The following is a 72089-nucleotide window of genomic DNA, read 5'->3' on the forward strand; positions in this document are numbered from 1 at the left end:
CCAAACCTCCAAGAAAATTATAAAAAATTCAAACAAAACATTAATTTTTAAACACATTTCTTGAGACTAGTTGTCACAAAACAACACTGAGAACCGAGCTGAGGTATTGGTTATGCTGCTATGAAAGATAGCTGCCTTGTTGTGAACAAAGTAACCTCAAAGCCATGTGGTCAGGGTGAGATTGTAAAAACATGTGTAATGCAACAGCTATAGGTGAAGTTTTTTTTAGTTTTTTTTTTTTTACCTTTCACTTTCTATAAGAAGGTTTCATTAGAATTGGCTTTATGTTGAGATTCTAGTCATTTTCAATAGTAATTATTGAGGTTTTATGAAACTATAGACATTTTTGTCACTTATACTCTGCACCAAAACAAAGAAAAATGGTTATTATGGCACTACTCTACCCGTCGAGCCCACTCAAGATGAAATTGGCCTGGATGTGTCCCCTGAACTAAAATGTATTTGACACTCGGATACAGAGCAATGTGAAGCTCACATTTTAGTTTCCCAAAGAGGCTATGACACATGAGCTGAGGAGGTGACCCACTCCAACAACTCAGCCTTAAATGAGAAGAACAAATCAACAGTGATAAATCAAACTTCACTGGCATGGAAAGGCCTACTTTGGACTAAGAGATATCTAATTGGAAATAATTATATCGGACACGTGTGTAGAAATAAATAAAATCAAAAGCAGGCAACTTATAATTTGTCTTATTTAAAGCAAACCTGCTAGAAAAGTATAAAACGAAAACCGCACTACTTACTTGAACTTGTCCATGTTAGCTTATTGTTTACTGAGATCAGGCCCTCAACTGTAATCACCTATTTGGATCGGATATTTTAGTTGACGTAATGCCACTTTTGTCACTTTGAACTCCAGGATTGGAGCCCTTAAAAAAAAAAAAAAAAAAGAAGAAGTGTTTGCTCGGCAATAGAATAAAACATTGAATTTAAAGTATTTTCCATTTATATGTAATTTTGTGTTGCAAGAATCACTACAGAGAGTCTGAAGAGCCTCAGGTTGCAGCCTCTGACCGACACCATGAAGCGTTGAGTAACAATTCATCATCTCTCACTATTCATATTGCTTAAATAACTTTTAAGATATCCATATTCCTCATTATCAGTAAGACTTTGATGAAACGAGAGGCTGGAATGTCAAAGGGCCTGTAAACAAGTGGGAACTAAGTCTTACAAGGGTTATTATTGGCAGTGGTTATATGAATAATTTGAAAATAATAGTCATTATTTCCACTTCCTCTTTTAAAACGGAATGAAGGTACCGGTAAGCCCCTCCTGCTTTGATGATGTTTGTTCACTGTAGGTGATTTATAGACTGTGATAAAAGTACAGACATTGTTCGCTCAACTAGAAGAAGAGAAAACTCGGAATCAAAAGAAAAATACAACAAAGCAGGTAAAAGTAAGACTCCTGATTAAACTTTCTTTCTCAAACAGAAATAAAAAGTAATCTCAAGTGTACTGGAATTAAAAAAAAAAACGAAGTAGCCTTTTGAAAAACATTTCTAGAGGCTGTTTTTTTTTTGCTTTGAGGTGGTATCTAAAAAGAAAGGCTCTTAAATAAGAGTATGGATGGAGAATGGCTTGCCCTTGTGAAATGTTCAATGTTAGGTTGTCGTGTAGTTGACATCACACTCTTTCCTCTGTGGTCAAGTAGCGCTCTTCAGCCTGTCCTGTCATGTCAAAGTGTCTTTGCACTGATAAGATAGTTTTGGGTGTTTTTTTTTTTTTTTTTTGTGTCACCACCATTTCCAATAAGGTACATATCAGAAAAGATGGAGGAGATAAACATGAACATGTGCTTGTATCTCAGCTAGTAGTGTTTGTCTTCCAGTCCCATGGTTGGTGGTCTGATAACTATCCCCACATGTCTGTGTGGGGATAGTTATATGCAATCACCTTGAATAACCGCTGTCACCACTGATGTGAGTGTGTGTGTGTGATACACAAAGTGTTCTGAGACTTCTGAAGTGGTAAAACAAGCTATATAAGAGACACAACTCTCCACACTTTCTGTGTGGAATGTGAAACTTTCCCCCCCTATGTGTATGTGGGATTTATTGAGGTAATTTAGTTTCCCCTTTCTTTGTGTTTGTCTAAGGATGAACAGGCAAACCTGTCCCCTGGTGCACCTCTGACGTTGCCCAGACAGCTTCAGCCCAAGATGACTCAGAGTTGGGGAAGGTGGATGACTGAACCTAAAACTGCATCATGTAAGACGTGAAACAATATGGGATTCAGACTGAAGACCTTGTGTCTCTACTAATTGTATCTTGATGAGGCGACTGTTTCTGTTCATTGAGAAAACTGGTTCGATGTTTTTGCTGGGCATTGCATCTCACAGTTAACAGCCCAGCATATCTCTTGGAGTTTTACAGGAAATTGCTCCAGCAGCAAATATTTCAGCCTCAGTTTGGTTTGCCTCAGCCTGATTGATTGGCTCTGCCCGGCCTACAGGAACCCGCCAGCGATATTAGGTGCAGAGGCCTTCAGGTGTCATTTCCGGCTAAATAAAAAGGCTTCATGGCCAAGATGGTGGTATTCCCCACATTTGAATAAATTTACATATTTGAAATGCACACAATTTAGTCATACTGGCCGAGGTTGTGTGCGAGGTGGATATTAGGATTTATGACTCATGAATCTTTCATGTTCAATTATACCTGGACTGCATGTGCTGAGTACACATGAGAGGTCCGCACAACTTTCATGGGGTTTTCACTGTCTCATTACCTGGCAGCACCTCCAAACACTGTTACTTGTTAGGCTCTCAGAGCACCATGTTGGATTTTCAGCACCGGTGCAGGCTTCAGGGGGGTCCCTCGCTAACTTGTTTGATGTGAGTGTCGGGCAAAAATGGACCGTCACAACAACATCTGCTCATCTCCCCAATGACCGCAGCCACCCCGAGGTGTATGGAGCGCCACCACCCCATAACAAAAAACACTACACAAGACACACAGGAGGAATCATATGCACGTTTCTGTGTGGGGTTAGCCAAGCTACCCCTGGCACAAAGAGAGTGTGGAAGCATTTGATACAGAGCTTGGTGTAGAATTCAAAGTAGCGCAGAGCGTGAGACTCCCCATCTGAGGCAAACACACACACACACACACACACCTTGGATAGCTAACTTTGTGAGGACTTTCACTCACACATTGCATTCCACATCTGCTCCACCTAACAATAACCACAGCAGCTAAAGCACCCTCAGCTCTTACCCTAATCTCAAGCCTAAAAACATGTCTAACCCCCAACATACCCTTTAATGCTCTGTTCAGCTAAACTTAGAAATGAGTTAGTTTAGTACTCAGTGCTCAGTTTAGTATCAGTCAGATACCAAAGTACAAAGTATTCAGTTATTCAGATATAATATCACTCCAATGTTAACTCCAATACTGCATGTCTTCACAGAAGACAAATATATATGACAGGCATCTGATTTTTAACTCTCCGTATTTTTAACGTGTATACAGCTTTAGGCCAAATGAGGATTTTTCAGCACTCCTTTGCATCGTAAACCAAATCCACACAAAAACGCCTGGTCAGGATTTGAACAAAACAAAACTCAGGGTCTAATTTGAACCTTGTGCACAAGTTTCTTACCAACATTGGAGCCCCTCCAAATAATAAACTTAATACTTAATTTGGATAAATGCTCGGTAAACAACTTGTATGATTTTTGAAATGAAGGCAAAGACTGTTAAGCCCAAGTGAAATAAACAGACTAGTCTTTCAACAGACTGCAGAAAACTGTCTGGATTATGTGCTTACTGATAAATTGCTTCCTTATCATTGTCGCTGTCTCTTTGGAGATGACATTTCATTTTCCCCCCTCTATCTCTACATCTGTTTGCCTTTTTTTTTTTCCCTAAATGTGCTGGTGGTTTTGTTTTCTCGCTGCCTGTTTTTGCAGTTTCTTCTGTTGTCAGTCTTATGCTAGTCCATTATAGCAATCTGTCATTTTCTCTCCATTTGTTGCTCCATTTTCACTCCACTTTCTCTCTGTAAACTGCAGGTTTCCATCCTTGCATGCAGTTCCTCCACAGTCTTGAATATTTTAGAAAGAGAGTGATTGATTGGTTCTGTCAGGCCCATCTGGAGACACTAGCAGCCGGAGCAGCATCACCCATATAAGTTGATAACTAGTGTCTAAAAATGTGATGCGCTTGCTCTCATAATATTCCTGTAGTAACCAAGTGAAAAGCATCTAATTGGTTTAATTAGTAACTGGCTAAACAAGACGCGCGCACACGCGCGCACACACGCACGCACGCACGCACGCACGCACGCACGCACGCACGCACGCACGCACGCACGCACACACACACACACACACACACACACACACACACACACACACACACACACACACACACACACACACACACACACACACACACACACACACACACACACACACACACACACACACACACACACACACACACACACACACACACACACACACACACACACACACAGCTTTTATAGGTGGGTGCAGGTGCTCTGCTGGTGGCTGCTAAGCCACGCCGGTTAATTAACAGCACTCGACTGTGTCGAGAGGAAGGAAGCAAAAATCGCTGCGGTTTGCAGAAAAAGTGAATAAGTGACTTCTTAAACTTTTAAACTATATTTCCTCTTCAAAATCCTCCCCAAATTTAAGCTAAGTCTGTATTTCCTGTGTGGGTCTGCAGCCTGTAGGTAAAATACATGAACAGACAAGCTCACAGACTCCGTCACAGATTTATGCGTGATCAGGACATCAATGAAGCTCAATCTGTGTGTTTACTTGTGTGTGAACATGTGAGTCTACCAGTCAGGTCTGATGTTGCCTGTTTCACTTTGATATGCAAGTAAGAAATATCTGAGCAGGTGAATATTTCTGGATGAAGTGACTTTTTTTTTTTCTTTCTTTATTTTAACTCTTTGATAGTGTTTTATTAAGAAACATTGGTATGCAGTATAATCCCGTGCCAGCAGATCGCCTCATAAAACTGCTCAGTTTGAGCACGCAGCATGATCGGAGCGAAGTGATTTGCATTCGCCGATAAACAGCAGTGACCATTACAAGAGAAAGCGCTCTTATGAACATCAGAGAGATGGAGAGCAGCTCCCCAGTTGGTGTCTGCAAGCTGTCATGTTACCATCATCCGTCTTCTCGCCCGGGCTCCTTCTCAATAACACTAAATAATTACACACACAGCCCCCAACAGAGACAGAAGCAAGTTCTCAAAATAATATAGGTAATACAAATTCATGTGATCATATTTAGCCAAGGCTGTAAGTCATATATATATATTTTTAATTTTTGTACAAAAATATTTTACATTAGAAAACACAGCTTAAAATATACACACTCCACCGGGTGATGAAATAACCGCAGAACCTTTAAACTCAAATGCATCAGTCCATAGGTAAATATATCTTTACAGCAAGAGGAAAGTCTGGTTGGAGCTGGAGGGTGACACAGGTCGACCTCCAGAAGACTCCATGAACTCGATGACCCACAGAAAGTGATGCGAAACCAACAGGAATGTGAACCTGAATTTTCTTTCTAAAGAGACAGTACATCAAGTTGAGAAGTTCGGGGTCCAAGAGGCGAATGTGAGCTACGTTCGCCCGGCTCCGCCAATGCGTCCGTCCTGCTGCCACATTATGAGGAGGATCATAGAGACGTTCAAGCTCATCACAAGCACTTGTCAACACGAGGAAGGATGGATAAATGGTCTCCAGAAATCTCCAACTATACTTGTTTACTTCTGCTTTGATCCAAGCATCGTTTTCGTTTTGGTTTAATTTCACACTTTTTAAGAAAAAAAGAATGATGGACAAACATGGTGGTGAATAAAACCACTTAAAAATATGGTCGGAAATAATTGTGAGTTGACCTGAATGTTTTCAGCCCAACTGCTGGGAGCTTGTTACTTTTTATCAGTCCCATAAATACGGGCAATGTGGCACCTATAGAAGCCCAGTGACAATAACTAGGGTGACCTCCATGTTCTGTAGTAATAATGAATAAAGAAGGAGATGGATTGTGTTTTGGAGCATGGAGGGAAGGAGGATAACATATGGTCACCCATCACATGGGAACTCAAGTCCTGTCCGAAACATAAACAGTTTTTTCTAGATTATGCTAGAACACAGTACAACTGAATTAAATAACATATACATGCCACTTCTTGATTCTTGTATATTTGGAGTCGAAACCTGGTCAAACAGTAGCTCTGAAACTTAGTCCTATATTTTCCACTGTGACAACAAGTCAAGAAAGTGTCTATTTTAACTCACATCCCCCTGATTATCAGAGTTTTGATAAACACTTCCTGGCACCTCTATCTTATATTGTTCTTTAAAAAAAAAAAAAAGAATGAACTAAACTAGGAAATGATCCCATACTGCTTCATATCTGTAGGACTGATAAAACAAACAACAGTCGTTCTCAAATATTTCAAGGTGGACGGATATCACTTCTGGTATGCATGAAAATCTGTTTTTCCCCTCATATTTTGAGCAAAACTTAGGCCTTTTCTTTTCCAAAAAAACCTCTTAAATGCAACTGTTAAATTATAAACTGTATCAAATGTGTGTTGGCTTATCATTCACCATAGCGCTTTTGGTGCCGACGACCTGCTGCACATAAATACAAAAACGTCCCCTTATGATACAAAGCTAATCAGTAATGTCTTTCTTTATAAAGATGTGGCAAGTTGACGTGTCAATGAAATAAAACCTGGCAAAATAAGAGAAGTGGGTGCATTTAAGAATTACTTCTGCTGGCACCAAGTTGGCATATAAAATAAATAACATTAAAATGAGAGGGGGGGGGGGGATATGAAGTTCAAGAATAATAGCAATGTCTTGCAGTTTGTTTGTCTGTAGGCCCTCCAGCATTGTCTTTATCCCATGCTTTAGCATCATAGCAGTTCAGATCGGAGGGCCAGCGAGAGCGTCCAGAGCGGCGGCAGCAGCCAAATGGGGGACGGAGAGAGGCGGACGCCTAAAGGCGAGGCGGTATCGGAGGTGCAGGAGCACACCTCGTATCCGTTCTCTGCGTGGTCTGGGTGGCGGTGCACATTGAGCCTCGTCTCTGTGTTCTTGGGCTCTGCGTCCGGAGAGTCCGACTGCATCTCAGTGCACAGCAGCCAGTCCTTGGCGATGAGACGCGGGTATCCTGCATCTACCTCCATGTCGCTGCCCGGCACTCGCCAGTACTCCTTCCCTTTGAAGAAATAGGATGAACCTTCAAAGGCAAAAAGATCAGTGTGAATGAGCATGCATGACATAAAAAGACACAATAATAGGCTATGTAGGTTATTAGTCTCAAAAGAAAAGGCTTTTGCTCTCATCACAAGTGCAGAACACATAAGACATCAAGCCGTAATTTCATGAATCAGTGAACAATGGTGAAAAAGTGTTTATGTTTAATACTTTACTTCACTGTTACTACATCACTTCACGGTACACCTGCTTGAGAAGTAGTGGGACAAATTTGGAACAAGATGGGATTACAAAAAAAAAAAAAAAAAAAAAAAAAAAAAGCATCCCTCGAGGCTTGTAAAGGTTCACATCCACCGTGGAGAAATCCCACCTCGTCTTGTTCTTTGACAGCTGTATTACCCACAGGTGAAGTCTGTGGCGGAGACTCAACATCAGCTCAAACTACCAAGTACTCAAGCATGTAAAGCCCAAACATTGTCACAGAGAAACTGCGGTTGCAAACAAACACATAAGTTAAAGAGAAAAAAAGTTCATTTAAATTTGTGCACAAACATTGGAACTGAATGGAACAGTAAGATGTTAGAGAAGCCCACACAGAAACTACTCAACTTGTAAGCGAAGCTTACAGTTCATTTTTGCTGGGATGGTGTTGTGCACCCCAAAAGCAACTAAAGCAGGTCACCTTGCACGCATTATCAGGTGTCGTGACCAGCTTTTGTTTCATTGCACTTTGTTGTTGGTTGATCACGATTCAGCCACACAGATGAGTCTAGTTCGGATTTAATGTGCTTTCATATACTTGGATGTTGTGTGAAATATTTCAGTCGTTGCCAATAGCTTTGCGAGGGAAAAGCACAAGATTGATCACTCACACTGGAGGAGAGTGGATAATTGAGCACTACTGGAATCATGCTCAAACTAAATTAGAGTCTACGGGAAGACAGTATAGAGCCTCGTGAAAACTGCAAGCAAAAGTGCAGGATGGAATCTGTTCCAATAAAATAGATCTATATGTACCTTTGAAGACTAAATGGTTGCAGGGCACTGGAACTCATCCCAGCTGACTATAGGAGAAGGCGGGGTACACTGTGGGCAATTCGTACATCCATCAGAGGGCAATTAAAGAGTTCAGACAGTCACACTCACACTCAAACCTACTGGGAATTTTAGAGTCACGTAAACCAATTAACCTCAATGGCTTGTGTTTGGACTGTGTACTCAGAGAAAGTAGACACTTGGGCACAGAAAAAGGCCCCAAAATGACAAAAGAGTCAAACTTCGGATGATCTCATTGTGAGGAGAGCGTGCTAACCACTATACCACCATCGTGCCATCATCAAATATCTGTCATCCAAAAGAAGTTTCCTGGACTGAGACAGGAAATACGACTGTACAAAGAAAACTACACAGAAACGTACCCAAGATCAACGTGGACTCAAACTGGGGACAAGCTCACAATGAGTCAACAGTGCTAAGGCTATACCGCCATGCAGCACAAATGGCATCGCATATAAAAGAAATGTGTCATTTTATAGCCCCTTATTGTTTGTGCTTCATGGCGCCACATGATTGTTTCTGATATACCTGCCACTATGCCTGTGGGGACACTTCAGTCAAATTAGAGTCAGTAAAATACCAAATGTGCACTGGCTTGGTGCTCTTCATAAAAATCCCTCTTTGTTATATGACAAAAACTATCCCACCTGTTCATCGGAATGACAACATAACACAATCGTAGCCTAAATGATTTCAGATCTGAATGTAAAAATCTTCAGGTCCGTGCGCATTGTTTGGAAACTTTGTGCGACTTGAACAAAATAAGGAATATAAAACATAATTAAAAACTTGAAGGATGAATGCATCAAAGTTTACTCAAAATTGAGCTTTGAATGTGTTTCATCAGCTCTCACAAACAGATCCCTGAAAGTCTGGGAGGCTGAATTTGTTACCTGAGAGGCGACCGCCACATGCAAGGCAATCCACCCGATTCCTTTTCATTTTCTTCATTAACGGCCGACGGAGACAAACAGGCTGAGAGGAGTAAACATATCATAGAAGTGCTGCTCATTAATATTTAAGAGATGCACAAGCAAGGGAGAAGAATGTTGGCTTTTTTGGTGCTCACCAAATATTAACGAGCTCCAAGGCCTTTAAGTCCAGACCGAACTGTTTTTGTGTTTAACTTCATTTCACAAAATCTATACAGCAACTCAATTATATTTTTTAATAAAACAAAAACGAGAGCCTTGAGATCATCCAACTCTTTTGACAGAAATAGCTAAATCAGACGAGAATATAACACAATGTGAAAGACAAGGCAAAGATTAAATAAGAAATACTAAAATATAGATTATTTCTGAGTGCTTTCAAGAGTCAGCATAACAATGTGGAAAAATATAAATACAATTCATTTGCAGTAATTTGATGCTTGCAAGACTCTTTCGATGATATATTTTAGTAATACCTCGAACAGATTGTCCTACAGTGCGAGTCTATAGGATCCAAAGACTATGATTGACTGCCTGTTAATCTCCGTTGAGTTGGAGGCAATGACCAATACGTCATAATGTAAATGAAAAAGTCGGACGTTAAATGAAGGAAGCTAATTAAGTTCCGCTTCTTGAGAGGTTCTAAGTAAAGAATGAAGATGGGGTCCGGTGTTTCCTGTCCATGGGAATCTTCTGAGCATGTGGGATGTGGAGACGTGGCCATTCGAAATGTCCGCCAAAATAAGAACAGATCTTATTGTGTGAGATAAGAGCCAATTTAAGTCAGTGTAATAGAAATTGCAAAACTTGCACATGTTTTATTCAGGAACGCTCACATTTCTACAGAATTTAGGAAACTGGAAGCAAGTTTTTAAGATGAAATATAGATCTCAATTTGATTTCCAAAGGTAACTCAAATTTTTTATACGATAACAATCAGTGAGAGACAGTTCATCTGTTCATCCAACACTCTGGTGGAAGACAGAGTCCTCTCGGCAGTGATACTTTTACAGGACAACCTTGCGCCTTGTAATGTTGCTTTAAATACAAATGCTTCTTGTTGCCCTTTCTGCTGTTTAGATCGGGTAATAAGACCAATAATACTGTTTAAAACGTACAGTGTAAGACGTTGTGGCAGGAGTGCTGGTCTCGGCAGTATTCCTGTAAGTGGATGAGGACTCACGGCTCCTGGCAGTCCATTTCCTGTGCATAATCACAACAATGTATTCTCGCTGGGCTGCTGCATGTTGGGATAAAAAAAAAAAAAAAGGATGCTCTGTAGTGCACTCACAAACACATTTGTGGTGCCATACTTTTGAGCACCATCGGTGGCACACTGCATTTCTCGGGCCCACCCGAATTGTACAAACAAGCACCGACCCCTCAGCAGTTTTTTGAACTTCTCTTCAGAAGCAAGAACTGATCGTTATGTCCTAAATTTCCAGACATGTCCTGAGTGCTCGGGTCTGAAACTCATTTTAACCCTCACAATGAAACAAGAGCATGCACACTCACAGAGTCACCCTCCTTATCCATCTGTCTCTATTATTGGAGGACCAGGCTTGTAGGGCTGATCGCCACTTTGTCTTTTTCGGCTTGTTTTTTTCTTTTCCTTCGAGAGCAAAAAGTCCTAGAGCTGTCAAAAAAGTTTGGGGAATACATTTCAGATCACCGAGTTCTGGCTAATATCAGTAGTTTTTCTTCACAGTCTTCAAGAGAAAAAGTTTTGGGCAATTCAATGGAAAGAGACGTGTTGATGATACACCTTTCCTGTTTGTGTTTCACCACACATTAAATAAGCTTCTGATTGTATCTTCATTGGCAATCAATTTCAAAACCGCCAAAATATAAAGTTCTCACTCTGACAATTCATCTGCTCTGTCTTATAATCATCGACACCAAACATAAGGCCCGTGGGCCAAAACTGCCACACAAGAGTCTCCAACCCAGCTTGCCAAAACCACCAAGCAAATTATTAACATTTCAAAGAAAACATTGATTTTGCCCAAAGATTGCAAATAATGAAAGCTGAGCTGAGAGATCGGTGATGCTGCCATGAAAGCTAGTTACCTGGTTGCTCACAAACTAGCATTACCGTCAGAGTCATACTGTCAGGATGGGATTGTAAAAACATGAATAATGCAACAGCTTTAGGAGAAGTTTTTTTTTCTTCAACATTTCACTGAATTTTGCATCACAAGGTATCATTAAAATTGGCTTTGTGTTGAGATTGCAGTGCATTTTTGGTGTTAATTCTTTGGATTTGAAATGATCATGGCACTATTTTACTGGTCCGGCCCACTTAAGATGAAATTGCTTAGCATGTGATCCCTGAACAAAACATTTATTTGACACCCCTGATTGACAAGTGAGGAATGATAAAACTCAAACATGTGCTTCAATTAAACTGTGCTGGGATGATTCGTTATCTACTTTTTCCTATTTTGAAGAAAAATATCATATTACACCTTAAAAAAACCAAGATATACACAAGTGGACTGGAATGAAGACGACATTCGATTATAAATAATATGTGAAAGAAATAATACAAAACTGAGTCTCCTCGAAAGTGTTTATTATGATTATATTCAAGCCTGGTTTATGACTCAATCTTAGATATTAAATCCAATTTTTTTTTCGATGTGTCATAGGTAGGTTTACTTATAGCTAGAAAAAAAGTGTTCATTATTTGTTTTCAGTGTCAGTTGTGCTCTCAGCCTAAAGACCATTAACATTTCATGATAAAAATGTTTTAATAATAATGATAATACATTTTATTTATAGGTGCCTTTCACAACACTCCAGGTCACCCAGTACAAGACAGGGAAAAAATATCTGTATGTGAGGACTGGAGCTCATAAACCATATCTCAAATAGGAGAGGTGGCACGTACAGTACATTACATTCAAAACTATTTCTCGCTGGAGTGGAGGCATGTATTCTCCTGGGTACCATGTATTTGATAATTCAATACAACTGCAAAGTTCAGAATAATGAAGCTACATACTAAACATGCCTGAACATCAAACACATCCCAATTGTTGAAAGAGAAGGGTTCATTTAAGGCTACTTAAAAAAAAAAGAAAAAAGAATCACATAAAGACGCTTCAGAACATTTATAAACCCTTTTTATTCCAGAACCTGTGACTCTTTGCTTTGGAAAATAATTTGACCTTTTCATGGAGGTTGAGGTTTTCACTGTACAGTGACACAACTTCAGTCACAATGCTACTTTCTGTTGAGTTCCCTTTAAGGATTCCAGACAACCAGATGAAGGACTGTTCCTCTCCTTTTAGCTTTCTTGTCCAACAACTGAAAGACTAAATTATGACAGGATGCCATACTGATGTCAGCAGCTTCAATTATTATCATCCTTCCAGCAGCATTAATAGACTTTATGTCCTCTTTTCTCTCTATGGCCAACTCAATCATTTTATTGTCTTTCCCTGTTTCTTCTTGCTTTTTGCAACCTGTCTTCTGAGTAAATCCATCCCTCTTCCTTTCATCACCATCTTTGTCCTCGGTGTCCCCACATCTCCTCACTGCCGGATTCCTCCCTTGTTGCACTTTTCACGCATCACATCCCTGGCTTTCTCGTTTATTTTCAGAGCAAGATGTCACCGTATCCCTTCTTTCCATCTTGCTGACATATTATACTCATTCTCTGCTTCTGTATCTCCCCCTCTTTCTTCTCACCGTTCATCCTGAGCTGGTGAAACAAACACAGAACAAGGCTTTGATGTGGGCTACAGTTCCCAGGCCTCGTGGTCCGGTTGTGTGCATTTGTGTGTGTGTAGGTTTCCAAGTTTATCCTTCCAGGCTCTGTGGTGATAATGACCGCGGGTGAAGCTGAGAGGAAGAGGAAAAATGAAAAAAGGAACGGCTGGCCTCTCCTCACACACATAAACGCACGCGTGGGTGTGTTTATCAAAGGGCTCGGAGACCTCGACCGGCTCTGAAGAAAGACCACAGGCCCCTAAACACCCGACAGGGAAGGAGCTTACCTGTGATCGCATAAACTGCAGGGTGGGTTGGGGACATTTGAGTTCCCACTGAGACTGACCTCAAATTTCAGACCCAAGTGGCTGTTTTTCTGAGGGTAATTGTCAAAATCTGAAACACCCTCAAGCATCATTCACACGTGACTGAAGTCATTTAATTAGTAAGAAATATCTAATTTAGTTTTAATCTTTAGTTGATAAATATGTGATGGTCCTGCTTTCTTCTATACTTCCTTTTATTTCTTCATTAACCTTAATGTCTGAGGTGTTTTCATTTTTAGGCAATCAGCAAATTTCTCTTCATCTATTATATTCAATAACACTTTTTAGAGTTTACTAAATACAAAAAAACCCTGAGTCTTCATTACCTTCAGAAATCCTCCATTGCACACTTCAGTTAAGATGTTGGTTCTGACATCACCAGTAGCATTTCGAAGAGCGATGGGCAATACTATTTCCTTTGGGACAAGATGAAAATCTACGACTATTATGGACCACAAATATCTATATTAGAACCCAACCTGTCTCAATATCCATGCGTCTTCATCTTTTAAGCAGGATGTTAAGTAGCGTTAGATTGGACGACAGTAAATGAGTGCTAGGACGCCCACATATTGTCAACACCTCTATATTCTGGATAAATCTGTCTATTTTTCCATTAAGCCAACAGTTTTGGAGGGTGTTTTGTAAACTTTACCAGCAAACAAGATGGTAGAAAATAGAGAAACACGAGCACAAAAGGAAATAAAGGCAAAGCAGATGTATTGCATGTATAATGTAAATCAATGTTAACTTGATTCCTAACCTCTCAAGGACATCGCATGGGTGTTTCAGAGACACCCAGAAGGCCATATGGAGCCAAAGTCGCTTGTTCTGATCGAGACGGAGGAGTTTTGCTCCTTGAGCCGGAAAGTGGCTTCATGACGTTACCTCTTATCTATGGAATGAAATCTGTCACACAGATATTTATCCAACTCTTACTACCGCCAAAACTGTGGCTATCTCTTTCTAATGATATGTCCCTTCTGAAATACAGCCATCACGCAGAAAATAACAGTTTTAATCACAAGTGGCACTCAGCCATTTTACGGCTCTCATTAACATGCACATGATCAGATAGCTGTGGCTGTGATGCTTTGATGGGAACAGTCGTTGTGACCTTGACACTCAGCTGGTACAGTGGAGCTGCACAGTGTGATTACCCTGGGCGAGCGCCAACGTTTGGATGTGTTTGACTCTGTGAATTTGAAGCAGAGTGTTGGCAAGCAAGCCCATGTGTGCCATTTCCAAATAACAGATAATGGTTAAAAAAAAAAAAAAAAAAAAAAAAAAAAAAAAAAACACAACTAAAACTCTATTGACGCATAACTGAAAAAAGATAGATGCAAATATACCTCCAATTTGCATCTGCTGTGATGCCAAAAAAAAAAAAAAATCACAGATGGATTGGAGGATTGCTTCAATATACAAAGCTAAAATGAAACAGAAGTAAATGGTGCAATAATAAGGACTGGATGAGGAATGAATAACATTGAATTGGGATTAAAAAAATGTGACGTTAATTTCCTTATCTGTGAAAGACAGAAGGTGATTTTAAATGAATCAAATATGGCTTTATACCACCCTCAGTATGGTTTAAACTCAACAACCATGTATTTTATATTTTTATTACTGGAACAAGAGGCAGGCACATTAAGGGTTTGTATCCAAAGGGGTTTAAGAAAATGATGCTGTTGAAAATGCAACTACGTATTAGAATGTCTGAAAGCAGATTACATTTTTCAATGAACAAAAAGTTAGCTGAAATCAGAGATTTATTGACTGAAAGCTGCATGGAAAGTGTGTTGAATGTACAGTCATGGAGCATGGAGAAAAACGAAACTGTTACAGAAGCTGCAGCAACAGATGCTGGATTTTACCACGCGTGCTGACAAATTTGATAGAATACATTTTTTTGCAGTCATTTAATATTGCAAATCAGATTTATCGCAAATAAATAAATAAAATTACTTGATGATATTGTGAAAAAAAAATCTGAAATTGATTGAGAATTGCTTAAAGTTGCAGCCCATAGCATGTTTACATCAAAGCAATGCAAGAGGGAAAGTGAAGGGAACATCCAAGTCTTAGGATGAACCTTCTGAAGAGCAAGAACTGATGCAGGACATTTCTACTGGCAACCTTCAATGTGCGTATTGCACAGAAAGTTTATTCATGCTCAAACATGCATCCAAAAACACCAAAGAAGCGTCCATTCTGGACACACAAAAGAACTTGCCAGGTGTACAATTTACTAAATTAATTATATTTCTCAATAAATGTACGGAGGGAAAACTTGTCATGTGATAGTTTTACTGGTCTGGCTCATTGGAGATAAAATTGGACTGCATGTGTGATTTGGTAATATTTAAGATATTTTAATGTAAACGAATCACTGAATTCATCCTGACTGATGTGGTTGTGCAGATCAGACAAATATCATTGAGAAAACTTTCTTAAAGAATAGAAGTTTTCGGCTTCCCTGGTCTCATTATGCCATTCCTGTCTCATATTTCTCTGATTGTTTATTCCTGTCTGAGGACTTCCCCTGAGTAGGATCCAGCATGGTCTCGCCTCGGGCGTGCAGAAATACCAGAGCTACCAGCAGTTTGAAGTAGAAGCAGTGCTGTGTCTTCTTACGACTACACTTTTCGATGAGAAATGCAATCATTTATCGCTGGAGGAAACACGGCCACGGTGATTCATCATCTGTACATTGAATTCCATCAATCGGAGAGTCTTTGTTTTGAAATTTTAATCAAAACCCGCTTTAAAACATATCACTGGCTTGCTCCACCATCCAGTTTCACCCTCTGGTTTATGAATTATAATCTCATTTTGAGCACCAATATTATATATTATTTAAAATAGCAATCTAGTTGTAATATGCGCACATTTATTTCGAGGAAGTTTATACGTCACTGTTTTACTCAAACCCATTGCATCAGTATTATTTTATTGTAATGATAAGCTTGGGTTATTTTGCCCTTACTTAATTCTTTCTGGAATCTTGGAATTAAAGCTCTGTCCTTTCACCTTGTGCATTTGGACACAGCCCAGCTCGTGTTCACTCCCTCTCCTGCCATTTCAGGGCTCCAGATTGATAGTATCTATCTCCATCTCCTAATTCACATCCAACTTGTCTTCTCGTTCATTCTCGGCTTATATCCCAGTGTTGTATAGACTCTAGTTTATTGTAATTCCTCTCGATTTAATCGGGCGCACCCATGTCTGCTCACACGTGTTTACCATTAAAATGTGCTTATACACTGAGTCCTATCTCGGAGTTGTGTGTTTGGGTCCTGTCAGTCGAGTCTTATTATAGATTAAACAAAAAAAAACAACAAACAAAGTCTCAGGTAATAATTCAAAAGTGAAGCGTGAGTCATGGCCTCACTATGAGCAAAACTTATTAGATATGATGTGTGATTCTACACTGCCTACAGCCAATAGTTCTTAAGATTGAGTGAGTAAAAGCAGCATTATTGTGGGGTTGTTCCATTTATAATAAGGTTTATTGAGGCACATCGATACTTCAATTTTTTTTTTTTTTTTTTTTTTTTTAAAAGGTTTTCATTTAAAGAGAGTCCTCAGCGTTAGTCTCCAACATTGCTCCTGGCAGAAAAAAACCTTCAAGCTGTCATTGACAAAGTGCCAAAGTAGTGTGACAATATGAAAAAAAAAAAAGAAAAGAAAAACTATGAAGTCAGTTATTACAACTCAACCAGAACACAATGTGCTACAAGTTACGTCTCCTCCTGACCTGCTGCTGCAGCGAAAGGAGGCCTTGGATCAGAATTTTTTTTTTTTTTCTTAAATTTTCCCTCGGGGACAAATAAAGTGATGGAAATGGAGTTGGGCAAAATGTCATCCTCACAGAGGGCGAAATTGTCATCAGGACAATTTGTATTTATCGTAGCTTATCTAATGACTGTATTGTAAGTTTCTAATTTGAATGAACATACATGTGATATTTTTATCTTTGAAATAAACTCAAGACATACAGACATTTCAACAACATCCTTCCATCACCTGGGAAGAAGTGACATGTTTAATAATATAACTATCATAAAGGTACTCACCGTCAGACCACCTCATGGCGTCATCTAGTTGTGAAGGGAGCCCCTTCCAAAGGTTGCTGTCTTTAGGGTAGCCCAGGTCCATGCGTCGCAGGTGGTCGTCGTAGCGCCAGTAGTGGTTATCTTTGAAGAAGTAGGTTTTGTCGTTGTGAAGCCAAACAAAGGCAGCGTCCACTCCTTCCAATGGCAGACCAAAGTCACTAATAGGACGAGGGTAACCTTCCTCCACGATATTGTCTTTAAATACCCAATATTTTAGCCCTAAAGAAGAGATAAAAATCAATGTTACGATCTTGAAAATCATTTTTAAAAAACCACATGGCAGACAATTGGATGATATATCAAAAAAGATAAGAGACCCAAAAAGGCATTAAAGGACATTGAAATCATAATAGAACAGCTAAGCTGCCAAAGCAGAAACTTTTCTGCCAGAAAAACTGTTGAACGTTCTAAATTAATGTGTAATTTACCCTTGGTATTTCTCTTCTCTGATTTTTTTTCTATCATGTACATCACATGAAAAATAAAAGCAGATTTCCCTATTTAGATGTGAAGTTTCATCCAAAGATCTGAGCACACAATGTAATGCTGTACCCTTGAAGAAGACTATTTTGTGGTCCCCGGGCCTCTCGTAGACAGCGTCCACGCTGTCCAGGTTGGTCGGTAGGCCTCTCCAGAAGCGATGGATCTGAGCAGGACGCAGAGACACCAGATGCTTCTCTCTTGTTAGTCGCCAAAAATACTTCCCTATGAGGAACAAAATAGATAAACATCCGTGTAATTGTGGTCACAATCATGTTGATTGTAGATGTTAACATTTGTACAAATAGTTCCATGCGTTGTGGACAATGAACCACTTCTATAGGAAAGCCGTGACCTCTTTGAACTTTGAGTTTTAAAAGATATGAATCAGGATCTATCCTTGCATTTACCCACTTACTCACTCATCAGTTCCAGCAGCAGAGTTTAGTCATCTGGTAACATCCAAGAAAGGGGTTCAAGGTTATCTCAAAATTAGGGGTTTACCATCATTGGAAAAAATGTGGATGTCAGATATCGCCAGAAACAAAACAGACACACGTCACAAGGATCAATGTTGGGTTTTAAAAGTTCCATTCAAAATGCAGCAAGCTGATTAAATCCAATTCAATTTACCTTATGTCATAATAATCTATGAACCTTTAATCTCCAGTGAGTTAAACTGCGTAATTACATACTTGCTATTAAGAAATCTTTAAAAGTTGGTAGAGATGTCAGTTAAAGTTCAGCGCACTTCACCAACACTTCTTGCTGAAGGTATGCAAGTCTGTTTCTTGTTTCCTTTGTCAGTAGGAGGGCAGGGGTCATTCCTCCAGAGGGCAGGCATGAAAGCCTGATGTAATTTCTGGACTGCAGGCTCTCAGCAGGACTCGACTGGCTCAGCTGGGTATCTGCAGCAACTTCGTCTCTCTTTATCTCCCATTCTCATCCTTGTTTCATCTCTTCCCTCTTAATTTTACTGGGTTGTGTTTTTTTTGCCACCGTTGCTTATTTGCGCTAACTTCTTGCTATTTTCTTGCCACTCATCACCGTTGCCTTGCGTCTTGTTTTGTGCCGCGGTACCTTTGAAAAAGAAGGCCTCCCCTCGTATCTGGGCCACGGCATCAAAGTGACTGGTGCATCTGTCTGGGGCATCTCGTGCCAGCCTAAGAGAGACATGAAGAAAAGAAGGAGGGTCAGAAAGAGGGAGAATACATCTTTGGACATTTATGAACCTAAAACCTACCACAGACGATCAAAAGATCACAAGTTCTATGACATGATCTGTAAAATTTATAAAAGTATAGAAAGTCGACATGCCGGTCCCATCCATTGATTCTTTTATTGATGATCAAGGAGATCCGTCCCACCATACTTTCATACACATATTTTCATACACCCACATTTTGCCTCTCCCGTTGTTCCCCGCTACTGGGTGCCTGAATGAATCATTAGAATCAGGCTAAACAAAAGAGGGGAGGCTATCAGGATGGTGTGGTGAGATCCCTGTGGTGCATTTATCCCCGAGGTTTTAAAGTGATTTAAAGCTCTAACGTGGCCGGCCTGTCAATGATGAAGCCATTAGCACTACGGAGCAGAGAGTGGGAGCCCGCCAGGCCTTATATTACCAACAAAGGTCTCCATTCAGAGCTCTATTAACGTTACACCACTGCCCAGTGGTCAGCACTGGTGCCCTTGTCAGGCCTCATCTCACTTTTTAGTTTTTTTTTAAGTTAGTTAAAGTCTAAAATTGTGGCACGACGGTGGCTAAAAATCCCACCACTGTTTAGCTTTACCAAACACCTCAGGTCTCTGCATGCATGTGTGTCATTTAAGAAAGGGTTTTGAATTAGAAACATTCAGGATGAAAATATGTTTTCTTCTTCTATTAGTTTTTTTTTGTTGGATCTCTTCAGGGATGCTTTAAGGTGAAAGCATCCCTGTGGGTTGGGCGTTTGGGCGTTTGAGCACAAACGCATGCTCAAAATGCATAAATGCACAAATCTTTTTTTTTATAATTACGCTCATGAACCTGGAAAAAAAAGAAAGAAAAACTACCAGCTGATAGCTGCCCAACTTTCTTTAGGGAATTAGTTAATTAGATGGGCTGGCTCCCAAGCTCACTCTACGACTCTTGGCTAATTTGCTTTGTTGGTGCTTCACGACTTCATATCAAGCTCCAAAAAAGAAAACACTTCTTTTTACACACACAAAAAGAGCTTTGCGCTCATGCATAGATTCATTACACGTTGTCTCAGTGGAAGCAAGGAGAAAGCAATAAGCTTAAAAAGCTATCACAATGTAATTATGCCACCACACAAGGTACCATTGGAATAAACTGAATTCTCTAAGTGAGGAGATGCAGCACAGTATGATGAATGCAACAAATACCACCTGTACGATGTACATTAACTCATCAAAGAGCATCATTATATGATTAAAAATCTATCTATCTCTTACTACATAATTTATGCTGAAACACAAATACAAGGCATCTATTTGTAGTGTTGCAGAGGTATATTAGTATTCTATATCTGCTAACTAAACTGAAAAAATCCCCCAAAACAAATTAATGCGATGTGCCATGAGTTTCCTCTGTATTTTAATAAAAGGGGCAAGTTAATTCATTTTGTTTTAATTATGTTTTGTTAATTAATTCCTTCTTAAAAAAGGAAAAATTGGTGCTCTCTCCTCATTTTGAAATCTACCGATTGGCTGTGTCGTATCCAACGCAACAAGAAGTTCTAGGTCTCTTGAAATCGTTTGAAGTTGTGTTGACAGGCTCAGAAAGGTGATAATTGTGCTTAATGTTATTACTTTTAATGCATAATAATGGAATGGGAAAAAAAATATAACAAACATTTCTCTACATTTCAACCCAACAAACTTCAACCACAAAAGGACAAAAACTGACATGATTACCTTTTTAGAGGCATAATACTTAACAGTCTTACAGTGACTGATATTAGAATATAGAATTGTATTTAATAAAGAGGTTGAAAAACACATTTTATTATCATCATCATCATCATTACCATTAATGTTATTATTATTATATCTGTTAAGACAGGAAAGGTGTTTGATGTTGTACTTACAGGATGTTGGACCTGTTTTCAGGAAGGTCCAGCAGGACGGGGGGCTCTGCTGTCTGAGAGGAGCTGCCTGGTTGATTTGTGTGGGACACCGAGTCTCTAACACCTGAGATATAAGAGATCAAATGAAAAAGGCTCAATGAAAAGCAAAAACACAAAAAGCATAATAACAATCCTACTAATTTATTCCCCTTTTTTGCAATACATTAGTGAATATTTTTCAAAACGTTCTCCCCCTTTCAGTCTGTCCCAGTTCTCACTTCATTTTGCTTTGATTCAAAATACATCACCTCATCATTTACTCCTGGACTTCCCTCTCTCCCTCGTGTGACTCATCTCCTTTCTCTCTCTTCACACTGCCACTTCCACCATGAGGGAAAGGTGTGATAAAGTCACATGCCATAACAAGGTCCAATTAACTCCGTCCATGTCTTCATTAAATCAATAACCTTGCTCTACAGGGCTCATCAATTGCTGCCTCTGGGAAAAGGAGGTATCCGTATATTACACCTCCCAAGCTGCCACTAACAAACGGGTGTTTCACCACTGCACCAAGAGACACACACATAATAATTACAGCTGAGGATGGTGAGTCACGGTCAGCGGAGGAGGTTTCTGTAAATCATGGACCATTAAACTGCATTGATCAGACGTCACAAAGGGGCTGAAGCGTGCTTGACATGAAGTTGCTATTCTGAAGCTTTGGGTAAAGCACCAATTTAGCCAGTGTGTGCTGCATGGCTTACATGTCATGTATGTTATTGGATAATACCAATGAGAAACATGTGCACAGAGGAATAGCAGATAAATAATGCCAACAGCAGTGACATTAACTTCACACATACTGTGGCTTTCATGTTGCTAAGGTGCCTTTCATTATTGCCTGCCACTTTATTTCATTTTTCAATGTCATCAGCGCTAATAAAATGCAGTTTTGTGTGTGTGTGTGTTCATGTAGAATCACCCCAGGCAGCTTCAACAATAGAAATGCAACCAATTTACATTCCTCTTCAAAATTCAACACACACACTTAAGTTGACCGCGTGTGTCCTCATACCGTAAAGCTGCCAGACGCGGACTTTGTCCTCATAAGGTAAATCATATTTCAGAGGGTCTCCCACAGGACCCTGGTAGTATGGCCGCATGATGGACTCGATGGCTGACGTGTGGACCAGACCGATGGCGTGACCGAACTCATGGACTGCAACCGCAAACAGATCCATCCCATGAGACTCTGAAAGAGACAAAGAGGAAGATGATAACTGGAAAGCAAAGGAAACGCCAAGAAATTACCTTGCGGTGGAAAACCTAGACAAATTAGAAAAATAATACTAATGAAACAGCAGAACAAAGGCCAAAGGCTACCACTAAGATCAGTGATGTGCAAATTGTGCCACAGGCTTTCCCTGTGGGTGAATTTCTGAGAGGGAGTGCATCAGCAAGACAAGACTCTGAGTCTGAGTCTTCCCATGATATATGTTTGCTGTATATTTGACCTCTGCAAGGAAATGTATGATATCTAAGTTCAGAGACTGAGCAGAGCTGGGTGAGAACCTATTAAGATAAGATAAGATAAGATATGCCTTTATTGATATCACAGTGGAGAAATTTACTATTGCAATTCAAGGAATTACTACCATTATCATCCAACTCTTTCATGAGTCGTATGTGAAGTAGTGTCTCTAATTTGAATGTAGGTATAAATGTATGTGATTTTTTGATTCTCTATGTTTGACCATTGAAGGACTGGTGACCAGTTCCAGGGTGTAACCTGCTCGTCACTCGTTGTCCGTTGGGATTGGCTGAAGGCCCCGGTGACCCTAAGTTAGATGAGGCATTTTGATGGATCAATAGATAGAAAAACATGTGCATTTAGTAAATGTAGGAATGTATACTAATTGAGTCAAGGAGGCAGAATCCTAACAATGTTGTGGCTTGAGGCAAACTGTATTGAAGTATGATGGCTCCAGGCATGCTTGATGTGTAAATCAGTTTTAGGTAAACTGCCTCCTCTCTTCGTGACAAATACCTCTGTTTGATTGGTCAAACGTGTTAAGGTCATATTCAATTATAGACACAGATTTGTGTGAAGGTGACCGAACAATTTTTTAGCAAAGGGGTTTTTCAAAGAGCCCAAGCAACAGTCACCAATATGACCTTTCAGCTCTAAGCCTGTGTCACAAATTGACCCTGTTCAGGTATTTCTCAACTCATCTGCTTATGGTGAAAAATTAAGAGGCATGACAGACAGCTCAGGAAGCTTTGAATGCTTTTAGGTGTGTGGTGTAGTGAGATAACTATGGTAATACTGCCTGAGTCCCCGAGCCGCCAATCAAACTCTGAGTGTGGAAAGACACCAAAAGAGGCTGTGGGCTATTAAATCACCATCCCTCCATGTTCGGCTGGAACATGAAAAGAAAAAGCCTCCAAAACTCCTTGTCTGACTCTGTGAAGCAAGACAAAAACCTGGAGCTTGGAGATTTAGATTTGCAAAAATATGGAGAGCCAGCGTGTCGAGCCAAGCAAGCTTAGAGTTCCTTGGTGGCTCGACTCAAGTCTGCATTCTGTTAACCTTAGGTTGGCCTCGACTCGGTACACGGACCCGCGCTTACTGTATTCACCTGAGGTGTTCAGGAAGCAAATGCCAACTCTAATCTACAGGAGCACATGGTACAGGTGAACAAAAGGAAGGCTGGAGAGAGAGAGAGAGAGAGAGAACAGGAGCTCAGAGCAGAGTATGTACCATATCATCATATTTAGGGTACACTTGAAGCTGACAGAATAGACATAATGCCTGCGGACAAAGTCGGAGCAGAGAGAATTGTGTGAAGCAACTGGATTCATTTAGCAAGGCAGAGAGAGAGATAGAAGGACAGAGCAGACATTTGTATAGCTCTGCAGACAGCCAAATTCTTTGGGGGTTCAGTCTTTGTTCTTCTAGAATAACCAGTGACCCATTAAGCAGCTTTTTATCTCCCCAAAAGCTCTGATTGCCCGACACAGAGAATAGAAATTAAGAGCTTCATTCACAAGACCTCGAAATCTGACTGTTATCCCCCCTTGCTCTCAAAATCACAGGACTCATAGAAGACCGACTAAAACTTTAACTGCGGAATATCACACCTCCGCCTGGATGCCCCGAGGTTAGCCTACAGGGTTACATCTTTATGAACGATACAGTAAGGATAAGTTTAGTGTATCACTGTCAGTTCAAGGGAATCAAAGTTATTTGGCCCATACATGATTCATCAGATGAAGTTATAGCCCGATATATGGCTCGTCGAATTAAAGAGTCTGAATTCCCCATTGGAGCAAATATTAGTATTAAGATTTTAAGAAGTCTGTCTATCATCAGTCCACCACTGAGTCATAGTGCTCTAGTTTTAGTGACTTCAGCCATCTTCAGCCATTGTTGTGTTTAACATTCCATCCTCCAGCTGCTTCTTAATTTCTGGTTGGGGCCCGTCAACAGAATAGATGCTAGACTGATGTTTTACATAGAACAGGTTGGTATTACTAAATGGAATAGGCAGGGATTAGGTGGATCAGTGTAGAAGTTGGCAGTCCAAGTAAGAAAATCCCTCATTTGGGGGCCTTTCTGTGTGAGAGATTTCTCTATCGGCACAGTTCACGGTGATCCATATCTCTAAGGTTGCCTGTAAATGTGAATGTTTGTCTTTCTCAGTCTACAGGTCCGACGACAGAATGGACTAACTTCATAGCATAATTACATTCGTTTTTAAAAAAAAAAGTTGTATTTAAAAAAAAGAATCATCCTGTCGATAACGTGATTACTGAATATCCAATGTGGTATGAGACAGCGCAAGATAACACATCTCTGATATGAAAAAGAAAATAAACAGACTGAATCAATACAACAAGGCATAACATTACATATCCCCAAGACTCCCAAATCCAAATGATACAAGCCAGCATGGAAGTACACTTCTCCTTTGGGGTTACATTTATAACTCAATCCCCTAAAAAGGCTCAGCAGGGGATGCACTTCACGCAACAGCTGAGGACATTCAGCCAGTCAATGGCACTGGTGGCTCACAGCCAACAATCAGTCCACCATGACGTACGTAATGCTGACTGGTTCGGGCAGACTCAGGAGAAAATCAGAGAAAGGGAGAAAAAAATAAAGAAAAAGAAAAAAATAAAGCAACCAGCAATCTATGCCAACAACTCGCACACATTCTGCTAATCGATGTCTCTGAAGGTTGCCAACAAAAAGCAAAATGTAAAACATTTCAATACTGGATTGGATTGGATGTGAAGACGCCACATAAAGTAGTCCAATTGTGACTCTTTTTTACTGTACATGGTAATATGTGATAATAGTTGATATTATGAACTTCATCACGCAATAGATTGTTTAACTGTTTAGTATTGTGTATTTCTTAAAAAAAAAAACTGTGTTGTCATACTTTTTGAAAATCTAGATTGGATATCACATGTATTTTTTTTGGCTTTGTAAAATCCTTCACTCAGAAGAAAGATGATAATTAGACTATAATCCATTTGAGACATAGATACATTTTTTGTACGTACCGGCATATACAGATTAATATTGTATATGGTACACATATAGAAATGAAGCAATATCCCTGCAGCTATTGTGTATATACAGCCACTCACACACAAGCACATAAATAATGTCTGAAAGACTGAGGAAACAGCAGTTTACAGCTTATTTAATCCAAACCCTGCTTCTATAACATAACCTAACCTGTATGTATATAAGTATGCATGTACACTACTGTCTATATTATAGTATTATATATAACAACATAATTAATTACAAAATAAAAGAAAATGTTAAAAAAATACAATATATTACAATACTGTGTATGTATGTGTGTATGTATATATGTATGTATGTACGTATGTATGTACGTACGTATGTACGTACGTATGTATGTGTATATCCGGCATATATGGATGAATTAAAATATATTTTCTTTTTTTATATGTCTGTATTTTTGTACCTTATCTGGAATGAAGTAACAACAACAACAACTAATCAAAACCTACTTTTTAAAATGTATCCTGAATCTTCATGGTATTTGAGATGCTCTGTGATCTTGGTGGCATGGTAGTGCAGTGGTGAGCCTCATTGCATGTCATTAAGAGGGGTTCAGTTTGAATCAGGGCCCATCTGTGTGAAGACTGTGGATATTGTCCCTGTGCCTGCTATTTCTACTTAAGAACACAAACAATCGGTGTAAATTTAGATTTTATTTGGCCACTGGGTTTAGCTTACTGTGTGGCGACATAGTGATGGGCTACTGTGCTGGGCAGATAGATACATTGTCTTAAACATGGATAAACACAAGTCTAGGGTGACATCCGTTTGAGTTGTGCAACCAACAATATACAGTACATCTTTCTTGTAACTCTGAAACCATAAAAACCTAGAAATCCTCTACTGAATGTAACTGATGTTGATTTAAGAATATGCTGCAACTTGGCTCTATCTCTGATTCTTTATGACAAAAAGTCATACCCATATGAAATGATACCCCATTGTGTGATGTAAACACTTGTTTCTTCACTGCTTGGGTAAACTATGAGGGGGCAACTCGGCCTAAGGCAGGTACCTAGGCAGGTAGCCCAAAGGCTATTTCTTAAGATCTGAAGTGAATCCCTGCAATGCTTTAGTCAATTATTACGCCAGCAGCTACAACACCATCTCTGCGTGTGCTGAGAATCAAACACGAGCCATGAGGTTTTTTTTCCTTCCTCCATGTGGACTAATGTAGAAGATCCTAAAAATGAAGGTAGAAGGTCATTTACTGGAAATGCAAAGTTGCAAAAGGGAAAATTTATATGTAAAAAAAAAGTGTTGAAAAGAGTAAGACTGAAAACAAAATCTGTGACAATTTACCACTTATGAACTGTCCTCTAAACTGAATACAGTTCTCATTGGCAGACTGTAAAACATTCTGCAAAACCCAAAGGCACTGAGTCGCCATATACTTTGATGTAAAGTTTTTTAGGCAAAATTATGAATCTATATGTGACTCATGAGACACATCGTATAATACATTAAAAACTCACATGCAGCCAGGTACTCCTGTTTTATGTGTACAGTACATGTGATCAAATTCAATATTTCTTACTGCACTGGCTGTATGAAGTGAGTTTTCAAAACAAAAAATGCAGTTATGTTTCTACTATTATGAGAGAATAGGACCAGTGCATAGCATTTATATAAGTGTAGAGGACATTTAAATATCGTCTGCGTTTTCAGAAATTACAAAAATCTTTTACAAACAGCACGAAACTCGGTGCTTCACAATAATGTTTATTCATGTATTCTGTGGATGTAATATATTGAGGATGACTAACTTGAGAAACCCAGAAGAAATGTGAATATGAACACTAACACTTAATAAAGAGTTCAGTCTTTCTGTTCGATGGTCATTGTGGATAATACAATCCCTCCCTCATCTCTTGAGTTTTCTGCTGTTCTGCTCATTAAAATATAGTTACAAAACACTGTGTTCTGCCTTATGTTTCATCTATACTCAGTAGTCAATGAGACATCAGTTTTTTTTTGCCACAACTAAAAATAACTGATTTCAGCAGTTCATGATACTATATTTTAAGAGAAAATGTGAAAAAGGACACTTTTTTTAATGGGTTTAGTTTTCAGAAGAAGCTGCTCCTCTCAGTTTAAATTTCCTTGATCTTATTGGAAGAGTAAACCAAATATAAATGCATTCACTTGTGTGGATAAGATTTGTTGTTGTGCTGCTCGTCTATTATAAGAACCTGTTTGTGGATTTTCTGGTTTGTTTATTGCCTCTGGATTCTGATCCTGTTGCCGTTTTCCTGCAAATATATATATTTTTTGCCCTCCCCTATTTTCTTTTTGGTATTGTACTTGTAATTTGTTATTGTCTGCTCTGTTACAGACTGCATCAGTTTGGAGGAGCCGCGGCGTGAAAACGAGGACACGGCCAAGACGTGACGCAATGTAAAGACTGCATTTAAAGACAAAACTTTAAATTGCTCTTCCAATAATCCTCTATAAAATAAACAATAATAGCATTTTGTAGCATTGAGAAATGTATGTCTCTCAGTGATTCGGCTTTCTTCCCATATTCTTCGAGAGGGTGCAAGTGCACATTCACACACATCTTCCATTTCTTTTATTGACCAACAAAACACAGAAAGAAGAAGAAAAAGTCAGTCCATGATCCAATAACCTTACCAGCGTCTCTTCAACAATCTCAACTATACATGTGAGTAGGAAATTAAATCAGAGTCTGTAATTAGTATTTGCTTTTTTTCCCCCCCCAGTTGTAATTTTTTTTATAATGCAGGACTTCAAAATCTTGGTGGAAATAAATGTTTAGTGAGATCCTAAACTTGTGAAGAGTTGGAAAACCATCGACCATTTTCACCAAAGCCAGACTTCAGCTCACAATATTTTTACAGTTCTACGAAAGCTTGCATTTGATCCCATAAAACACGTTCCTCCCTTTGCTGGGTACATTTGTTATAACTCGCATACCATCACTTCAGCTTACTCTGTGTAAAAACGGTCATTATCAGAGGCTGCAAAAGTTGAGAAATTCTTCATTTAATATTATTTAAAGAGACCGATTAAAAGTTTTTTCTTTATCTTCCTGTGCACCTGAAAGCAAGATTCACCATTTGAAAGATGTTTTCCCACCCAAGAAATTCAGATATTTCTCTAAAGTAGAGTTGTGAATATGGAATGTCTTCATTTGTCATCAAGGTTATCTGATTCTGAAACATTTTCCAAGTAGCTTTTCCTTTCACGGATGTCACACGTCTCTGTGGTCAAGTTACTTCTCATCTCCAATAAAAGTTCAGTCTTTTTACATCTGTTGTACATCAACCCATTGAAAACATCCATCCATCCATCCATCTTGTCTTACATCTTCTGTAACCAGAGTTCAGGTCAGATGGAGGTGAAGTGAAAGAGCAAAGCACCTGTCCATTCCAGGACAAGAGCAGAGAGACCGATGACAGCATGCACACGCTCTGGATAAAAGGAGCCCCGGATAAACCGAAAACCCAGTTTTGAAGAAAAACCTCTATACCATCATGTAGCATATCCCACCGACATAGCTTGAATTTTAGCCTGAGCACCACGATATTGCAAAAAAAAAGAGACAAGAAAACCCACCAACAAACTCCATAATTCCACTTTGCCAAAACTAAAATAACCCAAAATGTCCTGATAAGGTTAAGGAAAGTAAATATTTGTGAGAACAATGAAAACTAGTATAAATACATGGAAACTCTACTTTTGCACAAAAGTAAGCAATAGCCCAATAAGCATTGAGACAAATAAACAATATGTCTGATCACCAGTATTAATACTTCTATTATGTGTACACAATGGTGTAAACATCAGGGCAACATCAGGTAACGATGGAGGTTGAAGGGGATAAATTATGATAAAAAAAAGAAGAGGCTGGTCGTTCTACTAAAAGAAAGGTATTATAAATGATATTGACAAAATCAATTGATAAAATATGCAATGTTCCAAAACCATCAGTACAAATGAAATGATAATTGAAAGCTTTATATAAAGACTTCACAAAATATGTGAAAAACAGTGGAGCTTTTGGATTAAATATCTCTCATATGCCGTCTGGTATTAAGGGTTTATGGTTATGTATATGTGAATATAAAGTGATGTCTGTCATTGATGTTTAATGAAATGTTTTGATCTCTCCCCAAGGAACACATTAAAGTTAAGCCATTAAAAGTACACGCATCCAAGTTTTCTCTCCAACAGAAACACACACACACAAAAGCATTGAATGTCATGAAAAATTCACCTGCTTAATGATGCTTTTATTTTAGTCTGGGTAATCAGTTTGCATAAGCAGATTGCTGGCTGAGTGATAATTAATAGAAGCAATATGCTGCCTGTCAAAGCCAAAACAGCACTTCCAGACCTCCACTTATTTGATCTCACCGTGACTCCACCTCGCGCGACTTCTAATGGATGGCAGAGCCATCAATCTGCGCAGCGGGGGGGGGGGTGAACCGGTCTGCTAAATGTGTTGCTTCATTTCCAGTACTCAGCATCATCGTACACATTAGGAGATGACCTTAATGGACCCCAGAATTAGGGTCCCGCTGAGAACAATGCACCGGGAGATGGGGGAAGGGAATTAGCAAAGGCAATTACTCAGGCACGGATTTGGTCTGATAAGGTTCATATTTCCGAAAGACGATTACATAGCTCAACAATCTGCTTCAGCACCGACTCTCACAGAGTTTTTACCTTCTGGGCCGACCTCACATCCTCTCACGGGATTACCAGGCCTGTGAAAAAGTTGCTAAGAACAACAATTTACAAATCGGATAGCTTTGAGGTAACAGAGCTGACTGTTGTTTTACAAGCAGCCGGATATGTCGAAGTGTGGATACTGAAATCGGTTCAGCAGAGCCTCAGAGACCAGCTGATGTGGCTGTGGGAGGATGCGAGAGAGCAGCAAGGTGAGGCTGGCAGAGTGTGACGTGAAGAAATTAAGAGCTGTTTAATTACCTCCTTTCCCTCTCCTGCCTCTGCGCTCCTGCATGGCAGCCTCGCCGTGGCAGAGAAGGCAAACCTAACAGCTAAACAAAGCACTGCAATCCGGAGGTGAGCTGAACTTCATTCCAAAGCTGCAGAATGGGAGAGGCTTTTCGCAGGTCTGTAGCTTTCTTTGGGGAGCTGATTAAAAGGCGTATTCAGAGCAGCTTTCTTTTTTTTGGAAGACTTAAAGGTTAAAAATAGCAGTCTGCTTGCTTTACAGATGAAAAAGTTTGATACACTAAGTGCGAATTTCACCCTTGAGGGGATTCATCACTGAGGAGGAAAGAAATATCCTTGAAGATCTAACGAGTTTCAATGATTCACAGAATCCATCCATATTTTCCACTTTTTCCCCACACTGAAGACCATTTTACTGTACTAACACACTGGTTAAAAACCTCTTTTCGTATTTCCTGAATTATTAATGGATGGTTAACCAACATCATTTTCACAATTAGCTTTTAAGGGCAAAGTCAATATTCTGCAGTTTAATGCTTATTACAACCTGAATGAGTGCTAGGTGTTACGACGTAGGCAGACAAAACAAATGAAAACCGTGTGTTAGGGTAGATGTGGCCACACCTCTGACCTCTCCGGGCTTCCCCTAGCTTCCATTAACCAGAGCCACATCTACGCAGCTGTTGCCATTCACTCCAGCCGCAGCACTGGAACACACGCTGTGGCCACGCTACGCCGTCGTCCTGCTCGTCCTGCCACTGCTGCAGCTTGGTGGGAGGTCTAATTGCAGCAGATTGAGCTGCTGTCCTCCGGCATATGGTTCACAGCCCCGACAGCGCAAAACAAAGGAGTGAGATCCACGCAGGTCCTGGCCTCATCACAGGCTCACCAGCTGGGTTCGACAGCCTCGCACACACAAACACACCCACCACCGCCTCCATCCTTCAGGCTGAGGTCAAAATGCACTGCTGAATCTTCCCGCAGCCCTTTGTTGCAGACAGCATTTTGTAGTACGAGTATGTTAACCAGAAATCAGGGAGCTACACGCAGCAAAACAACAAATGGAACCAGTGGGGACCACAAATCTGTTTGATTTGTGATACAGATCGTGCTCCAAGATGCATAAAATGATAATTTTGTTGATGCATTTTCACTAATAAGGGCATTTATTCCATGAACGTCCTGATTATCTAATCTTGGGATAAAAAGATAAACTGATGCAAATAAAGAAATCCAATTATGACCCAGATTCTCCATGAAATGTGATCCAGCTCGTTAAAAAAAAAAAAAAAAAAAGCAGCACCTCTCTCACTCACACACATCTACAACATCCCCACAGTGAAAGAAATGTCAAACTCGAGTGCGTGCAGTTCTGTCTGACATTTAAATACATATGCTTTGAAAGTGACTTATGAAATATGCCAGTGGCACCTAAATCCCTCACTTCTAATCTACCAAAGATCTGGTGCATGCTGACAGCAAAGTGACGGGCTGATCCAACTGGGCCACGACTCCTTCAGGTTAGTGAAACTTTGCAATATCTGAACCATACAAACAAAAAGTGCTTAATGTTCAGCTCCTAATGGGCAATAAAGCTTTAAGAAAGTTAATACTGCTTACATAAAGCAACATTAACAAAACACTTCAAGTGCAAAGGACTTCAAAAGCACTTTGATTTTAGTGGTTATTATGGGCCTTATATCAAAGTGAAGTTTTATATTATGGAATAATGATGGTATTTTTAGGGAATGGAACTATATTAACTTTATTTAGTGCCATAAAAAAGTTTTGTATGTATCAATACTGTTGGGGTCACATTATCTATATTCTCATTGTGTGAAGACTTGAAGCATAATTTAGTAGAATGAGGCATTTGTAGGTTGTGATGAAATAAGATATTTCTTCTCTTTTTAATATGTTTCTCATCTGGTTTCTCTCCATTATGTTGCTTCAACGGCAGGTCATATGAAACATAAACTATTTGTGTTGCAACAATAACATGCTGCAGTTTGGGAGACGGTCTGTATTTTAGACAAAAGCAAAGTCAGAAATGGATTTTCATGTTTTAGTATTTACTTGTCCAGACTGCTGATCTGATTGTACACTGGAAGAGATCTGGAGGATGAATTCGTTTTTTTTTACTGGATTGAGCATTTGCAACTTACCTCTAAGTGAAATATTGCTTGGGATGCCAACACCCAGACAGATTTACAGCTCGCATCAAGGGAATCTATGTACTGTCAAAATACAAAAAGTATCAACATGTCCTGAAGAATTCAGGCCAAACCTCCGAAAATTAGTTGTTCAAACTTACAATCACTGACAAAATTAGGCTGACTGTATCTGTAACTAATATTTCTATTCAGTACATGTTTCAGTGTAACAAATTCCATGTCCATTCTACAGGACTACAACACAAAGAGCGGATCAAACCCATGATCCTCACTCATGGTGGTTACAGATCTGACTTCATGTAACCACAGAAATGTTCATTTCTGTACCTAATTCCCCTTTCCAGGATCTGTTCACAGTATCCCGTTGCTATTTAATCAGATGATGGCTGTTGTTTTTTTTGTTTTGTTTTGTGTTTTTAAACAGTATGGCCTGTTTGAAGCAAACTGTGGTATACCACAAAAAGAATGCCAGGATCATTGTTTACTTAAATGAAAACAGAATTCTGGAGCAGCCAATAATAATAAAAAACAAAACAAAAACACACAAAAAAAATCCTGCCCTTCACCGTGTGCTTCTGCTTTTAAAGCTAATTGAAGATTCATAATGCAGATAGCAAAGAAAAACATTTCCATATGGTTAATGTTGATGTTTACTTTTGGTTGGACTCAAAAACAGACGCTTAACACAATTTATGTAAAAAACTGCTGCAAAGAGCTTGTGGCTCTAATAATTACTGTGCAAGCACTGCAGTGGTGAGACCCTCATGAGACACATTAATGGGAACTGCATCAGGTTACATTTTATTTCTTGGAACCCGAGCTTCTACAATGCTAAGCATAACCTATGATGTGGACACACAAGAAAATAGATTAAGTTAGGTCTGCTTTATCTCACCTATATATCCCACTGCTTGTTGCATTTTTACCTGTTCATATTGGTCAGGTTGTATGGACTAATCTAAAAGAGGAACACATCCACATTATTGGGATTCTAAATGTAGTTTTATGAAAAGACAAAACAAAAACAACTACAACATATAATAAAATGTGTTTTTTTCTTCTGGTAAATGTGATTATTAGTGACTTAAGATGCTGTTTAGTAAAGCACAAATACAAAGATACTGCTCCTATCACACTAACACAAACACTAATACTAACACTTAAAAGTTCGAAGAAATACATTTTAAAGAAACGCATGATGAAAAGAGGTTGGATACTTAAAACACCCAGAATAAAACATCACATAATATGTGGGTGTGCCATATCCATGCAGTGTAAACAGGTTGCTCCATGCAGAGCACAGCACAGCAAACTGTACACATAACTCTGAAATGCACCGACGACTGCCATTATTTCTGTGATGGAAGATCAATTGTATTAGACCTAGGCAATAAACCGAGAATTTAACAATACTGAAATTTTACGAAAATTACCAATGTCGTTTTGCCCATTTTGGTATATTCGGTGTTTAAAAAAAAAAGAAAGAAAAATAAACGTTTGTTTTGATTGTGTGTGGGTAGCATGTCTCATTAAGATGCTGTACTGCGTCAGAGACGTGACTCCACCCCATCCAAAAACGGAGGTGGAGCAAAAATGGAGAGAAGTGAGGCGATGGAGGACGATTCAGACGTCGTAGTGGCTGCTGCGGTGGATGAAGTGAGCGGCTTTAGAGGGGATCAAAGCCAATTCTTCTTCGATCGTCCAAATCATCCATATTGAGAATCAGCAGGCAGAGTGATGCGAGCTGCGGGAATCCGCGCCTCCATCATGGGAACAGCACCGTGTAGCGACGCGCCGTTCGTCAGGCTGGACGTGAAAAGTCATTTCACACACAAAATATGTAACTTCTTTCACAATGATTTGGTTAGATAGGTCTTTTTTCATATAACTGTGGAGAAATCCCGTGTTTTCAGGTGCAATACAGACGAAGTCACGGGTATAATCCGCACTCAGTTGTTCTCATTTCAAGTAATCTGTGCTAAATAAATAAATAATAAATAGGTCCAGGGGAGTCATACTATCAATATGACTGCAACATCTAGTGGCCAAAACATGTTTTTGGTGCAGGGGGGCGCAGTGGCGTCGTTATCGTCCATTTATCGTTATCGAGGTGAACTGCTCGACATATCGTGATATTGATTTCAGGCCATATCGCCCAGCTTTAACTCATATTGTCAGCGCAGTGGCATCATGCAATGTTGCTTGCTTTGAGAATTCTCTGTTTTGTTTCGAGTTTAAAAGAAAAATCAGTTATTAATTTTTGATTGTGTCACGAATTCATATTTCATCCAGGAAATATTTGATTTTGGAGAGCTAAAGGCTGAGAGGAGAGGGAGGTGGAAGCAGGTATTGACTGCCAAGTTGTGTAATTCTGTTTCTCCTGGAAGGAAAGAGACATTGCCTGGAATTAGAAGAGGAGTAATGGCATCCTTACATATCACAAACTTCCGACAAAATTTAATTTATTGGCTTTAGGGACTTTTAGCAGATGGTACCATATACAGAGAGGCAGTAACAATTACTCTTGCCCTACTAATTTTCAGTCCTATAGTAACAAAAAAGACAAGACAAAGGCATCAATAGCCCACAGGCAGCAGATATAATTATAAATATCAAAGTTGTTTTTCATTTCAACATATCTCCAGAACAAAAGATGGAACATTAAGCCAACAATAGATTAACCTGATGTCTGTTATCTGTGTTTGAGTCTAAACTTTCTTCAAATCAGCTCAAGAGCAAGTTTAACCAAAAACTGATATGTGAGGGAGAATTTCATGGGAGATAGAGAGCTGCTGTGTGCAGAAAAGCAACCAGCAGCACATTTACAGAACTGGAGCTGATGTTGTGCCTAAAACAAAACCGACAGTTCAACAAGCACGTCTTCCCAAAGCGATTAGCTACAAGTGCAAGGGTGTGAAGATTGTCAGGGCTGGATTTTCTCTTTCTTGTTCTTCAGTCTATACACAAATATCTCCGTCCTTGAAACTGGTTTCGGAATTTGTGACATTTACTGAGTGACTCTGAGTGAGTGCATTAAAAACACACTCACAGAGGGTCTTAAGAGAGGCTGATGCACAGTATAATAGTGTAACAGAGAGCATGTTTGTCTCACAGCAACAAGTTCATGAGTAAGTTTAAATGTCTTTCTTTTTGGGTTTGCCCTGTGACGGACTGGCGACCTCTCACGGGTATAATGTACCGTTGTGATCAGCTGCAAGACCATGAATCAGTTAAAGCAGTGTAGAAGATTCATGGGAAATCAGTGAGGCACAAAACCATTTGAGTCAAAAGGCTGTGGACTCTTGGACTCCATAACTATATTTACCCCTATCGCAAAGGGCAAATGCTAGTATCATTTTAACATCACCACCCACCCTGTTCAAACAGCAGATGCATTTGTGCACATCTGTGCACTCATGGGTGTGTTAGTGATTTTAAAATGAGACGTGGTCAGGCTCACTGATGATGCATTTCTATCTTGAGAAAGCGAATGCACGACTGACCAAGAAAGCAACAAGATCTTAAGTCAATGAAGCAATGATTTCTGCTTATTTTAAGAATCAGAATGCCTTCAAAGATGTATGGCGAACAACATGTACGTATATATTCTGTTTGCTGGATACAAAGGCTTTGCCAAAGCTAAACTAGACAATTTATATATTTTATTATTGCTCAGATCCTTCAGAAATTACAATTGCATGATGTAAGTAAAAATGCACCTGACTATTCAAGAGAAAGGTACAGGATACCACCATGCTTGCTCAAGTTTACATAATGAATAAAAGTATTTTCCACACACCGACTATGGAAGTAAACAAATAGCCATCTACCTTCTATATCGCAGGGTATACACTGAGGAGCCATCGTAATATAAATAAAGAAATTCAGTTGTTCACAATCACTTATATACACACACAGAGATCATTTTACACTTACAAATTAAGTTTAACCTCACTGGATGTTGAACATTTGAGTTCAGACAGCCCAGTTCCATCTTCACTGGACCAGTAAAATAATTAAAGTAAATAATAAGCCAATTTCACTGGTGCAAAACACAATGAAATGTCAAAAATATGTCTCCTTTAGCTGTTGCTTTATGCATTTTTTTTTTTTACAAACTCACTCTGACAGCATTGGCTAGTTTGTTTGACACCCCAGGTGTACTCAAGGGAAAATCCAACACCCATGAGGTAAATATGCAAAATACACATACAGTATCTGTATGCATAACATGTACATTTCACACAGTGCAAACGACTGTACCGCCATGCGGCAGTGAGCAAGCAAATATCTCAAATTCTCAGATTTTATTTAGAAAATATGTGTTTAAATGTTCCATTTCCAAGGTGGAATCTGACGAGTAATGCTCAACTTTACACCTCTCATTACTCCACGTCGAAAGAATGTGAGAATGCTGCAGCCAAATATATATCACATCGTATCCACCTCTCTTCTTATCGCTTCCTCTATCTTCTGTCCATCCGTCTCTCAAAAAAACAAGGGACAAATGGAGGCAGTGAGTGAGCAGAGGAGAGAGGAAGGTCATTTTAGGTTCAGTCATCCAGATGAAAGGAAGAATAAAGAAAGCCAGTCAGAGAAACGGAGAGTTAATGATTTATGCCGTCATTCGTGTGACCGTGCTGAGACAGTCACTGCCTGATGATGCATTCAGGAGACGAGATCACTCCATCCGCTTATTCCATCTGGATGAGTGGACCTGTAATACTCCCACAACCTTTCCCGCTTGCCAAAGCGCTCTCTACTTTCCTTCTCTAAAAAAAACAAAAAACAAACAAAAAAACAAAAAACAGCCAAGTACAGTGACCAGACAATGAATATGATGCTGAGGGACAAAGCTTGATCATTTGTCTACATACTGAGAAAAAGAAATGCCAGAGATCACACAAATAAAGACACAGCAAAGGCTCCGGACACGATGCCCATTCACAGGGAGGCAGCAGTGCATTGCGAACACGAGTGAATGATAATGCGGAGAAAAGGCATACTGTACACTGTACTGTGGATGCATGAAAGAGTGAGGAAATGAATCGGCTGCGAGACCAAACCACTGTGCAACGTATTTCCAGAGCTGTCGAAGAATGACGGATATCTCTAATATAAGCTCATCTATTTTTGATTGGCAAAGTTGATTGAATTCCATTTAGAGCCGCTGTCACCATGTCCTCATTTCAAACTCATAGATCTCCCTCGGTGGGTAATCAAGCGCTTTGAAAACTGTTTGATGAGAGAAATTTGGCCAGATCATTCAGGAGAACATTGCATAAAGCAATCTATTAGCCCGCACAGCTCAAAGCAAAAACTCCCCGACTGCACACGCCTCAGCCTGCGCGCCAAAGACAGTATTAACAGGCTTAACGATACAGTAAAACAGGTAATGATCAGTGTGGCAAACCGTTTTGATAATGACTTCAATAATAAGGGAGTTCATTAATATTACAACGGAAAGAAAAATCCAAATGATGAACCGTCATTTGTAGTTTAGAGATAAATGATAGGACAACTGACACTTCTGCTTTCATTAGGAACAATGGCTAAGTTGAAAACCTTCATTTCCATTACAATTACAATGAATTATGCTCATAAACTGCACTTTGAAAATGCGTTCCAAATGTTCCCAGGTCCCTTTTAGTGGATGGGTGTGATCGTGCAACGTGACAAACAAAGCAGTCAGATAGGGCTGCAACTAACGATGATTTTAATAATCGAGTCATCGGTCAATAGTTTTTTCAATTAATCGATGAACTAGTTTTAAAAAACATTTCAAATTGTAGGACCAGGTGATATTGAAGGAACCAAACACCTATAAACATGTATATAAGATGTATGCAAAATAATTATTAAATAACATTTAATTATCATCAGGGACCACATACAGTCCAGCTTATTATTGCTATAATAACCTTTAAATTTACACTTCAAAGTTTTTTGTTAATGTGGTCACAGTGTATGTAAGGAAATTGTCTATATTTTTGCAAGATCAAACAGTTTGTACTGAAAATGATTACAATTTCAGCATAAAGTCAATATAAAAAAAAGATTCTGGTGCACAATACAATGAAATGCAAAAAAAACTAAACAAAAAAAAACTTGTATAAATCCTCTATGACCTCTTTGCTTGGTGGGACCAGATTGGAGGCTCTTACAGTCGGTTTTGGTCCACGGGTGACGCATAAATCGCCCGACACAACTCATCGATAATGAAATTCGTTGCCAACACTTTTAATAATCGAATTTAATCGATTTTATCGATTTGTTGTTGCAGCCCGACAGTCAGATGTCAAGTCACAGCCTGGAGAACAAAGTCGGATCAGACGTTTATGCTGAAAAGTGTATAACCAAACATTATAGAAGCAGCAATGAGACATTTCAGAGTTGAGCCGAAGCAAGTGAGAAAACTAAAAGTGAAGCTGAACATGTTAGAAAAGACTCAAAACTCTATTACTTCTCTTTCTTTTAGCTATGACAACCTTCATTTTGTTCCCCAAAATATTAAGGCACTTGCACTTTAGGTTTTACTTCAAACAAGTGAACACTTTTTAATTGGCACAGCGTTCAATAGCCTGATGAGGATAATACATAATATATTTCTTGTGGTTTAAATCTTCTGTTTGTTGCGTTTCCCATCATTATTGAGCCAGGCATTTCAGAAAAAGTAATTATAGGCCTGTCTCATGTAAATGCCAGTTCTTAATACAGGCAGAATAAGAAAGTCTGGCAAGAAAAAACTCATTAATAAGAGGCTTAATTTGTTTGATTAAAGGGATTTAATCACTAACTAATACATTTTGTAATAAAAGTGTTATTTCAATTCAAGAATTGGCTAATTTGTGTAACTATTTACCTACAAGTGATGACGAAATGAATAAAACAACAATGACAGTAATTTAAAAATACAAATTTAAAAAGAAATACTTTTGACATTTTTAAGTAAAAGTAGTGGATGAATTTGTTGAAATAGTGTCTGTTTTCCATCCAATTGTTTTCATTATTGGCAAACCCATTTCTCTCTGAGGCTCTAACTGCAGTTGGTAAAATGGTGTGCTTTATTCGGCGCTGCTGGCACCAAATGGATTTTAAATACATGTAAAAACACACAAAAACACTGCAAATTACAGCTTTTTCTGACCTGGAGATCTGAAGGTCCAGGCCTCGTCGTCATCAAAGTGTGTATCGCCAGCTGTGAACCTCTCTCCGGGGAAAAAAGCATGTGCCACCGTTCCTCCCGGCCCGTCGAAGGGGTAGCCGTCATTGTGGTCGGCCTTTGTGAAGTCGATTTGGATGTCCGCGTCATTGCCTGCCACTTCATGGAAGTTCAGGGGCGCGATGTCGCTCCAGACCTTCAAGGCGTAGTACATCAGGGCTCGAACAGTGTCCCTGCCAAGTAAGGCCGAATCCTTGGGGAAGGTCCTCACCCTGAGAGAGGTGAAACAGCAAAATGATTATACTCGAGACAGACGACTGAGACATGAGGGAGGGAAAAGAAGAAAACGAGGCAGTTGAGAGGAGCTTATGAGTCGAGGTGAGTTGATGGGGAAGGAGGATGGACGACTTGACAGGAGAACGAAGTGAAAGATACAACAGAGCTCAGCCACCTGAAAGGAGAGGCTTGTGTGGAGAAAGGAACAAGGAGGACAAGGAGAAAGGAAACATGAAAGGAGGGGAAAGACAAGGGGGGGGGGGGGTGAAACCCGAAAGCAAAAGGAGTATTTGAAGAGTGTAAGTGTGACACATCAGAGATTAACATGAAGGTTTCTATTTTTGTGACGGTGCAACAACCAGAACAAGCAGCGCTCTGTCGGTTTGGTGTCCTGAAATCCCGAAATCTGCTTTGTGCATCGGCACGGTGAGTTTAAACAACGCTGAGGTGGAAGAAACGGGTTCATTCAAATGTAACATCAAGCTGTTGGTGAGAGCCGCATGCAGCTGTGACACAATATCCTTGAAAATGTAAATAGGCCATTTCAGCTAATCACTCCCCGGCCAATAAATGCATTCAAATTGGAGTTAAAAAAAAATGTGTTCATTGTGTAAAATTGGCGGAGCAGTTGGCATCGATCTGATACTATATGTGGCTTGTACAGAATCCATTGTCTGCAGCTGTATTACAGTGTCAGCTCATTAAATCCCGCCAGTCATCTGAGAGCAGCAGGACACAACTATTGATAAATCTGCAGCCTCTGATTCGAGAAGTGACACACCAGTGTGCAGCGCCATTATGCACAACCACCCATTGTGTTAAAATCCATTACATATCCACAACAGACAAGGTTTCCAGAATATCTTCTCGATCAATAACACCCCAACAAGACGGGTCCAAAAATGTTATTATTAATTATGAGGATGAATTCAGATTACAGTCCATAATTAGCAGTGCGAGAGAAAATGTGTTATAATCGATCAATTTACTGCAATGCTAGTTTATTTGGCAGTACCCGATTATTATGATTAGTAATATAGTATGAATGAGTTTGTTACGCTTGGTTTTTGTCTCATGAATTAAAACAGTTGCAGAGCTGCTGTCTCTCTCTGGACTGTTAACTTTAACCTTATGTTGTCTTAAGAGACGCAGTTTCAGTAAACTCCTGTTTATTTAAAGAAGCCACTCAACGTTGTCTGAACTTTTTTTGTTTGTTGTTGTTTATTGATCTGTTTCTTTCAAGCATATCCAGACAGCACATTTTCTTTCAATTAAAGTCATCGGCTTGACCGAACCCCCACAGCATCGTTGATCAGTCCTGCCTTATTGTTTTTTTTGGGTTGTTTTTTTTTGCCATCTTTCAAACTTTCACCAATTCAAATTTAAAACAGCTGAAGTCAATGCAGTCATACAAACAACTTCATGACTAGACGTCTGCAACAAGATTGGGCCTGCAGATGGAAGAAAAGGATGGGAAATCGAAAAAAAAAAAAAAAAGAACATGCTGAAAATGTGAAAAAGGATGCTATGAGGGTTTTTTTGTGCAGCTGGCAGGATCAGCATGGAGATAGCTCTCGCAGAAATGCACAAAAGCGTAAAGGTCAACTAGACAATGTCTGCCAACTGGGAAAGACCTGCTGCGCGCGCACACGCACGCGTGCACACACACACACACACACGCAGACCAAGAATCTGGTTTGCATATTCTCCGAGATGCCATCAATTTTTGTATTTCATGCTCAGGTGCTCCTGCAGCACACGTACACTGATAATAAGTTGAGAATACAATGTGCATTTTAAGAGATTATGGCATCGGCTTTCTGAAACGACGCACAAGCTTTTCAAACACTTTCCCATTTTCCCCTCTTATTCTGTTTTTGTCCATTTTCACATCATCTTCTCATCTCTCAAGCTATTTCCTGTCAGACAGCTACAGTAAAAAAAAAAAAAAAAAAAAAGAATGGGACAAGAATAAACAGAAAGGCTCTGGGACCTCATGCTAAGTTCCTCTGCTTCCTCTCTTCTCAACCCCCCCACCCTCCTTCACCATTGCACTTGTTCGCTCCCTTTCTTCTCTATCCATCCATCAGTCTTTTCCTGCACTGGCTTGTCTGCTTCTGCACAATGCACTCGCTTTCTTTCTCCCCACAAGAGCACTTTGTCTAAATACAAGAAGCAATTTGGCCGCTGCATGCCGCTCTTGGAAATTTAATCAGTAAGTGATACTGACAGAGAGCATCAGCAGAGTGGGCGCTGCCTCATCTCACCACTGCAATTAGCTCACAGACTTTTGCAGAGATGGTTGAAAATGAATTGAGTGGGTTTCTGAAAGTACCCCAAAAAATAACCAAGCCTTTACTTCAAAATATATACTGTACATGTTTACTGCATCAAGAACAGACAGCTTATTTAAAGTCGTGATTGAGAAATGTAAGTAAGTGAGATTTAAGGTGTTGTGATTCACAAGCACTAGCATTCTTTATGTTTATGCAAGACGGTCCTTCTGTGTGGAGTTTGAATGTCCTCCTGGTTTCTTCTCACAGTCCAAAAACATGCATTTGAGGTTAATTGGTGGTAATGTGAGTGTGTGTCCACTGTGTCTTTTCGCATTCTCCCCGTGATGAACTGGGAAACACAAAGTCACAGCAACAACAGAGTGAAGGAAAATCAGAATATATAATTGGATTTTAAAATATACAACCTGGTAACATAATAAATGCAGCCTACGCCCTGCACAGAACCATAAAATCAGCATCGTGCACCACGTCTCAGAAATCGGCGACATTTTGCTGTAAATGTTCACACATAATGGGCACTTAAGGTTTTACTAGTAGTCCATCATGAAGGAGTGCACTGGGAGGCATAGTGCATTATAGGACAGTTAACACCTCAGATCATAACCTTTATGGTCATTGCATTAAAAGAGAAAACATCACCATCAAACGAGAGCTACCTTCTTCTCATCTCATATAATAATAACAATAATATTAATAGCAATGATAATAAAACACTCTCTGGTTACTTCAGGGGTCTGCAACCTTTATGACCAAAAGAGCTACAATATTTTCTCCCCCCTTGTCACCAAATTACATTTTTCTTGCAAAAATTATTTTCTTTCATCAAATACGGCATGGATTCAAAAGTCAGGTTAGTTTTAGATAACAGTGTTATTTATTTATTTACTTATTTAAATGTTTTTTTTTGTAGAAGCGACAGGTCGCCACTACAGAATGGATCCACAACAACAGGTTAGAGACCCCTGGGCTTTTTTAATAAATCCAATTTTATTTAATGTAAAGTTGAACAACAGCTCTGTCATAAATGACGCCTCCTAAAAGTGAATCATGATTAAAGTTGACAGTACATTTCATTTTTGTACTGCAGTTTGTGTATTTTTGTAAAACCTGATAAATGGAAGTGGAAGAGCTTACAACTAACCTCAAAAGTGAAACTCTACCATTTGCAACGGCAGAATCGATGGTAAAACTGTTGTGCAGGTTCCTGTTGGATCATAATTAATAATAATTAATCATAATAAACCCACAAAATTAACCCACAACGACCTTGATTGGTTGTCACCAAAATCAGTACTTTTCATAATATATAAGCTAAAATATATACGCTTCCTCAAGATTGCATCAATTGAAAGTGAAAACATAAAAAGAAAGACCTCAATACTGATGTAAATTGCCACTGACTACCCGAAGACAAGGCAAGGCAAGCCCAGTGCACATCGATTAATTTCCACAAGCACAAGTATCAGTGAGGTCCAAAAACTAACTTCACAAAGTGAGAGTGAGTGTAAGAAATGCTCTGGAGAGCAAAAAGTCTTCCACATACCTACAGAAAAACAAAAACGAAAAATGACCATCTGTCAATCCATGCAACATTGTTTGTTTATACCACCTAAATATCTGAGGTAACAAAAGTAAGTGAGAGAGAGAGAGAGGGACGTCTCAGGGTCAGCTGACGGCTGGAGAGAATGAATGAAATGTGCAGTAAGCAACAAGGACCGTAAGCCACATTCGGGGAGTTGAAGGTGAGTGCTTTTAGAGTGAGCTGAACTTCAGCTGAGCTTTGACTTTTCAATAAATCTTGGATAAACTGGCTTATAAATTAATTCTGCCTTACTCACGGGATGGCCCGCTGCTTTTTCTATTTGATTGGTGTTTTCAGTCCACTTTAAAATAATAGTTTTCTCCAGCACATATTTGTAAGCTGGGTTTTAGAAAATAGAGTCTATTGATGTACAAAGCCTTTCATCAAAGTGGAGATATTGCGTGATGTTTTCTGTAGAAAAAAGCAAAAAAAGAAAGGCCTACTGGTAATGCCTGCAGACGATGTGTGCTTAATACCTCGAGTCAGAAGTGGCAAATAACAGTATTTGTACTTCACCGTGGTATTCTAGTCATTTTTTCAGGGATCTGATTAATGTTTTTTTTTCTTTTTTCTTCCATTTCTTTTGATTTTCAACACTTCATATTCTTCAAACTAAGTCATTACTTGTTTTGGCCTTTCTGAATGAAGATTAAGAGAAAGGATTAACAGTTATTGATACTAAAGGTGATGGATTTGAGCGATTAAATTACATTAATAATGGTTGAATGCCAAGACTTCCTGAAATATATAGATAAAATAATAAATGACTGAATGGCTGGGTGGATGGAATATTAAATGGCATTCATACTTTTTGTAATTTAGAAAATATTGTACCTTCGAACTCTGCCACAAGTGGAATCATGATCTCTGTTGTCAATAAAGATTAGGCGTTGCATCCACACTAACAGACAAGGAATTATAATAACACTAGTTAAAAAAATCAATGAAGCTTTTTTGTATGTTCAATGGAGTATTTTCTTTTCCTTTTTCACAGATGTATCTTCACTTTTACCTATGAAATGAAAGTCTGTTGTCACTTTGGCAACTCTATAGAATATCTAGAGTGAAACACGTACAGTTAAAATAAGTAAAACTAAAAAAGCTGTTAAATAAAAACAATCTGAAGTATTCATAATGCTGGGAGGAAATGGTGAACAAAGGATTATCTCAAACATGACTATGTACTGGTATGAAGTAAATAAACACACCAACGATCACATTGTGTTAGATGACGGTGAAACACATTACAGTAGGATATCCAGACATCCCTTCCCCTGTCCCAAAGTAAATACGTTATTTGTTCTGTTGCTACTGAGAAGAGGAAAGTCTGTTTGACTAAATTTGAAGCTCATTTGAATTAGAGAAAGCTGAATTAAAATGTTAATTTAATCAGAAGCTGTAATACTGATTCATCCTCGTGGTAAAAACTCTCGGCCACAGTTTACCCCCGTGGTAGTAAGGATTCAATATTTGTGAACCTACAATAGTTGAAGTCCAATGAGAAAGGAGAAAGCACAAGGTTACAGACATGGTAAATGAATCAGGTCAATAGGACAACGATAGAAAATATCAACACTAAAAATGCGAACTGCAAAACCCTGAACGCATTGTGTCACATCCTCTAAATACCTTTATACTTAATGCTGGGATTAGGTATTAAAATGTGGGATAAAAGCGACTCAATACCTGCATATGTTCTAGGATAAGATGCATATAAATGAAGTGCACTGAGCTTTGTAAGAAGAATTGTTTTGTACTAAAGTGAAGCACAGCAGAGAAGTGGTCATCAATGTCGACTCATAATGAGAAAAATCTCGATTGAATCTGGATTGACAACTTTCTTTTGTGGAATTTTCTTTTTTTTCCCTGAGCCTGTCGGGAGTTTATACGGGTACACAGACTTTCTTCCATAATTAAAAAAAAAGCATGACTGCTTAATTTTCAGAGCTAAATTAGTTGTATGTGACCTTGTGCGACTGTCTGCAGCTCTGAAACAAACCTGCTTCACAACCAGTATCATTTCAAATAAGTTCCCATTCTGTTCCACTTTATGTTATATGAACCAAAAATAGATAGTGAAGTGTTACAAGTGATGTAAAAGAAACTTTTTCTTATGTAGTTTATTAAAACAGCTTAACAGAGGTAGCGAGATATAATTTTCCACCAATGTCATGCAAGAAAAACTAAAAAAAAAAAAACCCAAAACTAATAAGGTACAGGTGCACAGGAGCAGTGTTTTCAGAGTTGGAACATTGGGAAATTTTAGTTTGAATAAGGTTTCCATTTTCGCTTAAAAACATTATTGTGCAAATGGGCCTGAGAAGCTCAAGTTCCTGTGTGGCTGTTGCAAAGGAAAGTGAGTGTCTACATGGACACAGGTGCTTTGGAAGGACACAAATGCTACTTTGCAGATACAGATGAATCAACTGCAAACGTCACACACACACATTAACTGACCAATCCAAATAACAAATTGAATAAAAGGAATTCTATAAAAGACAGTGTTCCCACATAACTTGAGCAGTGTTGTACACTGTTGTCCACGACATGTGTACTCGTTATGATAAAGTTGCTTTTGTTCTATTAATTACAGGTTTTGCTGCACAAGCCCATCTAAAATTTGTTGGATCATGACTTCCTTTCAAACATCACACTACGGTAACTCTAATGTTTGGCTTCTTTCGCCCCTTCATAACAAAACACTGATTATGTTTAATAACTTTCAACAAGTTGAATGTGTTACAAAACTGTCGACCTCAGACTGTGCCGAGAACTGTGAAGAGTGGGATCACCAATAGGTTCACAAAGTGTGGGTGTGAAGCAATGAATAGTATTGAAAATACTTCTTTAATTTTGTGTTAAACTTTGCCGTTTTGAAAGCTTCTGTCAAACATGAGTCCATACTGAACTTTCTTCACGATAAAGACCTTCTCTCCGAGCTGTGGTGAATCACTCTTCTCACTAAAGCTCCTTTCTGTTGGCCTTTTACCATTTGCTCAGTATCCCTGCTTCTGGTTCCGAGTGACAATTTCAAACACCCATTTATCGCTCTTGTTTTTAATATATCTATCTCCTGGTGGGCTCCCGAGACCATATTCTAGGAGTACACCATGTACATGTCCAACCTTCAGACAAAAAAAGGGAGATAATGAACACCGGGATGCAGAAAGGGAGCAGATAATGAAGACGGAGAAACAAAGAGGAGATAAAATTAGTCGGAAAACAAGAGAGGTAATATTAAGGAGAGTGAGCATAGGAGAGTGTAACAAGCAGATACACAGCAACTATCCTCTTGTAAAAATATTTCTGACAACTCCCCATGGCTTCGTCTTGCACAGTTCTAACTATAGTCGCTATCACACAGTCAGTTCCTTATGTTTTCAGCGTTTCTCCAGGCTACTACACTCAGAGGGATCACTGATCACATAGACACATTTCCATCTCTGACAGAGTATCTGATGTCTCTCTTTTTCCTTACCCACCAAAATGTTCCTCATTAAAGGAGCTCTTTCAAAATGGTTTTCTGTTCGAGACTTGAGAGGCTGTACAGAGATTGTCTGATGGAGACACAGTGAGAGAGGAGACTGCCCCCTCACGCTGGTGATTCTTAGGTGGCAGGGGGGGGGTAAAAAAAAAAATTGGAGTTTCGAAATCCAGCTTCTTTATAGTCAAAGGCTTTACGTCACTAGAATAATACACGTGCATCCTTCTGTGACAAACTAAGAGAAGCTTCTCAACGAGCAAACTCCAACTTATGAGATCTGTAAAACTATTTCAATGTACTGTACGCAACGCAAAACAAAATCCGAGCATGAGTAGGGAGAACATGTAAACTTCATACAGAAAGTCCCTCAAGCCTAACTTCGACTCGAATCTTGCATTAACTATGAGCTGACATGATCGCAGGGCAATGATTTTCAACTCTGCAAGCCAACACAGTGAAGATGAGTCTATCTGGCATGCATCGTGTGCACTAAATAAAATTAGTTATCTCACTGAATTCACGGCTATGTGTGATCTGCAGGCTGTAAAATGCACAGCTCGAAGTTACACTATTGAAGGTCCTTACTGGGAAAAACCTGAATTGAAGGTCTATTCACCACTATAAACACTTTCATATGTCCCAACATATACACAAAGATGTCCCAGCAAAGCTGGATTAACATTACGTTTATAGCAAGATGAAACAAAGACATTGAGGCAGAAATAAAACACGTTATATTAAAGTCCAAGACTGGCTTAAATAAATCAAACTATAAAAATGGTCTAATCTTGATGGATAGGTTATTAGAGAATTGTAGCTTGTTTGCAGATATGACAATTTAAAAAAAAAAACCCAACAACAACAACAACAACAACAAAAACAGATCTACTAGAGCAAACCCAGAACTAGAATGTGGTTTTCATCTGGTACACAAATCATACATTTGAATCTTTGAAAATATTGTTTAATATATGCAGTTAAAGTAATCAAAGAAAGACTTCAAGATCTGGTCACTAACTTGATTTTGTTGAAGAAATAGTATTCACTTTCAGACTTGGAACAAAACCTTGATGTAATTTTCTAACCAGTTGCTGCAGTTTTATTGTCAGGGAGTTTCAGAATTTGCACTCACAATAATCTCACTCTTGGGCCAACTCTCAAGCCTTTCAGGGACCAGGCAGATCCATAAATCGCACTTATAAATCTTCACGGTGGTCAGTTGGGAACACTTTCAGATGTCCATTGAACTGTCGCTGCAAAGCATGTTTGGGAAATGATTCCATTAGGACTCATAGTCAGGCTGCGCACAGGCCAAACAAATTCCAGCAGATGTCAATGACAGTCTGCACATCGCCTGAGAACAAGACCCAGAGCGGTAAACATTTCGTGATGTACAAGTGAAGCGTGTTTCCTTTTTAATGACGCGATCTTTTCCGGATTGTAAATTGCAAGGCAAAATTGACAACTGACCACGTGTCCGACAATTCTCATAGACACAGGTGCAGGAAGCTAAAATTTCCAGTTCATGAAGTCCTGTTGAGGAGAAGCAGCTGAAGACTTCTAAGTATGAGGATGAGGGTAAAGCTGCCATGCTTACTGCAACCAGCATTAGGAAAAAAACACATTAAAAAGACTTTGAAGGGAGTTGGATGGACATAAGGCTGATTAGGGTTGGCTTCATTTTCTTGACCTACTTAATATTGTGGTATAATTTCCACATTAATTTGACAAATGAGTAAAAGTAAACTAAGCTTACGTGCAGGTAAGCGTGCGCCTGCATACATAGTGGCTATGTATTAACCTAACCCAGCACAGAATAACCTGAATGTCTCTGAGTACACATGAACCCACAGTTTCCTATTACATTTCAACCATTTTAATTTCCACATTCTCCTCCACATGTGGACACAGAGTGATGATTCAGATGTGGGGGGAAAAAATGGGACTGAGGGAGGGCAAGATGCAAAGAGAGGTTTAGAAAAAGATGGAAGAAACCTCTAAGACTCGTCCACTGTCCTCCGCCTTCAGCCGCTCAGCAGGCTCTTACCTCCCGTGGCTTTAATGCTCCAGAGAGACATGAGCCGACATCAAAAGTGATACTAAAAAGTATATCCGCACGCAAACATATACGCGCATGCACACGCCGAGTAGCCACCTATCGTGCTCCGCTAACCTCAAGACATAAGCTGATTAGGCTGCAAATTGAAAGCCCACATGCTGAAGGGGATTCACATATGCATTCGGAGCGGCACACATGTGGAAACGCTGAAATATATTCACATACTTTAAAGTGTGAAGAAAAAAAAAAAAATCCCACATTGAGATAATGATGCACTTTGTCTGTGGACAAAAACTGTTCATACGCACACACACAGCCACACACAAATCGGCACACAGTCACGTCATTCAGGCTGAAGATGAAAGACACTAAATTAAAAGGCTGCATGAGTCTCTCCTCTCTCTAAAAATCTTTCCCCGTTTCAAACAAGCGTCTCCCTCTCTCCTCTTTCACTCCGTATCCTGCCTGTGTCAGTCGCCATCGCTGTGATGCTGATGTGAAATCTGGGGCGAGATACAGCGGGCTCCTAATAAGATCACACCGGTATAAGTCATTCTTAAGGTTCGACCGAGCAATTTCACAGGTTAGTGACCTCAAATGGCAAATGGGAGATGGATGGTGAATTAAAAGAGGTCGGAGTGCCTAAAGCTTGTCCACTAGTGAAATCAACAGATTTCTTATGGGAGCGGAGTGATCTGTGTGAGAAGAGAATATTAAGATGAGCTGAGCTGAAATATGAGTTTTAATGACTCCAAATATCTGTAGGGAAACTGCGCTATGTCATTAATATTCACTCAAAAGTCCGAAGTTAAAATCAAGTGCAGATGTTTCTATGCAGTGTTTGGCTTGAAGTCGCCTACGAAAATAGTTGTGTTGCATCAAATTTGAAAGAGATTTTGAGTTGTGCATTCTTGTGACTCGCAAGCCTTTATGTACTTCTACTCATCCGTCACATTCACTCATAATTACCCACAGCAACAAATACACCAGTTGAAGAAACACCGGGTTTAGTGGAAACTTTGGAACATGTCCGGGGCACAAAGAGGGAAAGTAAAATCAATAATGATGCGCAGCATGACTATATGGTCTGTACATGACCATTCCTTTCCAAATCCCACTTGGTGGTTCTTCAACTGGGCATCTGCTGCACTCTTCATGCTCACCAGGATGATTCTGTTGAAGATTTTGCTGGCTGTCTGCTGCAGCATGACACCATGATTATTCTGGCAGAAGGATAATCGCCTTTCTTAGCGAACTTCACCAAACTTCCTTGCTTCCCATCCTCCGGCACTCTTGCTTCCTGCCAAATCTTTTTAAAGAGTGGGTGTATGTAGGGCCTTGACTGTGGTGTTGATGTCCGCTTAATAGGCTTCGCTTGGGATGATGTCGGGTCCCACTGCTTTCCAATTCCTTAACCACTTGATGGCTGTCTCATCTCTTCATTCGTGGGTGGGATCGCTCTCAACCATAGAATCGCGCTTTCTGATGGTATGTTGGACATGGTGCTCAGTGACTCCCAGTTGATTACGTCTAAGAAGTGAGCACCCACCTCTTCTGCTTTTCCTTTGAACTCAAGGTGATGTCCTTTATGAGCCGGTCTGGTCTTGGGTTCTTCTTGGACTGCCATCAGGTGATACAGCTCCCTTTGGTCCCTTGTCTCTTCTGCTTCTTCCTCATAGTAACATCTCTTGTCCTGCTTGACTCGGGTTTTGAAATTTTTGTTCTGCTTCTGGTATCTCGCTAAGCTGGCTTTCATCTATGCGCTGTTCAACTTCTCTGTGCCTTCTGAGATCCATGCCTTCCTCTCCGTTTGCTTCCTCCCTCGACTTTCGTCACACGTTAGAGAAAATGACAGAGGCAGAATAAAAACTAAGCAATCACAGTAGACTGTGGACACAATGTACCACGTATTTCACAAGTTTGAGCCAAGAAGTCTTGCATGGTGTGAGAACCCATTGTGGGTTACAATCAGAGCATTTCACATATGGCCAAACATGAAAAAGGAGAACAAAAAGCATCGGGGCCAAACTTGGAGCCAGACGACTTAATAAATTCTGTTATATGCCCCCAGTGCACTTATCAAAGCAAAGACTCAAGGAATAATGAAGAATGATGCCAGACAAACAAAGCATTCGCTAAAACTATGAGCTTTATCCGTTTTCCTCCAAAGTATTCAAACCAAAGTATCTCTAAAATAAAGGAGGCCTGAGATGCTGGCTAATAGGAGCAGAAGACATGAAGAAGCGGGACCAGCTACACAATGGACCATCGCTCCCGGCTTCTCCCCATAAATCAGCTATTCACAACACATAACAACAGTGATGTGTTTGGTAGATGGCTTTCCTTTTCAGTAATCTGTACTTGAATGGTCATATCCATTAGTCACGGAAACATGACACTGCACCCTGTTAATGCTGCGTTTGTTCTCGAGAGAAAAGTCCGCGTGAAAACAGCCACACCAAACTCATGCGGTTCAATACGACCCACACTAAGTGTGCTCTCTGGGCAGCACTACCAGCTTCAACGCATCTTAAGACACTATACAGTGCAAGTATAATCACAAGAGAAGAAATTAAATGAAATAAAAAAATAAGATTTGAAAAACAATAGTGCAAATGCTTCTTATTGTGTCCGTGAACAAGTTATCCTTGCACCTATTTAAATGTGGTACCAAAGAAACATACATCTTCTTTTGCTTTATCTAACTCGAGGTCAGCGGGAACTGGAGCTGATCACTGGCAATATACATTGTACATTATGGAAAACCACTTGTTATTCGGCAGTACGCCTCACAATTACTTCGTGTTATTGCTTGTTATACTCCCACAGCTATCTTCTGTAACTGCTGCAACACACCGGGGTCTGTGGTTACAACAGTAGCACTGTGAGCTATGGTTGTTGTTAGTGCTCTGATGGACCCCTGCTGCTGAGTTATTACTATGGTGGCCTCTAATGCTCTCATTAACCACCACCTTCAACTTTGAATATGCTTCGACTGTTTTTGAATAACTCCTGCTGGGTCCGAAGTGCAGGACACACAAAACAATAGCATTAAGAAACAGGGGGCGTAAATATCGTATTGATGCAAAACAACACGCACAGAGCACGGTGCCACCGTGGAGCTGCATTCATTTTCATGGTCATTAAGTTTGCATACAGGCTCCTACATCCCTCATTTCTGTACTCAGTTCATTTACTTGATTAGAAAGAGGACAGCGAAAGTCTAAAGGGAAGGATGAGAGTTGGTGATTTTGCCATCCAGTGTTTTGTCAATAAACCTCGCCACTGTATGAGATTAAAAAGATACTGGGAGGGAAAGATAGAATCTCCCCCTTCATGTTTATTTCCTCACTTTTTCTTTTTGTCTTGATTATTTTCAGCCCACCACCACCACCACCACCGTCTCCTCTCCTCTCCGCTCAGTTCGCTACACCTATCTGTTTGAGTTATCAGTCGGGCTGCTAATGACTGCCAGGCTGTCTGCTGTGATAATGGGCTAACAATATGAGATAATGAGCTAACAGTGAGCTGTTACACAACTCGGCTGTTAATGTGTGTAACATACTTGGCTGAGTGCTGCACGCTCTACCGGCCTGTGCACAGGGGGAAGAAATGCAAAAGGTATGGTAGGGTTAAATTGAGATTAGGAGCACAGTCTTGGCAGCCGAATGACAATCTTTTCGCTACGCGTTGTCAGAAAACACATCAAACACAGATTCTGACATGAACACAGCTCAGCTCCTTATCTTTATTACCCTGCTATTTAACAGAATAAACTAGTCCTAATACTAATCTTTTCATTATGGGAATCAAACATACAAACAAGTTAATCACATGTTGTCGATGTACCGGAAGACGTGCAAAAGTGGGCAAATCAGTTTTATTTAACTTAAATTGACTTTTGCCTGCTGAGAGAATTAATTATTATTCCACAGTATTCCACACCACTCTTTAAATTATTTGGCGGAGCCTTAATTGATCTGATCGGGAGTCAACATCTGCAAGGCGATGGGTCACAACTAAAAATGAAGGCATTGTGTGCTCTGCAGAGCATGCTGTTCAATATTAAGGCCACGTTTACACAAAAGTGTAAGTGAAAACACTTTGTTTTTGCGTATTCGTTTCAAAAAAGTTTCGCGCCGACACTGCAACATTTTGAAATCGATGTCAATTTACATGGAAACACCAGGAACTCTGCAGAGAACAATACACTCTCAACACTAACATTGGCGAGTATACAGGGGTTCATATGGACAGACAATAACTTTGGATTGTTATCATGGGTGATTCTCAACTATAAAAGTACCAAGTGCAGAATATGGACTGAGAGTTATGACACTCTGGAGGCCGCCATTATTGTTATTGTCCATCGACTCGTCCATGTCCAGAAGAGCTGTGTACCATAGTTGTGATGCATCTGTGCAGTAGCTGCATTTCAGGTAAGTTGCGTTGTTGTTGAGCATTTTCAAAAAGTTCCACCTTGGGAGTCATGTTCAAAAACTTTCCTTTTCAGTGGCTCTGAGCACCGTTGTCATATAAACCGACACCCAAAATGCAACAAAAGCAAACATTTCTTCCTCATTGATCGAAACGCAAGAAGTGACTTGGTAACATTTGTACAAGTTAACATTCAATTCATTTGTCCTGGAGTCTTATAATTTTGACTGTGTAGCTCACAGTCAGTTCTGTCATTAGGACAGGCTCAATGCTTTTAGAATTTGTCAAGATACAAGAAGTCACCAAATACCATTGTCAGGATATTCCCGATGGAAAAAAAAAGTTTTATGCAATTGTGTATGTTTATTACTTTGATGTCACAATGTTTAAATGCTGAGACTTTGAGTGTCGCTTCTTAAATCAGAGATTTGTCAGTTGAGAACATTTTCAAGGTAACACTAATAGAAAAATTATTTAAGATATAATGTTAATGTTCAATTTACCGGAATAGCCATAACTATGGTGAAGTCATGTGGCTGCAGTGTTTTTTTAAGCTAATTTTAGTTGTATTCATTAAAATGAAAAAAAAAAATGTTACCCTTTGAAATGGCGAGTTTGCGTTCACCAAATATTGTTGTATCATTTTTTTCTGTTGGCATATTTCATATGGACGTGTTTGCAAGAACCAAGAGTCTTGCTAACTTACCCAGGGTGACGCTAATTAACTGGTTGCTCACCTAAAATGCATCGTCTTTCTAAGCAACCACAAATACATGATGTTTTTCACCTTCCCCTTGCTATTACAGCAGCAGTGATCTATGTAAATAAACTTTTCATCCAGGCAAAGAAACACCATTTAATTGTGCTTGACATAGTTTTTGCATTGCATTCTTCCATGTGGCTGAAATAACTTGATTATGTTAATTAAATGACATCTGCTTTGTCACAAACCTAATTATTGTCAGCTTTATGTACTTTCTATCAATACTGCCGACAGTCCTTCTTATAATGATTATTGTAAAGAAGCACCTGTGTATTCAACAAAGGAAAGGGAAGCTTTCTAAACAATGAAACAACAGTACCACCTTAAATCATTGTGTTTTGTTGAAATGGAGTTGCACTGACCCTGGTGCAACACATTTAATGACCCCCCCCCCCCCCCCCCACCCACACACACACACACACACACACACTTGTGAAGACTTTACTTTTTCATATCTTATGTAGGAGGTTTTGCTGTAATGATGTTGTGCATGATGATTGCTCTGCTTGACAGCAGTACTTTAAAATAATTAAATATGATGTGTGGACGTCATAAAGGTATATTTTCTTTTTTTTTTTCCTGATGTGGTTCATCAGTATACTGAGATTTGTGTTCGTCAGATTACATACGACTCATTAGCTGTTTTGCACATCATCTCCATTCTGCCAGCTCTGTCATTCACCCATATAATCTAATGGAGCAGAGACGCCATGACGTATTTCATTATAAAAATTATTTTCCTGAGCATGCAGTCAGGGAGCTGCGAAGCAAGTGGTGCAACATAAAATGAAAACAGAAGTAAGGAGCAGACTGAGAGAATTACTGCAGAGGCCAATCTATGCAGAATATCAATGCTTTGTTATGGCGCTTTACTGAAAATCTGTACCATGTGAAAATCTCTCTGGATCTGACGCCAGCGCATAATCCGCAACTGTTCCTGTGCACTGTTCTACAAATCTGAGTGCCGTGAATACAAAGGTGTTTCCGTGGACCGGAGACAAGCCTGTCTCAGCTCACTGTGGAGTGAGCTGACAGGAGCCCCATGTATGATTGGCAGCAGTACAAAGAAGAGATGCAAAGTTAAAGCACACCAGCAACACATACCCACCAGTGAATATGCGAATATACACTTCTTCCATCGGGTGTGTACTGGTGCTACTTATTTTTCAGACCATGCATGTAGTTCATATTCAGCACACACACACACACTCTGCCCCACACAGCAGATTATTGCTGCTCACTGTTGAATCAGTCCAGATAGCGGATATAAATCAGCACAGTCCAATCATATGTTTCACTGCCTCCTTCTCTGCTGTCTAACACGATACTGTGGCTTCTCAGATGGTCACAGATGGCCATAATATTTTACCAAAGCACAAAAAAAAGAAGAAAAAAAAGATACTTTGCTCTCAACGAACACTCCATCAATAATAATCTGGTGTCATTGTTTTATTTCCCAGTGATTTGTTGCCAGACATTACGGTTATGAAGTGTAATATTTTTACACCCACAGACGCCTTATAACAGCGGTGTCAAACAAATGGCACAAGGGCTAAATCAGGTCAACCACAGGGTCCATTCCAGCCCACCGAGTGTCAATACTACCTACATTTTTCATTAAAAAGGCACTGCTGTTTGAATTGTATTCACTGCGGACTGCTTTAGATATCAGTAATGCAGCACTGAAAGCTGCCTTATTGTTAAAGGTAGCTGCTACACATAACACGAGTATCAAAGTCAAACTCTGAAGTCAATTTGTAAAAGGATGATGCATGCAGGAGGCTGCAAAATGTCACAATCAGAGGACATGTTTTTTGGAGACAATTGACCCGATTGTTGAAATTGGTTTTATGTTGTAAAAGACTGCAAAAAATGTAGGCGTATTCCAAATGTACTCCAATCCATTTCCAATAAAACAAAGGGGAACAATCAGAATTGTCCAAAACTTCGAATTTAGGAGTTAATATGCTAATGGTACAGCTCACTGAAAATCAAATTAAGCTGTATGTGGCCCCTAAATTCAAATCAGTTGGCACCAATGTTTTAATCAAACAATCACGATTCTAGAAGCTACTTAATGTTGGTAATCAACTAACTACAAGATACTTTTTCAATTAGGAGCGGATTTACAAGAAACACTTGAGAAAGCCACTCCTCAAAAACTTTACTTGTGTTAGGCCTATCTAAATAGTGGACATAAAGCTATCAGCATTACATTCAATTGATATTATATGTGAAGGAAGATGCTCTATAAGCTGGATGTAAGCTGTCCTGGAGAGAAATGGATTTCAGAGCTGATGACAAAACGATGAAGTTGCATAACTTTGTGATGATGTCTAACTGTGTTTACCTGCACATACTACGTTTTTGAGGAAAAACATTAGAATTATAAAAATAGAAACAGGGGTTAGTTCAGGATTGATGATATAATCTCCCGAGAGGAGTTTAGAAAAATAGTAACAGTGCAGCTCTTCAAGGAGGATAACAGACTCAGATGATGCTAATCCTAACAGTCTGCTAGGAGAGCAAGACAAATATTCAGCTGTGCTGCAGCTCTACAAACCTTTTCACTTCGAGGAGGAGAGGTGAGATTTTACCTATATTACTGATTTCACAAAGTCAACCAACTCCAGCTTCTTGCTGGCAAAAAGTAGTTACTTTAACACATTTTTTTTTTCTACCACCTTCAGTGTGATGCCGGCATCGGAACTGAAACTGATCCTTCCAGTGTCATAAAACCAATTCCATCCAAAAGCTTGAATAGAGAATTAATTAATGGTGGACAATTAATTTGGGCAAGGGAGCCATATGAAAATCTCGGACAACTGTATTTTATACAGTTCTGTTCATTAAAAAGCAGTATATAACAGTCTGCTGCTCCTCTACATCAGCCAAAGTTTTGTATTTATTTGCACGTATTGCAAAATAATGGTGATTCAGACTGGACGTATTCAAATCTTCAAACACAGAGGAGCTTTGCCCACAAGCAGGAACGAGCACCCAAAAAAAAAGAAAAGCAAAGTAGTTGGAAAGCATGCACCATAAAGAGTATTCATTCAATTCATAATTTCTTATTGATCCTTTGAGGGCCACTTGGGGCAACATGTGGCCCCCAGGCTGGACAGTGTCAGGTCTGCGCTGGAATGAAGTATGCTCTCTAAAATTAGGACAGTGCATGTCAATACCTGAAAATTAAACACGAACAGAGACTGAAGGTCTTGGAAACTACAAGCTAAAGTTCAACTGCTGATAAGATAAGGGAAGAGTGAATATAAACCACAAAGCAATGAATGGCAGGGGAGAAAGGACAGCATGGGACTGCTTTCTCCACACTGTGATGGAAGGTCAATCATAACTGAATTCTCCTCTTAGCCTTAATAAAGTACTTTATCCACCATCCCTGTTGAAACCTCTTCAACTACACCTGGAATAACTTCACAGAAAGCTTCAACAGATAAGCACTGCTGGTGGTCTGCATGTTGATGATGTTTTAACCCATTGTCCTAAAACATCCCGTTTGATGGGAGTTTCTTCATCTCAAGGCAGAATGATGAGACAGAAATTGAACACATTTTGCTGTATCATGATATGTACTGTGCATTTCGTCCAATAAAGACTGATTTCTGTCATTTTCGCTGCAATGACTTTATACAGTCATTCTGGAATCCTCATTTGCGTTAACTATAAAACAAAACAATAAAAAAAACAACAAAGAAATTTGATTCATATTGTTTCAATATTGTGTTGCTTACAGTAAGATATTGCCCGAATGCAAAATACAATTCTTACCATTTATGTTTACAGTGCTGGTTAGTAATTTATTTTTCAACCCGAACAAGGAATCCCGATAAATGTGGGCATCGTCTGAGATTTCCAGCTTGTTTGCTGTTTGTTAAAGGTCTCTCTAATCAGAATGCCACTTTTACAAAATGCCCTCCCTTTGAGCCAGAATTGATCTGGGGAACAGAAGATTTCCGGCTGGAGGAGAAGTCCTCTAATCTAATCTATCAAAGGATGCACAGATGGGAGGAAAATGGCGCGATTGCTGACTTATTGCTGACGCGCTACACTGATGTGAAATGCTGGAGTTAATGTGCACAGAGCTGCAGCTGGTTGTGCATACTGACAAAACAAGTGTGTTGCAGCACACATTCCTCTTGAAAAGACTTTCAAATCAAGCGAGCGACTCTCTTTGGTTGATAATCCACATACATATCCATCCTTTTGCCATTCTAGTAAACAACTGTTTGAATAATAATGGAATAGTGCATCTTTTACCCAGCCCCCATGTTATTATGTGTTGCACAGTATGATAATGGTGTCTGCATGGTAGACTTTATAGTTGTTGTCCCCTACCTCCAGGACAGATGTCTCTTATTCCACTTGTTCGGAAGAGTCAGACTTCGCCTCCTACGTCCCATCGTTCCCTCAGCCTCAGACACATCTGGCAGTGAACATCTGGGTGTTTTCATTAGTCCCAGGGTGGCTTGATCTTAAGAGAGAAAAAGGAGAGTAAAGAAATGGACTAAACAGAAAAGTGGAGCTTAATTGTGTCAGAGAGATGCTGATTCATCTGTATGGAAATTTCTGAGGCTGTAGTTGGTTGTTTTCCTGATTGGATTGCATTATATCATTAATTCTTGAGCGTGTAGCACCTCCACTCTGCAAACGAAGTGGCTCGCATGCATGATTGATCCAAACACAAACACAAACGCATACCCAAGACTCCGGTCTCTTTCAGCCCTCCAAACTTCTGCATGGCCTTGATGGCCTTGGTCAGAGCCTCCTTGGTCTGGAGCTGGCCCGTGGCGGGGTCAGGGGGCGGGAGGTAGCCAAACTTGCTCAGCCAATCCTGGAGGGGAAAGAGTAGACATGGAGCTGAGCAGAGTTTATTCCAAGCATGTCGAGCATCCCAAAGCCATTGAGATGATCTCACACCTGTTCATGTCTTCTGTCTATGAATACTTTGTCTTGATGCATTTATATATATATATATATATATATATATATATATATAGCATTAAGCTGTGTTTCCTGTTGGGCTATTGTTACATTTCAAAGTTGGCTGAGGTATATGAATGTCTGTATAAATAATCATTACCAAAGATATGAACAGTGATAGTATTCTGATCTGGGTTAGGTTTGAGAATTGAGCAATGTTCTTAAAAGTTGTTTCGCTTAAAATACAAGGATATGCAAATGCATGGCTCACTGCTTCTTCTCTCTTTGCAGCTTTGCAGTTTAAATATCTACCTGAAAACGCCGCACATATTAATGGCTATAATGGGACTTTATGAGCAATAACATGCCTATTATAAAGCCACATATTGGCTTTGTAAGTAGGATATTTTCTGCAGTACTTATTAACATATAGATTTTAGTTTTGAAATAGTAAAGGGTAATGTAGGATGGCATTCATCAAGCACAACAGTTTAATCCACATTTAAGAAGAGTGAAGTTGCTGCCAATCAGAGCAACCAGACTGATTTCCTTGATTGATTTTAGAACAGATAAAGTCTGACTGATGGAAGCATCTGCAAATTGACTTCTGCTCTTTTTCTATTCCTTTCCTCCTTTTGCTTTCGCCACTAAGGTCTCTTTTTTATGTGGGGTCTCTTTTCCTCCTTCCCCCTTTCAATTGTCTCAGCTCCACTAAAGCCTGTGCGTCCATCCTCTTCATCTGACAGCCAATAAGAGATGGCAGATTTTAAATAGCTTTTTGATCAGCCCTCATCAGAGGTGAGTGACACCGATCGATGGAAAAGCGTCCCATCTGTACTGACAACACGGGGAAAATCCCATTAACTCAATGACTTAGCTTTCGTGGAGCATTCTACAGCCTGATTATTTGCCTCCTCATCGCGGCGTTTGGGAAAAACTTGAAAAGGAATCGAAATGACCCACAGCAACATCGCTCCTGATGAGAAACAACAACAATTTCCCTGTACCGGTGTCACGGAGGGTAAACAGGAGGGGGTCAAAGGATTTTAAAAAAAATAAACGGACTCTTTCAATCAGCAGATAAAATAAAGGATGACAACACTAACTTGTGCTTTACGCCACTGCATCCAACGCTTTGCATTGCCCTTGGTGATGTACGTCTTGGATGCAGCTGCTGTTCCATGAACCCCCCCCCCCCCCATTAAGCTTTCTACCACAGTGCTCTGGAGCCCATCTGAACATCACAGTCAGTTTGAAGGCCTGTAATTGTTGACTCCGCTGAAAGTTGGCGATCTCTTTGCACTATGCACTTCAGAGTAGTTGTTGTTCCCAATTGCTTCCCCTTTGTTATTTTACTACGAAGAGTTGATTGTGGAATATTCAGCAGTGAGGACATTTCCTGGCTGGACTTATTGCACAGGTGGCATCCTATCACTGGAAATTACTGAGCTTCTGCCAGTGACTCATTCTTTCATAAATGTAGAATGAGTAACACAATTAGACTACAGCATTTTACATATCAAGCAATAAACAGTAACGTACCCCAAATTGGTATCTTTATTACAAACTTTGATCATCCAATACAGAAAATCTAGTATGATACTGGATGTTTTTATTTACTCCTGTGAACGTTTGAACAACATACTCTTCTCAGTGCTGAGAAATCTTTCTCGACTGTGAAACCCAGTAAAACATCCTAAAATATTCTAAACTACATCCAGGGGTCTATGGAAAGCCTGCACGGTGTCTACTGTGTTTGCAAACAAGACATGCAACTTCAAACTGAGAAACACTCAAAACTGTATGAGGAAAACAACTGGAGTTACAAATAAATATCAACAATTCTCTCTAATCGACAATAGGCCGTGACATGTGAGTGATTGCACATTAGTACAAATAGGAAAGACAAGGAATGGCTTAAATTATTCAAAATGCATCTCGAATTATATAGGCCAGGAAATAATGATGCTTCGCTTGAAATAAAGAGAACTAATGAGGGCAAACTTTCTGTGAAAACAGCCATACAAACAGGATTCATCAAAACCGTGATCATGGAGAGGACAGCAGTAAGACTTTCTCTTCTTTAGTATCTAATTAACCAACATCATTAGACAAACACACAAACATGCGTGAATAGATACACAGAAATAGTCCTGTATTACAGTGTTGCATCCCAAATGAGAAATCCTTGTGTCAAGCCTTTGATGCTTGAGTTGTAACTTGTTTTCCTCGAGAACTGCAGCGATTCTGATTACAGCGCTGTGTTCTTCATAAAATAAGAATGTGGAAAGTTGCTTCTCTTATGTCTGAGCCAAAGAACTAAAGAGGAAGCACTAAAGGAGATCCACAGCGCTGGAGTCCAACCAACGGCTTCAAAGCACAAAATGAGCGAGTACACCATGGAGTTACTCCCATGGATTGATATTGTGACTGTTGTCTCGTTCAAATTGGAATCCTTGAAACACAAGATTCAGCCATATTATATAACAAAACGCATTTCATCATTTCTGAAAATCTGTTTCAGTATCATTGCACCTGGCATACACATCACCTGCATTCAAAGAAAACAAAATGTCTGAAGACTTTTAGTAGTTAAATCTTCATAAAGCATATATTTGAAAGACGCATCGGCTGATTTTGTCTTTCTCCTGTAGTCTGTGATCTCTCTCTTCTGTCATTCAACCTCCCCACAGGATCTCCGACAGTGGAACTGGAAGTTCACGGTCTGAGCTTCCCGCACCGATCCGTCTGCAGCGAGTGAATCTCCGTCTGCTGAATTGAATGGAGAATCCCTACCCCCTACCTGAACCAGTGTTTGAATCCCTCCGTACAATCTGTCTGTCCTATCCTTTTCTCTCCTTCTGTCCCCTAACCCCAGAAATTCACCAAATCTGAGTCCAGTTCTCCAGATTTCTTCCTGCTGAAAAGGACCTTTTTCCTTTCCACCATCATGTGTGCTTAGTTAAGCCTAATAGTTAGGTTTTCTCTGGAAAAAAAAAAGTCTTAAAATGACTGAGTTGTATTTGGTGCCATAGAAATAAATAAACATTTTTTGGGGGGAATTAAAGTAAGTCTGTGTGTACAAATAGCATTGACTTCTGTCGAGATGTGTGGATGAACACTTCTTGAACTACTTCACTCACACTTCACTCAGCCATCATTTTAAAATTTGACTTAAATAAAGATTTGAAGGAAAAAAGTGAAAATTAGACTGAATTAAAATTTAATTTTGAGTAAGAAAACAGTCTCAGATTAAATTGTTTCATTCAAATGCAGTTTTACTGAAATGCAACATCAAACTAACCCTTTCAATTTCACACTACAAATTCCAATCAGAAATTATGCAAATCAAAATCACTTGAAAATGAAATTCACTGATTGTGCAACAGTTATTTGAAGGTCGTCCCAAGAAAACTAGTAGCTGTTAAAATTTGAAGTTTTGAGGAAAAGACATTTCAACAAACACATTGATTAGGAGAAGACACTATCCCAAAACTTTTTTAAACATTTACTTGATCCAGTTTGCACTTTAAATCCATGAGTAATTGGTATCGGATTTAATGAAGCAGAATCTTACTACATGATCAGCAATAACGGAATCGCTGTGTAAGCGGAGGAAAGCCCATTGTCTTGCTGGGATTTGCATATGATCACAGAGCCAAGATAACTCAAACTAAGTCAGATGCAGTGATCCTCAAAAAAATTATTGCACACAGTGTGACATCACTGGAGAAACCATACTTCTTGGCCTGCATACCTTCTGAAATAATTACCTGGTTTTTAGGGAAAGAGTCACTGAAGAACACGGTGGCTTTGTTCAAGATGGACACAATTGGGTTCCGGTTTAATGAGCACACAATTACAACTTCACTCCCTCCCTGTTGGAAAGCCGCTCAGATGTTTCTTATCAGGCGGTGTTGTATTATTTGTGCTCTTAAAATGCATTTGAAAAAAAAAACCAAAAACTAACTTTACAGCATATGCATCATTACAATGACAGAACAGTGTGAACAGTAATGTGCTTCTATGACGATTACAGTCGCCTGCATACACTGACGGACCTAAAAAAAATTGGGCCAATGCTTCCGTCAATCGCAACATTGCCGACAGTAGTTAATGAAAACAACTGCACATTTACTACTAAGCTTCACTGGCTTCCAGTGGAGTGGCTCGGCTTTAGTCCAGCAGCACTGAAGCTGGTATTCATCGACTTCAGCGGGGTGAACGCTTGATGACGTGGGGTCGTGACCCCATGTCCTACTCAGGCCCAGGGGGCCCGTATGTATTTGTTCATTTTCTGCTCAAATGACCTGCCCAGTCTAAGAATGATATTATTAAAGTACTCCAAACTTTCAGCCGATATATATATATATACATATACATATATATACATACATATACATATATATATATATACATATATATATATATATATATATATATATATATATTCACTGAGGGACAACCATGAAGCATAAATCAATGCCACACACTATGGCATTTATAGTCAGGGCTTATTTTTATTTGTGAAGCCCGTTTCTATATTCTAGATACCACTCTCCTCTCAGGCAAGAATGCCTCTGCCCAACAGTCACAAAAGCAAAACATTTTTCTTGGTTATTTGTAAGTTATAGTTCCTCAACTGTTTTTTTTTTTCTGAAGTTATTATTCATAACTTCACTTTCACCAAAGCACTTTATCAGCAAAAAACTTCAGTAAAAATGTTTATTTGACTTCACAGCACTGCAAGGCTGCGGTCTGTTGCAAAACAACAGCATCTCTTCATCTCAGTCATTGGTAATGAACTGTATTGTGACAATTAACAAGCTTCAGTAATTTTGTTGTTGAGAAAAACATTTAATAAATTGAAAATTAAAAGGAAATACTTCATATTATTTATGGATGTAATAGGGGCAAATACTTGTAATTCATGTTTGATTCACCACTTAATATTAATCTCATAATTATTGCAGCCAACTTTATAATACACACCTAAATAATGACCGGATTAGGATAATATATAGTATTTCTCATCATTAGAAAATATCATGAGCATTAGTCATTACATATATAGTCTTACACTTGGAACACAAAGGCAACATTTTCTTCACAAAGATTCTGCTATTAGTTTTAGGCTTAATTTATTTTTGAGGATTACTTAATATTAAAAACTAAAACCCCGTGTTTATTACAGATTCCCCTAATCAACCCCCCCAAAAAAGAATCACTATAAAATAGATTTCTTTTCTAACACCAGCAAAAAGCTGTTTCCACTTCTCTCTCATTTAGAATTCAATAGCAATGACCGCACACATATATAATCAATCACAGCAACACTTCATCGCTGTCAATAAGCAGACTTTAATCAGCCCCTATATGCTTCATGGGACACACTGTTACACTGATGCACTTCACAGTGGTGCTATTAGTCAGCCTCCTAAAGTGAATTTGTCGAGCATACCACCTACTGCAAGAGCTGTCGGCGCGAGTCTGAGTGACTCCGCTCTCTGTCTCACGCAATGTCTCACAAATCTGCTGACTTCTTTGTTCTTTAATTTGTTTCCATGTCCATTTGCACTGAACGATTTCTCGATACAGTATAAGGTGGGATAATAGAAATAACTTCAGCTATCAGAGCAGCTGTTCTCTGGTCTATCTGATTATATTTATGATTCAGTGTTTTGCTCAAGGACATGTCGACGCAAGATCGAACCAGCTCAATCTCGTGATTGAAAGACGACCTTTTCTACCGCCACACAAAGATCGAGGCGCATGATCATGCCTTCTACTCATCAAAACAAACATGTTTTTTAGTGCAAGCCCTGCGGGGTCAAAAGTTTTTCTGAAATTTGCAAGCCACGATTATTTTCAAGTGTCACCGTCGCCACTTCTGATCAATGCCTGTAACTTCTGTTTGAAAAACAGGCCCCGGGACCTTTAGGATTGGATTGCAGTTTGTATTTAAAGGTTGTTTTTTTCCCCCATTGCAGTGATGGAAATACTTTGATCTAGCTTGTTTAATTCAATAGATATATCAAAAACTTATGAGTTATTTATAATAAATAGCTTCTCCACTCAACCCCCAGGTAATTCCACTGGTCTCAGGCGAAAGTCATCTGAGCACCTCTGTTTATAATGGGTCAATACTTTTATGTTAACCAACTTATTTTAAAACAAGTCTTATTTATTATACATTTTATTTAATAGGCAACGTCAGATTGGGATTAAAAAACTTGTTCTCCAAAAGGTGACTTGATCATGATAGGAAGAAGTAATAAGAGAACATAATTAGACAATTACACATTTAAAACACACACAAAAACAACTGCATGTTGAGAAATCAAATTCAAGCAGCTGAGTGAGAGCTGATCTTGCCCATGTAAAAAGTGCACACCAAAGACCCAGTTCAGTGTGGATATATGAAACATAAGCCCCAAATAGTTAAGAGAAAAAAAAAAGAATAAAGACGAGCACTTCTCTGTGCAACAAAATCGCAAATGTATGAAGTCCATAAGCATGAGAATTGCCTCATTTATGTAGGTTAATCAACAACACTGACAATAATAAGTCTGACAAGTCGTCATTTAGTATCATTTGATGAAACATGTCAGTATAGATCTATTCTCATTTGAATCTATGGTTTAGGTTGCTACTTTAAGATGTGTTTTGACAAACGTTTAGTCCCATAGAATCACATGATTGTCATTTCAATGCCAAAGCCTTCATTAGAAGAGAGTGCCAACTTATGAAGGCTACTTAAAGCTGCACGATGCAGCATGTTGTAAAGCTCAAAATATCTCACACTGGCTTCTTTAACATGGTAATAAGTTCACTGCACTTGATGGGAATCAACAGTCACACTATGGCAAATCAATAAAAAAACAATGTTGAGGAACAAGAGATTTGCAACATGGGCGATGAATCTGCAGATCAAGTCCTTATGAACTAAAATATTCACTCTCTGTCAAGTGAGAAAGGAACCTGTAGATTTAAATACAAGTTCACCTATTTCTGCTACTTTGGCCAAAGTCTGCGGTCCTAAATGATTTGGCCTGTTGTAAAAAGTTATTAAAATAGACTTTTAATATTGGGGTCAATGTCACAATGTGGGCTCTCTCGGGGAAACTCGGGGGAGTATTGGACACAGCCCTAAATAAAGAAGGTACAGGCATTTGTGATACAAATATATTGCTAAAACATACATTTTAATGGAATAATCTGTTCATATTGCACATAATGTTCAGATCAAACGTGAATCTAATTTGGATAGTGGATTTTCAGACACTTAAATACCCACAAACTGTGCAGCAAATGTGAGTCTAATGTTTACTTCACCCCAGCACAGTACATTTCCCAACAAGATGCAGTGCATTAAGTTTAATGTACAATCGCTGTAGCTGTGTGCCAGTGTGGGAAACCGCCAATAGCACTCGCAAAGGTTCTATTTTTACTAACAGTTCTACTTCATACAAAACTAGTTCTTTTCATTGTCTGAGAAAGGTGCACCGAGTGGGTATTGTAAAGTCTGACATAGGCATACAGGCAGCCTACAGTAGCTTTGTGAAGTATTATTTATCTTTGTAATCCTGAACCCTGGTCTAAGAACAACAAAATCTAAACCTGAAAACATATTTTTAAAATGCGTAGATAAAGAGAAAGGTCTGCAAATAGTCCCTCAAGAGCTTTTAGTATTGAGATCAAAAGGTCAACGTCTTTCCTCACCTCATTAGAGATTATATGGAGCTTATGTATTTATAGTGTGGATGACAGGATACGATGGCATGGTGTATTTATGTATAGGGCTCGTTGGACATCAGAGGGCAAACTGACATACAAAATAAACGACTCAAACTTATCCTGGAATTAAATAACTGTGAGCAGAGAAAATAAAACCAGATACTTTCTCATTGTCTTCTAGTAGTCGAGCCCCTTCAAGCAAAACAAATATATAAAAATTAGGAAAATCTGGTTTCATATGTATATTAGACATTGATTAATGTGGACAGAGAAGCAAAACATTCCTGATGCGGTGGTTATTAGTGTTTGAAGCAGGATGGAGTGAAAGCAAAACGGTGGCGACTGTGGGTGGGTGAGCCCGATGAAGAGTGGAAGATGATGAGCGATCGATTTCGACAGGGAAGATTTTTCCTTTCACATGTTCTGTGTAAGAAAAGATGCATGAAATTTGTCTCGTTCCCCAAGAGCTGCTGACACTTCCCAGTGTGATGCATGACATTGGATCCCTTCTTCATGTCTAATATTTTTTCTCCAACTCCTTCATCTGAATGCTGATTCCAATATTGACAGATCGTGGCATGGCTCCTTTTTTTCCATGAATGAAGTACAGTCTGGAAATAGAAATTTTCACAAGCGGTTGCTTTACAGGGTAAACACAATGATGTATCATCCTCACGCATAATATTGCCAAAGTGACATGATATAAAGAGTGTGGCTATAAATTCATGCATTAATTTAGTTGTGTATATTTTGAAGCTTATGATATTACATATATTTGAGTTCTCTGATGGATGATACACCAGTGACATTATAACTCTTCTTCCAAAGTTACGAGATAAATGCTATTGTCCAATTGTCTCAGAATCTCCAACTTGAATTCACATCACTTCATTGGGAACACATTTTCAGCACTCCATAAATCACCAAATTGCAAGGAAGGCAACAGTTTGCATGTGGTTTGTAGAGCTGCTGCTCTGCTAATGCTTGCGAGATTAAATTAGAATATTACACTTTTCATTTACAAGAACAGCATGACTTCATACAGACAGACGACAAAGTAGCAGAACTGGATATGCGACTCATTGAATAGATTTGATTTGATAGAATTGATACCGTTTGACCCAAATATATATAATTATGGCTGTTGAGATCCATAATCAGCAAAAAGCTCAACTCTTCCTAGACTATTTAAAGACTTTGAAATATTTGTGGTCTTTAAATACGCTACAGGTGAGAAGTATGAGAACACCCCAGTGTTTCGAGTTTTTATTAAAGATTCAGTTGTCTCATTGCGCGCTGATAAGAATGTAAAGAATTGACAAACAATTTGAGCTGAAAAAAGAAATCATGGAATCAATTTAAAAACAAAATGCATTTCAAACTTTCGACTGATCAAAGTCGCCACCTTTGGCTAATATAACAGCTTTCTTTCTACAAAGGGAATCAAATATTCTTCATAAAGTTCTTCCAGCTGTGTTGCAGAAGTTTCTATAAATGTGTGGAACATGTCGGTTGCTTTGCAATTACTCTGCTGTACAATTTATTTCAAACCAGCTCAATAAATTGAGTCTGGAGGCTTTGCTGAATAAATACCCCATGTTTTCAAGTCTTGTCCTTTTTCCTGATGTACAGTAGTTCTGTCATTGCTCGGACTTATGTGTCTTTCTGTAGGACGAACACCTAATGAACTGTCATTTGACATAATTGACAGCATACAAAAATCCTGCTAAATTAACGCAAAATTTTAAATTTTGATTCGTCAGTCCACAATAGCTTCTCTTAAACTCCAGTAGCCCAATAGCAGCAGCGTCCTGCACTGGTCCAATTTTGAAAACCCATCCGCAACAGTAGAGGTCAGTCCAAATCCCGACCTGCAATTACTCTCTCGTGAAACCCACATCCGCTCGTACCAGAAATATTTGACTGCAATCAGACACCTAGTTAAACACACAATTTCTCAATTCTGTGTTTAAAAATTCTGAAATGTACATTATTTTTCAGTTTTGACCAACATGACCTTTTTTAATACCTCTGGCAGTTCAGCACTTACCTTTGTAACCATGCCAAGCTACTCATTGAACTTGAATGACATGAATTGCAATAAATAACTAGACAAATTGAGGTGTTCTTAACATTTTGACCAGTAGTGAATATTCAGCAACTGTGAATTTATAATTGTAATTTATCTTCAGCTTATTCAACCACAAAGCATGTGTTTTAAACAAGAATAGTTTTACACTCTACTAATTTCTATCATGATCCATCTTCCTTTAAAAAAGCCAGTCCCCTGTCCTGCAGTTTATACAAACATGTGACACAGAATGCGTAATGACCTGGGAAAGAAAATGTAAGGTTCTCAAAGTGATACCAACCTAAAGAGGATGAGATTTGTATTACTTCTACTCCATAAAACCAAAAACAGTTTGGACTTCTGAGCTTTGCGGTAACTGGAAAGCAACGCAAGTTCTACACAAAAGCCAGCTTCCTTTAAAAGGGCATTTCTGCTCTCTCTTTTTTTGGTTATTTTCACATTCAATCGACTTCTCTTGACACATCAAATCTTAGCAGTTTCCACATCTCGAGCTATTTCCTTCCTCATGGGGGAATTTTGGAAATCCTGGCTTGGTTTTCCCATTGTCTGTGCACAGAAAAATATGTGAACAATAACAACTAAATTGTGACTTCAGCAGTCTAAGTGATTACAGAGTAAGAAAGGACTGAGCAGCAGCTTAACAAGCTGAAACTCAGCAAAGTAAACAAGCCGTTTGTCCCACTCCTCACCAGAAGTTGGCTATGGTGGGTTGTTTGTTTGCCAAAACCAAAGAAGAAGCCCAAGAAGAAATCCTGTCCATTTGTCAATTTTCCAAGTGTTCAGGTCTGAGTGTTTGGACGGACGACTTAATGAAAATATTAGTTTCACACTTGCATTAGTCTCAGCAAACACCCACTTGTCCGTTTCAGTTTATTTGAAACTCTGCAACTGCTGAACTGAACAGTGTCTGTTTCTGCACTATAACGCCAAAGTGCACCGCTGTTTAGCTTCAACCAGCAAACAGAAACCACTTCACACTTCAAAATATTTTTTGTGAGGACTAAGATCAATGTGCACAGGTAAACTTGATCAAATAGGCTAATCCATCATAGAGCACACTTGACAAATACCAGCTTCATTGCTGTGGGAATTTGTCAAAGTCGCAATTTTTAATACAAAATACTAGATTTGGTCCAAGCTCAATGTGTAGCTTCATCTTATGGAAACATTTTGATTTTCTAATACATCATATGAACCCAACTATGTGGGATGCTGTGTGAAATGGAAAATAAAACCAAATGCCATGCTTAACACAAAGAACACAAACAACATATCAAATGTTGAAACAGACATTTTACCATTTCATGGTTCTCATACAAGTTGAAACGGGAGCAACAAAAAGCTGGAAAAGTCATTGAAGTAACAAAATTTAAATAAAATGGAAGCCCATTTGACAATTAGGTAGATTAGTGGACAGATCAATTAATGTGAAACAAACTGCATCTACAATTTGAGACTTTCACACAAGTTGCAGCGTAAAATATCATATAACAAGACCAAACCTTTGTGAGAAATCTCTCTGTGCACGGGACAAAGCTGAAAGTGAAAAATTGGATACTGGTGATTTTTGCTTCCCTGAAGCTGCACTATGTTAAAAACGGCATGGGCTCAAAAGCACTTCCAAGAATCACAGGTTGTGAGAACAGATGACTGTACCACATACAAATACAAGCTCAAGCCGTATCGTGCACAGGAGAAACCAGAAGAGCATCCAGAAACGCAGCTGTCTTCTCTGGGCAGAAGCTCAATTCAAATGGTCGGAGGCAAAATGGAAAATGTGTTCATACGAATCAAAGCCTTACATATTTCAGTGAAACAATACTTAACACATACTGCCTCTGTCACAACAGCATGATGTTGCAGTGGAGGAGTGCATCCAAGCCTGCAGCCCAGACCTCTGGACAATAGAAAACATTTGAACCATCATGAAACAGAAAATCCAAGAACAAAGGCCCTGGACTACCGAGCAATTACTATCTTGCAAGAATGGGATGACATTCCTCTACCGAAATCCAAGCAACTGTTCCCCCCACTTCAGTGATGTTTATATGTAGTTGTTAAAAGTAGAGGGGATGCTATGCGATGGGATTGAGATTTTCAAATTAAATCCCACCCACTTTACATAATCAATCGCACACACCTGATAACCCTAACCCTTGTCAAAAGACACTTCAGAAATGGCCCTCATGAGATCTGGGATTGAAGTAACAGCCTTGGGTAGTTTGAAATGACTTGCAAGATTAAGTTACTCTAATAATTCCTTCTTATTTCGAAGCTCTAGAACGTAAGAGAAGGTGAAACTGTCAGACAACATACTGCTGTGTGTCTCTCACACGCTTGGCAATATTACAAAGACCATCGCTGTAACACTGCATCCCTTTTTTTGGACCCTGTGTTGTGAGGCTGTCTGCCACCACTGACACACATACCGACTTCAGTCACCACCACAACATCTCTCTGAGCGAGACCCGTTTTGAATCAGTGCATGTGACCTCCTCTGTCCCACAATACCTCCCTGTTTAGCCCTGATGAACAGCTGCTGAGTCCCACCGTCTTAACCCACTCCGACAGGAAATGAGTCAGTGGGA

The 72089-nt window shown here is 39.3% G+C and overlaps 1 protein-coding gene across 1 annotated transcript; it reads right to left on the minus strand.

The window, feature by feature from the left end:
• Positions 1 to 4989: 4989 nt before the first annotated feature.
• Positions 4990 to 59578, minus strand: LOC308140103 (matrix metalloproteinase-17-like). The gene is made up of 9 exons (XM_080509773.1): positions 59451 to 59578; positions 59088 to 59223; positions 39819 to 40105; positions 22023 to 22199; positions 20969 to 21071; positions 18957 to 19039; positions 17949 to 18101; positions 17358 to 17615; positions 4990 to 7269 (listed from the first exon to the last, which is right to left on the minus strand). Exons 1-9 carry the CDS (start codon positions 59488 to 59490, stop codon positions 6944 to 6946), a joined length of 1563 nt encoding a protein of 520 aa, XP_080365899.1. The 5' UTR covers positions 59491 to 59578; the 3' UTR covers positions 4990 to 6943.
• Between the last annotated feature and the right edge of the window lie 12511 nt (positions 59579 to 72089).

Source organism: Blennius ocellaris (genome assembly GCF_963422515.1).
Source record: "Blennius ocellaris genome assembly, chromosome: 15".
Classification (NCBI taxonomy): domain Eukaryota; kingdom Metazoa; phylum Chordata; class Actinopteri; order Blenniiformes; family Blenniidae; genus Blennius; species Blennius ocellaris.

Bases quoted from the DNA above. Each gene is read 5' to 3' on its own strand.
- LOC308140103 (XM_080509773.1), bottom strand. From the start codon at position 59,490: ATGCAGAAGTTTGGAGGGCTGAAAGAGACCGGAGTCTTGG. The intron at 40,106-59,087 runs GTAGGGGACAAC...CACCTCTCTCAG, and splicing joins AAGAGACATCTGTCCTGGAG to GGTGAGGACCTTCCCCAAGG. The intron at 21,072-22,022 runs GTATGAGGACAC...CTTATATCTCAG, and splicing joins CCGCGTCTGGCAGCTTTACG to GTGTTAGAGACTCGGTGTCC.